At 60.0% G+C, this 69345-nt stretch overlaps 1 protein-coding gene across 1 annotated transcript; it reads left to right on the top strand.

The window, feature by feature from the left end:
- Window positions 1-4932: 4932 nt before the first annotated feature.
- Window positions 4933-43570, top strand: FOXO6 (forkhead box O6). Its single transcript, XM_030964749.1, has 2 exons — window positions 4933-6053; window positions 38923-43570. Exons 1-2 carry the CDS (start codon window positions 5631-5633, stop codon window positions 40339-40341), a joined length of 1842 nt encoding a protein of 613 aa, XP_030820609.1. The 5' UTR covers window positions 4933-5630; the 3' UTR covers window positions 40342-43570.
- Window positions 43571-69345: the final 25775 nt, after the last annotated feature.

A 69345-nucleotide genomic window follows, 5' to 3' on the forward strand; every position in this document is an offset into this window, starting at 1 on the left:
CTGCCGCCAAGAATTAGCATTGAAAACTGTTATTAGGCATTGCTATTATTAAAGAACAGATTTCCCCCTAAATGCTGTTCTGGAGCAAAATACAATAGCTGGAGTGAGCACCAGAGGTTGATCAGAAATTTTCTGTCAAAGGTTGGTCAGCAGTTTCCCACCCAAATGGAATCACATGAAAAATGAAGCCATCAGCTACATGAGACTATTCTTAAAGTATCTGTCTGTTTTCAGCAAAACCCCAGCTCTTAGAAATGCAATTATTTGGGTTTTCAACTAAAATAAAAACAACGAACAACCTCTTGAAATTTCCCCAAATAAAAGCATGAAAGTTTAATCCCAGTGTGATGCCCTTGGTTTGACACAATGTGACCTTGAAGAGGGGGACACAAAGAGGGGACAAACCCTGCTGGTGTTGGACACCTGTGCTTCATGCATGGACTGAGGGTTCAGCATCAATCCTCAAGTGTTTGTGGTGAATCCAGCCCTGAGGTGCATCCATCCCACCCCATCCCTCCCTTTAATAATATAATAATACAAAAATAAAATAATAATTTAATGATAATAGAAATAAAGGCAGATTGCATTCCCTGTTACTGTTCTGGGGAGCCAGGCAGGTGCTGGTCTCACCTGGAATCCTGTTCTGTGCACAGGGCTGAAGGACTCCCTGGAGTGGTTTTCCATCAGAAATCAGGGGTTTGTTGGAATCAGATCTTTCCCTGGGAGCTTGTCGATCTCGCTGCCATTTTCCCAGGGAGAAGCCTCACAGAATCACTTTGACTTTCTTGTTTCAGCAGTGTCAAAATGTTTATTCCGCTCATGTCAAAACACGAAGTTCATTTCAGGAAAGTAAAAATATTTCATTTTGACTTTATCATTTCCTTCACTTAACTTCCACTTTATGTTCCATGAAAGTGCTTTTTAATAGGCACTGCCTGAGATCTCCTCGTGCCACCACATCCAGAGGAGGGAGTGTCACACGTGGCATTTCCATGGCCCAAATTATTGTCACCCTGGTTTTTTGAAGTTTTTCTAAACGTTCTGATGTTTACATTTTTGTAACGAACTTTCTCACACACTTTATATAAATAACTTATTGCTTTGCATTCTCTTATGGAAGAGAAGAAATTTGATGGACTGTTGGTTTGTCCAGTGTCATTGGAGAGGTGGCACTGTCACCCTCCAATCCACTGTCGCTTTTGGAAATCTGTAAATGGTGGAGTCAGAAAATAAAAGTTCTCTTTTTTACCTTGGAGAGCTGCGTGCCCACGTCATTTTATTTCATGTCCTATTGTGACAAAATGAGCATTTGGAGGAATTTTCATTTCACAGGACGTGCTGCACGTATGGCTCTGCCTCCCAAAGCAGAGCAGGCACCTCACACACTGCTGGGGCTGTCTGGGTGCTTCCTCCCTTCCCAACAGGCACCCAAAACCTGCTCTGCTGCTTGTTGGGGTCCCTGGAGCTGCTTGGGAGGATGAAGGGGATGGGGGCTTCAGGACAGCCCCCAGGTGCCGGTCTGGGGGGCTGGCAAGGAGAGAGGGATGCATGGGATGTTGTGGGAATGAGATGGAGATCCTGCTGGCCTGGTGGGGTGGGATGGGAGGTAACACCAGCACCAGGGCTACAGCTCCAAGGGGGGATGGCTGATGGAGGTGCTCCTGCCTGCTGCGGGAGGGTGAGTGATAATTATCCAGGTGTTTGGGAAGGGGGGGCTGAGCCAGCCACGTGTTTCTGCCGGGGGCAGAGGATTCACCATCCCCCCCGTGGGCATCCCAGAGCTGGGTGTGCCCTGCACGCAGGAATGGGGCCACCTGCACGCAGGAATGTGCTGCTCTGCATCCGCGGGGATGGGTGAGCAGGTCAGGGATGAGCCTTGGGCAAGCCAGGGGTGGGATGGGATGGGGTGGGATGGGATGGGATGGGATGGGATGGGATGGGATGGGATGGGATGGGATGGGATGGGATGGGATGCGATGGGATGGGATGGGATGGGATGGGATGGGATGGGATGGGATGGGATGGGATGGGATGGGATGGGATGGGAGCAGCTTTGGCTGAGAGGAGCCACAAAGCTGTCCAACCTGTCACCTTCTTTCACCTCGGGGAACCCCTCTGCCCCAGCCCCACACTGCTCCTGGATAAACCACCCTGGCTCTCCTGTCCCCACAGATGCAACACCCCCGGCATCCCCTGGTGTGAGGGGACCCCCCACCCTTTCCCATCACAGGCAGGGTCCCTCTGGATGCTGGGCTGGGGGCTCTGACCCTTCAGTACCACAGGGCTGGAGCGGGGTCTCCCCACCAGGGATGGTGGAGCCCACTCACATCCCCCTGATGTGCTGCAGTGCTGGTGTGGCTGTGAGGAATCCCCTTTCCTCCTTCCCACCTCATTTTGCTCTCTCCTTTTGGAGGTTTTCATCTTCTAATTTTTTATTTTCTCTTTTCCCTTCTTCTCCATGCCTGCCTGGAGGGGCTGGCCCTGCTGCACAGGTGGGGAAACTGAGGCAGCAGGTGAACGAGAGCAGCTTTGGGAGCTGCTAAAGCTCCAGGGTGAGCTGGCAGCGTGGGCAGGGAGCTCACCCTGGGCTGAGGTGGCTGAGGGTGAGGGCAGGGAGAGGCACCTGCCGCAGGAAAAGTGCAGTGGGAGGAACGGAGCAGCACCGGGAGGGAGAGGCACCCACGGGAAGGGCTCTGCAGGCCGGGACCCTCTGCTTGGCTCTGCCCTGGGGAGCTGGGCTGGGAAAACAAGGCTGGGAGAGAGTGAGAAATGTGGGAGGGTTTTGACTAAGAAAGGCAAGACTGAGGGAAAAAACATCCCCCGCTCCAAGTGGGCAAAAGGCTGCGGAGAGAGGAGGGAACGGCGCCCTGGGGCACAGGAAGGAGGTCATGGGTGTGTAAACCACAGCGAGGGAAATTGGGGAGAGATCCCTGGAGAAACGCTCTGGGGAGGAGGGAGGAGCAGGGCACCACTCGGGATCAGGGGATTTTGGGGTCAGGGCTGTCCTGAGGGCTGCTCTGGTGCCAGCCTGGCTGAGCCTCCCCGGAGCAGGGACACCAGGAGCTGTGGGGCTGGGCCGGAGGGGGCTTGGCCAGCAGGTCCCCAGCTGCCGGGCAGGGGTCAGGGGACAGAGCCCCCTCCCCAAGCCCCCCGCCGCTGGGGGATGTGCCTCCAGGGCCAGCTGGAGCCGTCACTGTCACTGTGGGCTGTGAAACAGAGCACTTGTCAAGTCCCGCCTGTATATTGTATTATATTTATTACATTATATTGTATCTATTAGATTATTTTATACTTTATTATGTTATTAGAGCTGTCAGGCCGAGCACTTCCAGGCTGGAACCATCAGCTCCTTTAGTTGCTTGGGTAACCTCAGGCCATCCCTTTGGGCCAGGAATGGGGCTGCAGGAACAGGATGGCGCTGTGATTGTGGCGTGAAAGAGCTGTCACAGGAACAACTGGTGGCACCGAGGGTGACAAAGAGCAGGAGGATGCAGGGAATGCAGTGGCAGCGTTCCCCAGGCATGGCTGCTGGGCAGGGACAAGGCAGAGCAGGCAGCGTGAGGCAGGAGGGTCCCGGAGGTGGCGGGGAAGGGACAAAGGTGGGGACACAGCACAGACAGCTCTGTCCCCGGTGCGTGCAGCGTGTCCCCAGGGGATGGTGGGGGGGATGTTGGGGTGCAGGCAGTGGGCAGGGGTCAGGCGGACATCCCCAGTGGGGGTACGACGAGGGGTCTGCACCGCGTGGGTGCCGGGCTGTGTGCGGCTGGAGGAAACAGCGCTGTGCTGCTGCCCTGCCGGGCCAGGGGGCTCCGGTCCCTCGGTCACCGCATGCCGGTGGGGACAGCACCGGGAAGGCACCGGCTGATGGGCTGCGGGCTGCGGGCAGGACAGGCCCGAGGAGACCGGGATCGGGACTGCGACCGGGATGGGATCGGGGTCGGGATCAGGGTCGGGATTGGGATCGGGGTCGAAATCGGGATGGGATCGGGGTCGGGATCAGGGTCGGGATTGGGATCGGGGTCGAAATCGGGATGGGATCGGGGTCGGGATCAGGGTCGGGATTGGGATCGGGATGGGATCGGGATGGGATCAGGGTCGGGATCGGGATCAGGATCAGGGTCGGGATGCGGATCGGGGTCGGAATCGGGATGGGATCGGGATCGCCCCCAACGTGGGCGGGGGGCGTGGCCCGCGCAAAGGGGGCGTGTCCCCCTCGAGGGGCGGGGCCGCGCGGCGGTGGGCGGGGCCCACTCGGGGTCTCCCCGACTGCGCTGCGGGGGCGTGGCCCGTAGTAAAGGGGCGTGTCCCGCCGCGCGGCCGCGTTGCCCGGGGTGACGCGCGGATGCAGCCGGCACCCGTGACGTCACCGGCGGGGAGGGGCCGATCCCCCCATTCATCCCCCCCGCGCGCGGAGCGTCCCGCCGGCGCCCATCCAATCAGCGGGCGGGGGGGCGTGGCCGCCGAGCCCCTCCAGCCAATGAGGCGGCGGCGGCGGCCCGGGGCAACAATGGGGGGCGCCCGGGGCGCACGTGGGGCCGCGGCGGGGCCGGGCGGGGGCCGCGGCCCGGGCCGGGCGGGGGCAGCGCGGTGCCGGGGCTCTCCGCCGGGGCTCTCCGCTCCGCTCCGTCCCGCCCCGCCGCTGCCCCGCCGGCCGCGCGGGGGGCACTCCCCTCCCCGCCCTTCCCCCGCCCCTCCGGGCCCTCCCCTGTGTCACGGCGGCGCCCGCATTCGGGAACGGGCACGGCGGAGGGAGGGAAGGAGGGAGCGAGCGAGCGAAGGAGAGAACGAGCGAGCGAGCCGCGGCCGCCCCAGCATGTGGCCCGCCCGCGCCGTGGCGGCAGCGCGGCGGCGGCGGCGGCGGCGGGCAGGTGCGCGGCCGCTGAAGCGGAGCGGGGGGCGTAGGGGCGGGAGCCGCCCGCCGCCGCCCTCGCTGGCGCTGTCAGGTGCGTGCCGCCCGCCAGCATGGCTCCGCCGCGCCGCCGGACCTAGCGCCGGGCCGCCCGCGGGAGACTGCGCCCGCCGCGCCGAGGGCTCCCCACTATCTCCGTCCCGCTTCTCCCCGCTTAGCTGCCCCGCCGCCCGGCCCCGGAGCCCGCCGGTCCCCGGCCGAGGATGCCGCCCGCCGCCGCTCGCTCCGCTTCATCTGTTGCTGCCTGACCGCGCCGCCAGCCCGATGGATGCGGCCGCCCCCGCGCCCTGCCCGCCCGCAGCCGCCCCGCTGGCTACTGAGCCGGGAACCACTCCGGAGCTCCGCGGCTGGTAAAAACCAAACCAAAACCAAATCCGAACCAAAAAACACCCCTCAGCTTCGGCCCGGACTGAAGAAGCGGCCGAGGACCATGCAGCGTGTGCCCCGGCTCGGCGCTCCCGGCGCGGCGCCGGGCACAGCCGCCTCCTAGAGCCGCCGGAGCCGGGGCTCCCCCGGACTCGGGGCTCCCCCCGCCAGCACCCGCGCACCCAGCGCCTCCTCCTTCCCTTCTCCCTCCAGCCGGGCAGGGAGCCCACCCTCGCACTCCTCTCCCTCTCGAGATTTTGGGTTTTTTGTTGTGTGTTTGGGCTTTTTTTTTTTTTTTGGGTGGAAACCGCCCGTAACTCCGGGGGAGCTGTGGGGTGGCAGCGGGGAGGCGACCATGGAAGAAAAGCTCCAGGCGCATCAGGTGGAGATCGACCCGGATTTCGAGCCGCAGAGCCGTCCCCGCTCCTGCACTTGGCCTCTCCCCCACCCCGACTTGGAGGAGGAAGATGGGGGCGCGGGGGGAACCCCGGCGCTGGCGGCCGGCGGGGACGGAGCGGAGAACGCGGCGGCCCCGGTGGAGCGCAGAGTGGCCGCCGCTCCCCCGCCGCCCCACGGCGCGGATGTGGGGCAGCTCCGCAAGGCCAAGACCTCCCGGCGCAACGCCTGGGGCAACCTCTCCTACGCCGACCTCATCACCAAAGCCATCGAGAGCTCGCCGGAGAAGCGCCTCACCCTCTCGCAGATCTACGACTGGATGGTGCGATACGTCCCCTACTTTAAGGATAAAGGAGACAGCAACAGCTCCGCCGGCTGGAAGGTACCTGACCCCCTGACCCCAACCCCTGCGCAGCTCTGCCCTCTCTCCCGGAGCTGTACCGGAGCTCGGAGGTTTCTCCCGGGGCAGCCGGAGCTTGGTCCTGGCGGGGAGATTTGGGGGGGATCCCCGCCGTCCTCGCAGTTGGCGAGATAAGGGCTCGGTCAAGTTTTGGGGAGAGCTGGCGCTTCGTGGTGTCGTGTTTTGGAGCCGGGGTGAGCTTGTCCCTGTGTCACCCGCGGGTCTCACCGGGGCTGGGGGTCGGAGCGGTGCCGCTGTTCCCCCGGCAGGTCAGGGAGGGGGACAACGGCAGGCAGTGGGGTCGCGGGCGGCTCTCCCGGCTGAGCCGGCCCCAAGTACGGGGGTACAGCGGGTGATAACCGCAAATACGGGGGTACAGTGGGTGACAGCCCGAGTACGGGGATACAGCAGGTGATACCCCCGAGTGCGGGGGTACAGCGGGTGATAGCCCCAGATACGGGGGTACAGCGGGTGATAGCCCCAAGTACTACAGCGGGTGATAGCCCCGAGTACGGGGTACAGTGGGTGATAAACCCAAGTAGGGGGGTACAGTGGGTGATAACCGGTGTACCCTGGTTGATAACCCCACGGCTGCAGCTCTCCGGGTCCCGGCGTGCCGATGGCGTGGCCGGCAGGGCAGCCGGAGGGCGGGCTGTCCCCAGCCAGCTGTCCCCAACCAGCTGTCCCCAGCCTGGCTTTCACCCGGGGCGTCCCCGCTGGCTCAGCCCCCGCCTTCTCCGCGGCCGCGTCCCCCTCCCCGGGGGCAGGCGGGCAGCACAGGGTCCCCGCGGCATTCCAGGCTGGCATTCCAGGCTGGCATTCCCCGGCTCTGCGCTCGCCTGGCACTGTGGGCTCGTTAGGATTCCCTGGCGCAGGCAGCACTCCCCGCTCTGTCGCTGCCAGTGGGGATCCATGGCACCCGGAGAGGGTGCTGGGTCTGGGGTCACCCCTGCCCCTCTGCTGGGCTCTGCACTGGAAGGGAAAAGAGATCGGCTGTGTCCAGATGGTGTCAGTAAAAAGGAGCCAGTTCCTCTAAGTCCTCCCCTAAGCCCTGTCACCTCCAGGGTGATTAGTGTGTTACCGGGCTCCGGGGGCTCCCACACCAGCCTGTGGCCCTGGCACGCGTGTCTTGGCTCTGCTGGGGCCAGCCAGGTCCAGCCTGCCTCGGGGGGTCGTTCCTGGGTGCAAACTGGGCTCTTTTGGGGCAGGAAGGCTAGACTATGTGGCTGCTGTTGTGTGGAGGCTGGCACCCACTCCTGGTGGTGGGCTGGGGGCAGCTGGTGTCCCCCCGGTGCTGGAAGGGCGTCAGGGCTGTGGAGGTGGCAGGAGGTGGTTCCTGTGTGGGGCCTCTCCAACCTCCACCTGGGGTGAGACCTGGGGGAAAAGGGTCTGCCAGTGCTTGCACACCGTGGGGACAGCAGGCGATGTGCACTGGTGGGGTCTGGAGACGTGTCAGGGGGCTGGGAGGGCTGGGATGAGGAGTGAAGGGATTCCCAGGCTGTCACACGTGTCACTGGGGGTTTCACGTCGTGTGCTGTGCAAGGGGGGAGGACAGGCTCCGAGTCCAGCTGCTGTTGGGCACCAGGGTCATTTTCAGGGGCTGCTTGCTCAGCTGGGCACCCCATCGTGGGGTGCTCTCCCTTTCCTGGCCCATCTCGGGCTTGGAGCTCCTCTGCCGTGGCCCTGCCTGGGCAGTGGGCAGGTGCCCCTGCTGCCTGGCTGCTTCCCTCCTGGCAGCCTGCCTTGCCCCCTGCTTTGCACTGGCATTGGAACCCCCAGCTGGGCTGAGGACTGTCCCCTGAAGTGCCCTGCCCACCCAGGAGCCTCTCCTGGTGCTGCAAGTGCCCAGTGCCCAGCTGGGGCTGGCGCTGCGGGGGCTGGCAGCAGCCAGAGTGAGAAGCAGAGACCCCCTTTGCGCGGTGGGTTCATCAGACACCGGCATGTCAGGGGTTAAACGCCTTCCCCACAGCCCGGGGTCCCTCCTGGCTGTCCCCTGCCCTGTCCCCTCCCCTGGGTGCCCCCACTGGGCAGTTTTCCCTGTGGCCCCAGGCTTGGGAGAGGCATGGCAGGGCTTCAGCTTTTCACTGCCAGTCAGAGGGAGGTCTCTGCTTCTTGGCTGGTTCCTTCAGAGCCTCTTGGTGCTGGACAGAGCAGGATGGTGGGGTCTGGGGGCCCAGTGTGCCCACGGGCATCGGCTGTGCTGCTGCTCTGGCAGGGCTCTGCAGGACCATGGAGTGCTTTGGGTCGGAAGGGACCTTAGAGACCATCCCACCCCAGCAGGGACACCTTCCACTAGACCAGGCTGCCCAGAGCTGTGTTCAACCTGGCCTTGAACACTTCAAATCCCACTCTGGACTTCTCCAAACCCTCTCTGCCTTGTGCCAGCACTGGGGGGACCTTCAGAGGGAGACCCCTCCCTGCATGCAGCTGGCAGTGGGGATGCTGGAGGTGCAGCTGGCTGTGGTGTCTGCTGTGTCCATCAGGAATGTGTGCCCCAGGCTGGTGGCTGTCTCTAGAAAGGGAAGGCTGTTGGCAGGAATTGCATTTTTGGGGTCAGGCCTCTCCTTCCCCACCAGGCTGCGCATTGCATTGCGTGGTTTCATAAAATCATAGAATCTTGGAATGGTTTTGGGTTGGAAGGGACCCTAAAGCTCATCTCCTTCCACCCCCTGTCACGGCCAGGGACACCTTCCACCATCCCAGGGTGCTCCAAGCGATGGAGCAGGGATGGGGCAGCCACATCACTCGTGGTGAGGCAAACAGAGGGACAGAACCCAAACATGCCCAGCCTCGGGACCAGCACCAGGACCTGTCTGGGTCTGCTGGAGGGCACAGTGAGGATGCTCTGGCTGCTGATCCTGGGGAATGGCATCCCCCAGGGCTGAGCTGCCTTGCTGGGCTTGTGCACCAGGAGCTGCTGCTGCTGCTGCTTCCCCATGCAGGGCAGCGGGCGCCCGCTGACTGACAGTTCTGCTTAATTAGGGAGTTGTTATTTTATCAATTCCAAAGCGCTTGAAGTTTTCTGCTCCAGCTCACGCTTTCCTCTTGTTAATGGGAAACCAACACCCTCCGTCAGAAAGGCAGCGGCGCTGATGCATTTTAAAGGGTTCTGCTTGCTCCGCTTTGACATCCAAAATATAACAATCAAGCCATCAGCTGGTGGATGCCTGTTTGATGCGGCTCTGACAGTGCTGAAAACCTTAATTTCCCAGCCTTCCTTCCCTCCTCCTCCTCCTCCTCGTTTATATTGCGGGGTCGGTGGCGTGGCGGCCGTGCCTGGCATGGGGGCCGGGGCTGCCATGCAGGGACACCCCCCTGCCAAGTGCCACCGTCCTCCTGCAGGGCAGGACAGGATTTAATTAGGCAGAAAAAGGTGTGGAAATGGTGTGTGAGTGGTGGTGGTGTGGGCAGGGTTCTCATTGCTGCTCGAGGGTTTGGGGGGCCAGGCTGCGTCCCCTCCCTGCTGCTGTGACCCCCTGAGCTATGGGCAAGGGGAAGGTCCTGCTGGGCACGCCGAGGATCCTCCCAGGCAGCAGCTCCTGGCTCTGTGGCTCTTTCAGCGGTGCCACCCCCTGCCCTTCCCCTCTTGGACGGGGACGGTGCCTCTGGAGCCTTGCCCAGTGTGGCTGGAGAGGCTCCAGCGCAGCGCCTGGGAGCGATGGGGATGGCTCTGCCCTCACCAGGGCTGTGGGTGCTGCCCCCGGGGGTGGCACAGCAGTGAGGGGGCAGTCGCAGGGAGGGTGGGGTGACCTGGTTGTGTTGTGACCTGGCTCTGGGGGTGCACCAGGCTGGCTCCTGTTTGTGCTGGGTTAGCAGTGTGGGCAGTGCCCGGCTCGGGGTGGGCACAGCCCGGGGCTGCGTGCGGGCTGGCAGCTCAGGGCTCCCCTTGGGCACTTTGGCTGGGCTCAGCTCGGCCATGGATCCCATCGTGGCCTTATAAGGAGATTTTTCCAGCAGCACAGAGAGCCCGATGCTCCCTTTGGGCTGCCCTGGGCTGGGAGAGCCCAGTCAGGAGCTGCCGGCTCCTTCACCTCGGGGAACCCCTCTGCCCCAGCTCCACACTGCTCCTGGATGAGCCAGCTGGGCTGCCCTGGGCTGGGAGCAGAGAGGCTGGGACAGCCCCAGGAGCACGCAGGGCTGGGGGAGCTGCTGGCTCCTTCACCTCGGGGAACCCCTCTGCTCCAGCCCCACACTGCTCCTGGATAAACCACCCTGGCTCTCCTGTCCCCACAGATGCAACACCCTCGGCATCCCCTGGTGTGAGGGGACCCCCCACCCTTTCCCATCACAGGCAGGGTCCCTCTGGATGCTGGGCTGGGGTCTCTGACCCTTCAGTACCACAGGGCTGGAGCGGGGTCTCCCCACCAGGGATGGTGGAGCCCACTCACATCCCCCTGATGTGCTGCAGTGCTGGTGTGGCTGTGAGGAATCCCCTTTCCTCCTTCCCACCTCATTTTGCTCTCTCCTTTCAGAGGTTTTCATCTTCCAATTTTTTTTTTTTTTTTTCTTTTCCCTCTCTCCCTTCTTCTGGAATCGCTTCTCATGCAGCGCTAACTGCTGAAGTAACACAAACCTGCTAAATGGTCCGGCTTTATGATGGCATAAAAATGATACTACAGAAGCGAGTGGGGCTTTATTAAACCCCAGGGAAAGGCTCCAAATGAACAGCTTGCTCTGCTCTTAGCTTCCCCCCCGCACTTCCCCCTTTATTTTTAATAACCACTGGAATATAAACTACAGTTAAGATCCTGTGGACTAGAAGAGCGCTTGCAGCCTGGCATTCTCACCATCCTTCCCCCTGGATCCCTGTGTGCATCCCTCCCTCTGTTTCCTGCTGCTGGGGTGGGAGGAGGACCAGCATCCTGGGCTAGAAAATGGATTTTGTAATTAGAAAGACTCGTAAATATTTTTTAGGGAGGCTGTGGGTCGGGCCAGGTGTGTTTTGGGGGTGAGCTGGGGCTCCTTGGCCAGGCTTCTCATCCCTGTGAGACCCTCACTGGAATGCTGCTGGCAGTGGGAGGCTTTTAAGGAGTGGGGTTGGGCACCTGTCACCTCCGGTCCTTGCAGGGAATTGTCGGGAAAGGGATAAATGTCCCCTCCCCGTGCACCAACAGGGTCTGGGCACGGTTGGACCCCCATCCCCAGGCTCCATCCCTGGGGTTCACCCCAGGCCTCACAGCCGCCGTGTCCTTGTCCATGGGGATGCTCTGGGGCTGGGTTGGGGTCTCCCCTCCCTGTGGGGAGGCAGCTGCCCCCTGCCCCTGCACCCACCACGGTGGGCTCCCTGCTCCCGGCTCAGGTTACGTTTAATTATCCTGACCCTGCCGGCTCCCAGGGAAGGTGCCTGATTAGTGCCGAGGTGAAAGGCACTTTGGGTTACGGAAGGACACGCGGAGGCTCGCCTGTCTGCCGCTGAGGCTCATTTTGGACAGCATCTGTTCATTATTATGTGCTGCCTTGGCCGGGTGCCAGCCAGGGGAACTGAAAGCCCCGGCACAAAGCTCGCTTTCACCCGCTGCGGGAGCAGGAGGAGGAGGAGGAGGAGGAGGAGGCACCCGGCGCTGGGCGGGGAGCCCCGGGACCCCCAAGGCAGGCGGGCTCCTTCCCTCCCAGCAGGGATGCTCCAGCACCCCGGGGCATCCCAGGCTGCTGCCTGCTGCGAGGGGTCATAGAATCATCATCAGACTGGTTTGGGCTTGAGGATCATCTTGTTCCAACCCCTTACCATGAGCGGGGACGACTTCCACTAGGAGATGTCCACCCCTGGGCCTGCTGCTGGTGCTGGTGTCCACTTTGTCATGCCTCCCCTCCCCAGGGCCCCTGTGCCACTCCGTGCATCCCTCCGTGCCCAGCAGGGCTGGAGTGGGGTGGCCCTTGGGCTTTTCCACTTTGTCCGCACCGAGCCATCGCTGCAGCAGTGCTGCAGCTCCTGCTCCCTGGGCTCTGGAGGGCCGAGGAGGTTCCCCAGGATGCCGGCACTGGGACGGCTCCACCCGCATCCCCTGGTGCTGCCTGACACCTCCTGTGGGGCTGCGCAGGTCCCAGGGCTGCAGGCAGCGACGCTGCCGGGCACCTGCAGCCTCCCTGGGCACGTGTCCCCTCGTGTGTCCCCTCGCGTGTTCCTGTGTCCCCTCGCGTGTTCCTGTGTGTGTTCCCTCGTGTCTTCTTATATGTGTTCTCTTGTGTGTTCCTCATGTGTTCCTTGTGTATTCTCTCATGTTCCTTCGTGTGTTCCTTCATGTGTTCCTCGTGTGTTCCCTCATGTTCCTCTTGTGTTCCCATGTGTGTTTCCTGTCTTCTCTTGTGTGTTCCCTCATGTGTTCCTCTTGTGTTCCCATGTGTGTTTCCTGTGTTCCCTCGTGTGTTCCCTCGTGTGTTCCCTCGTGTGTTCCCTCGTGTTCCTCATGTTCCCATGTGTGTTCCCTGTCTTCCCTTGCATGTTCCCTCCCATGTTCCCTCATGTGTTCCTATGTGTGTTCCCTGTGTCCCCTCGTGTATTCCCTCTTCCCTCACGTGTTCCCTCTCGTGTTCACTGTGTCCCCTCGTGTGTCCCCTCGTGTGTCCCCTCGTGTGTTCCCTGGTGTGTTTCCTCACATGTCCCCTCGTGTGTCCCCTCGTGTGTCCCCTCGTGTGTCCCCTCGTGTGTTCCCTGGTGTGTTTCCTCACATGTCCCCTCGTGTGTCCCCTCGCGTGTCCCCGTGCTGTGCCCAGGCTGTGCCAGGCTCCCCACACTCGCTCAGCCCACTCCCTGCAGCAGGATGTCTCAGGTGTGCCAGGGCAGCACGGGAGGGACCCTCCAACCCCTGGTGACCGCTGCACCTCCCTCCTGGCACGGTGGGCTGGTGGCAGTGTCCCCTGTCCTTGGGGACCTTGGGGACAGCGTGCCCTTGGGAACACACCCTGACTGTGCTTTGGGGTGCAGGCACTGGGGGTGTTGAAGGCTGTGTGTGGGTGCATGGGGTGACCCAAGCTGGGGCACTGAGCAGCCACTTTTAATTTACTTGGGATGGGGCGAAAAAAAAGCCCCACGGATTCAAAACCACACCAAACACCCCCCCAAAAAACAAGAGAGGCAGTGTCAGGGAGGAGAAGAAAGGCAAGGAAGGGCTGTTGGCAGGCGGCTGGCGCGGTGCCAGCGCGGGGACGCTCCGGAGCAGACATGCCAGGCTGTAATTGCAGACAGGCTCATTTCGAGAGACGAGACGGTTATTTTTAACTCACGTTAAGGTAATGCACTGATCTCCTGCCTGTGGGTTCAAAAGTTCACCCCCCCTCTGCCCAAAACCCCCTTTGCTCACCTGCCCTGTGAGGGTAGCTCTGGTCAGGCTGTGAGTGACCCCTGGGATGCCCATCCTGGTGCCCACAGCCCCTCACCCGGGCAGCTGGCACTGCCCACAGCCTCGCCCTGCTCAGGGAGTCTGGCTCATCTCCTGTGGGACCGGGAGGAGGCTGCAGCCAGGCCAGCCCTGGGGTGTGGAGGAGACGGGCATTCCTGGGGCTGTGCCCTCTCCGTGCCCAGCCCTGGCGCTGCTGGGGCCCCCAGGGAACGTGCAGGGGGTGGGTGCTGTGTGCCAGGGTGCCAGGTCCTGCTGGGGGCCCAGCTCTCAGTGGTGGCACTGCCCGCTGTTCCAGGTCCCCAAGCCCTTTCCAGTCCTGCCATACGCGCTGGTGACTGTGCCGCCCCAGGCACTGCTGGCATCTCCTCCAGCAGCCAGACTGGCAGGAGTGGCAGGGCAATGGGGGGTGGTAGGACGTGGGTTCTCCCCTCCTCAGCCTCACTGGGTGCCCCACAGGAGGGCTGAGCCTGCAGGGCACCCCCTGGCTGGAGCAGCCCATGAGCCCGATGCTCTCACTGCCATTCATTGGTGTGCCCACCTCAGCCCTGTTTTCTTCCTTAAAACACATTGCCCAGTGCCAGGACGGTATTTAGGGGCCTTAAAACACATTGCCCAGTGCCAGGAGGGCACCTGGGGCAGCTTTCCCACCCTAGGATAGGGTGCCATGCAGTGCCAGGCTGGGGAGCCTGCAGATGAGCCTGGCACTTGCTCCCCAACCCTCTGCCCAAAATAGAAGGCAAAACAGAGCAGAAACGCCCCAAAATGTGTCAGGTTTGGACTTGTCCTGGCTGTGATTAATCCTTTCCCCCGCTGGGGATGTGGCTCCGGGGCGCTCCCGGCGTGTCCGGCCCCTGTCCCCAGACGCCCTCTCGCCCTGCCTGGTGGCGTCAGCGCTCTGCCACACTTGTCCCCGGGAACTCCCTGCGTGCCTGGCATGGCTTTTGTCCCCGGCTGTCACATGGCTGGGGCTGCCAGCTGCAGGTGCTGCCGGCTCCGCATTGCCCTCCCTGCGTATGGCACAGGAACACTGAGATTTGGGGTTTGGGGGATCCAGGGGCAGCTTTGGGGATCCAGGGGCAGCTTTGGGGATCCAGGGGCTGATTTGGGGGATACGGGGGCAGATTTAGGGGGGATACAGGGGCAGCTTTGAGGGATGCAGGGACAGCTTGGGGGAATCCAGGGGCAGATTTGGGGAATGCAGGGGCAACTTTGGGGGATCCAGGGGCAGATTTGGGGATCCAGGGGCAGATTTGGGGGGAATCCAGGGGCAGCTTTGGGGGAATCCAGGGGCAGCTTTGGGGGGAATCCAGGGGTAGATTTGGGGGAATCCAGGGGCAGATTTGGGGAATCCAGGAGCAGCTTTGGGCGAATCCAGGGGCAGTTTTAGGGGAATCCAGGGCAGCTTTGGGGGATCCAGGGGCAGTTTTGGGGGAATCCAGGGGCAGCTTTGGGGGTTCCCAGGGTAGCTGAGGCTCTCTGAATGCTCTGTGGCATTTTGCCACCTGCCCCCGCTCACTGCTGGCCCTGCAGAGCCGATAAATCAGGGCTGGAGCCTGGCTGTGCGGGGCGTGGGTGGTGCTGCCGTGATCCCTGATGGGCTCCCTGGGGATGGCACAGCCTGGCCCGGGCATTCCTGGACTGTGAGCCTGGCAAAGCCTTGGGCATCTCCCGGCCTGGGAGGGATGTGGGAGCGCACACAGCCATGGTTTTGGGCAGTGCCAGCAGGTGGGCAGGGCTGCATGGCACAGGGATGGGCACTGGGGCTGTGGGGATACCCCTGGCTCCAGACTGGCACCTGTGGGGAGTGGGCACCACTCCATGGCACCCCTGAGGTTTGGGGCATCCCCAGAGCCCCCTGGGGCTGCTGGATGTGTTTGGCAGTGCAGGGCTGGAAACATCAGTGAGGTGGGAGAGCCGGGGACAGCGGGACTGTGAGCCTGCTTGGGACCCTGCCTAGAACCCTGCCTAGAACCCTGCTTGGGACCCTACCTAGAACTCTACCTAGAACCCTGCCTAGGGCCCTGCCTAGAACCCTGCCTAGAACCCTGCTTAGCACCTTGCTTAGAACCCTGCCTAGAACCCTGCTTGGGACCCTACCTAGAACTCTACCTAGAACCCTGCCTAGAGCCCTACCTAGAACCCTGCCTAGAACCCTGCTTGGGACCCTGCCTAGAACCCTGCCTAGAACCCTGCCTAGGACCATGCTTGGGACCCTGCTTAGGACCCTGCTTAGGAACTCTGCCTAGGATCCAGCCACGCCCTCCTTTGGCAGGGGCTCCTTCCTGCGGTGGTTGCAGGGCCCTGGGAGTGCTCCCATCCCACGGCACGGCTCCTTGGAGCTCTGCTGGCTGCTGGGAGGGGATTCCAGCAGGATGAAGATGGGCAGTGCCCGTCTGTGCCCAGCCCCACCGCCAGGTTTGGGCAGCCATCATCTCCTCCCTGCCCTGCCCCAGGTGCAATGTGTGTGCAGGGTTCACAAGCTCGTGGTGAGACAGACTTATAAATTTTGGCTTTTTTTTTCCAGACTGTCAAACCTATGCCTGTCCCAGGGATGTAAGACAGCATTTTATTGCTGCCTGCTTGATGGTTGTTCCCTTCTCCTCCGTGGCTGTGATTTATCTCTGCACTTTGCGCTGATTGGATTAGAAGTTTAAATGCTAAGGGTGCATAACAATATATTTTTCTTATTAATATTAAAAAATCATTATTGGATTTTTTATAGTTCTGTTTTGAATTGAATCCCCTTGCTTGATTTATTCTCTCTCCCAGAGTAGAATTTAATGCTAATAGGAACAATCATTGCTTTGTTTTGAATCTTTGACTGTTTGGAAAACTTTCCGTGCAAAGGGAAATTACAGCATTATTAAGAGTCCATTAAAAGAGGGTTTGCCCATTCCTGGCTGTTACCTGTGAGCTGGAGGGAAAACAAAAAAGCCAAGAGAAGGAGTCTCTTTTCCAGGGTTTCTGCTCACACCCGTGCTGAGGTGTAAGGCAATGGTGCTGGTTGTTAAACCAGCTCTGCTCTGTCTCAGGGATTCATTTCAGGCCCTGTTGGGCTGGTGAAGGTGTGTGTGGCACTGGAGTTCACAGGTGAAAGGCAGGAGCTGCCTGTGGGACTGGGGGTAGCTCATTTTCCCTCTGGATTTCATGTTTTTAGGGAAAATAGGAGAAGCAGGACGGCAGCTCCCGGCTGTGTGCCAGCGTGTCCCAGCACTGCGGGCACCAGGCAGAGGATGCTGAGCTCCTCCCTGTGCTGCCCTTTCCCTCTGCCCACGTGTGGGGACCACCCAGTGCCCACCCAAACCCTGGGACCCACCGTGTCCTCGTGGTTGTGCCCACTGTGCCTCAGGTTCCTGCAGCAGCGCTGGGCAGAGCCCCACGGGCAGGGACAGGAAGGTGGCATGGGGCAGGGGCTGGGGACACAGTGCCAGGTATGGGGCAGGGGCTGGGGACACAGTGCCAGGCGTGGGACAGGGGCTGGGGACACGGTGCCAGGCATGGGGCAGGGGCTGGGGACACGGTGCCAGGCGTGGGGCAGGGGCTGGGGACACGGTGCCAGGCATGGGGCAGGGGCTGGGGACACAGTGCCAGGCATGGGGCATGGGCTGGGGACACGGTGCCAGGCATGGGACAGGGGCAGGGCACCCAGTGCCAGGCAGGTGGCAGGGACAGGGGCTGGGGACACAGTGCCAGGCATGGGGCAGGGGCTGGGGACACAGTGCCAGGCAGGTGGCAGGGACAGGGGCTGGGGACAGGGCACCACAGCTGTAGAGTGCCTGGGGCGGGCACAGCAGCAGGAACAAGGAGCTGTGCCAGGCTTGGCACGCAGCAGCAGGGCTGGCAGGGCACCCCAGCCTGCCCGGGCATGGCAGGGCAGGCCTGGGCACCCCCGCCCTGCAGCACTGGGGAGCAGGAGGGTGGGGTGTGGGGTGTGGGGGGCACAGCTGGGAGCAGCAGGAATGCCCCTGGGCATGCAGGGGCTGCGGGCTTGGCATGAGCTGCTGTGCCAGGCCACCACCCTGCACCCCAAAAAGTGCACCTGGCACCCCCCGCTCTGCTCCCCAAAATCTGCACCCACTGTCCTGCACCTGCTCCCCATGCCGTGCACCCCTTAACTCTGCACCCCAAACCTGCAGCTCTAATCCTGCACCCCTCAATCTGCACCCCAAACCTGCAGCACTAATCCTGCACCCCTCACTGTGCACCCCAAACCTGCAGCTCTAATCCTGCACCCCTCAATCTGCACCCCAAACCTGCAGCACTAATCCTGCACCCCTCACTGTGCACCCCAAACCTGCAGCACTAATCCTGCACCCCAGAATGTGCACCCCAAACCTGCAGCTCTAATCCTGCACCCCTCAATCTGCAGCAAACCTGTGCCCTAATCCTACACCCTGCACTCTGCACCCCAAACCTGCAGCACTAATCCTGCACCCCTCAATCTGCACCCAAACCTGTGCCCTAATCCTACACCCTGCACTCCATGCCTTGCTCCCCTCACTCTGCACCCCAGAACGTGCATCCTGCACCCCTCACTCTGCTCCCCAAAGCCTGCACCCAGTCCTGCACCTGCTCCCCAATCTTTGCACCTCGTGCTCTGCTCCCCAAACCTTCCCTTGGGCACCCCAGAACTGCTCTCTCCTCCCTTCAGCATGCACTGTGCTCCCCAATCTCTGCTCCTTGCTCCCCAAACCCTGCCTGCTGCCCCCCAGACCCTGCAGCCTGCCCCCCAAACCCTGCAGCCTGCCCCCCAGACCCTGCCTGCTGCCCCCCAGACCCTGCCTGCTGCCCCCCAGACCCTGCAGCCTGCCCCCCACCTGCCTGGACTCCCTCCCACGTGCAGTTCCTGCCGTCCTGCACCCCATTCCCTGAACCCTGTGCTTGCTGCCAACCCCATAACCCTCACCCACGGCCTCTGCCCCACACATCTGCTTCTGGGAGGGCTCCACACCTTGGAGTGGAGATGGGACACTGCCACCTGCCCCTGGTGGGGGTTTCCCAGTCAGCCCAGTGTGCTCTGACACTGGGACACTCTTTTGCTGGGACTCTGTGCCCACAAGTCCTGGTGTGCTTGGCTCTGCCCCCTCTGTGCTCTCTGGGCTCTGGGGTGTCACAGGGGTACCTGGGATGGATCCCACACGGCTCTGGGGGTTCGGTGCTGTTCCTCGCTGCCCTGGGGTGAGGATTCCCGCATTCCCGCCTTCCTGCATTCCCAGATTGCCAGCAGCGCGTTCTCAGGTGTCCTCCCACGTGCCAGCGCTCCCTGGCTGAGCTCTCCCTCTGCCCATTCCAGGGATCCCGGCAGGATCCGCTCACCCCACCCCGTGCGGGTTTTTTGGCTGAGCCTCTCCTGTTTTCTCTCCATCCTGGAGCCTGAGTGCAGCAGCCAAGGAGCAGGAGGCTCCTGCCAGTGCTGAGACGTGGGGACATGGGGTTACCACCAGGATGGGCTCTGGGCAGGCACCTCTGTGCCCATCCCGAGGTCAGGGACACCTCTCTGTGCCCATGTGGCACCCAGGGGACGACCCCAGGGCTGGGGATTGGGCAGTGAGCTGGGGAGGTGCGGGGTGCAGGGCTGGGGGAAGGCTGGGGAGCAGGGCTGGGACATTTGGGGTGTGGACTGTGCAGTGTGGGGTGCAGGGCTGGTAAGGGGCTGCTTGCAGGGACCCAGCTGGGCTCCCCAGAGCTCCCAGTTTAACCAGCAAGGTCCCAGTAAGGTCCCTGTACAGTGTGGGGAGCAGGGCTGGGACATTTGGGGTGTGGACTGTGCAGTGTGAGGTGCAGGGTTGGCAGATTTGGGGTGTGGACTGTGCAATGTGGGGTGCAGGGCTGGGAAGGGGCTGCTTGCAGGGACCCAGTCTGGCTCCCCAGAGCTCCCAGTTTAACCAGCAAGGTCCCAGTAAGGTCCCCAGCTGCAGGGCTCTGGGGCAGGACCCCCCAGCCAAAGTGCTGAGGTGGCTCCTCAGCAGGGACAGATGCCTGGGGTCCCCTCCTGCCTCACTGAGGACAAAACCCCGGGGGGACAGGGCCAGCAGTGCTCGCTGGGACCCCCCTCTCTGTCCCCAGCCCTCCCCACAGCCCAAATCCTGCTCCTGCCTGGGGACAGTGAACCAGGGGCTGCAGCAATTCTCCTGGTGCCCTGAATAATTCATGGCAGCAGACTCCAGCAGGGCCCCTCCCCTTCCTGCTGCCCCCCCAGCCCCACCTTGGGGGTGCTGGGGGCACAGGCTGGGGTGGCACAGAATGGGGTTTGTTACCTGCTGCCTCTGCTCCTCCCAGTATTGCTTCGGGGGTGCTCTGGGTGGGACAGAGGGGGGTTTTTTGTCACCTGCAATCTGCTGCCCCCAGCTCCTCCCAGTATGATTTTGGGGACGCTGTGGGTGGGAACACAGGCTGGGGTGGACAGAGGGGATTTTGTCACCTGCAATCTGCTGCCCCCAGCTCCTCCCAGCACAGCTTTGGGGGTGCTGTGGGTGGCACAGAATGGGGTTTGTCACCTGCAATCTGCTGCCAGGGCTGGGGTGGCACAGGCAGGGATGGAGGGCAGGTCCCCCATCAGCACTGCCCTGCTGCTCCCCCTCCTTGTGCCTCAGTGTCCCCCTTGTCACTCGCTGTGCCAGGGGTGGAGGACTGAGCTGCTTCTGCTGCCTGGCTCAGGACACCCCGTTTTTTCGGGGGTCTCTGCAGGGCTGGATTTGCTCTGGGGTGGGGAGCAGCGAGGGGTTAAACGCGCTAAATCCAGTGTGAAACTTTTGGCTGGGGAGCTGCAGGCACAAAGTGCATTTGTAGCCGCAAGTGGCTGCCTTGAAGACGATCCAGATTTGTCTGGGAGCCGTCTGCTGCTAAAACCCTTTGATCCACTTACTCCTCCCCGGGGAGCTCCCTGCAGCTCTGGTGCTAATGCCCCCGTGGCGACAGGGGCTGGGCTGCCAGACGGATGCAGGGGAGACCCCCCTGCGCTGCCAGGGAGGAGAGCAGCCGCTAAAAAATGAGGGGGGAGCAAAAATGGAGGGGTTGGGGGATGCAGGAGCGATGCCAGCAGGCTTAATCCACGGCGTGAAGGGAGTGGGAGAGGGTTGGGGTGTTCTCAGGATGTGGGGAGGGATGGAGGGATGGGGGCTTGGAGAGTGAAGGGATTCAGGGATGGAGGGATGGAGGAGGTTTGGCTGTTCCTGGGCTATAGGGAGGGATGGGGGATAGAGGGATGGAGGGATGGCGGCTTGGAGAGTGAAGGGATGGAGGGACAGAGGGATGGAGAGATGGGGGCTTGGAGAGTGAAGGGATTCAGGGATTCAGAGATTCAGGGATAGAGGGATGGAGGAGGTTTGGCTGTTCCTGGGCTATAGGGAGGGATGGGGGCATGGGGAGTGAAGGGATGGAGGAATGGAGGAGGTTGGGGTGTTCCTGGGCTGTGGGGAGGGATAGAGGGATGGCGGCTTGGAGAGTGAAGGGATTCAGAGATTCAGGGATGGAGGAGGTTTGGCTGTTTTCAAGTTGTGGGCAGGGATGGAGGATAGAGGGATGGGGGCTTGGAGAGTGAAGGGATTCAAGGATAGAGGGATGGAGGAGGTTTGGCTGTTCCTGGGCTATAGGGAGGGATGGGGCCATGGAGAGTGAAGGGATTCAGAGATTCGGGGATGGAGGGATGGAAGAGGTTTAGCTGTTCTCAGGATGTGGGGAGGGATGGAGAATAGAGGGATAGGGGTGTGGAGAGTGAAGGGATTCAGGGATGGAGAAGGTTTAACTGTTCCTGGGCTGTGGGGAGGGATGGAGGATGGAGGGATGAGGGCATGGAGAGTGAAGGGATTCAGAGATTCAGGGATGGAGGGGGTTTGGCTGTTCTCAGACTGTGGGCAGGGATGGAGGGAGCATTGCCAGCTGATTCCCAAGATGCCAGGGCTCGGGGCGATGGTGCTGGTGCGGTGGGCAGGGTTTGCATGGTTGGTGTCTCCCCAGGAATGCTGATCTGGGGGGTCCCAGCCCCAGGGCTCAGTGGGCAGATCCCACTCAGCAGCCAGACCTGCTGGGCTGTGGGACTCAGGGGGTGAAGTGGCTGAAAGGGGAAGCAGGAGAAGGGCAGGCAGGAGGAAAATCCAGTGGGTTAAATGGGATCCTGGCAGTCTGGGATCATAGGGACTCTTTTGCTTTTACCATAGGAAATGTTTAAAGATCAGGAAGGTGAAATCAGTTTCTGTACTGGGCCTCAAATCCCAGAATTCCAAACTGGTTTGGGTTGGAAGGGACCTTAAAGCTCATCCTGTCCCACCCCTGCCATGGCCAGGGACACCTTCCACTGTCCCAGGGTGCTCCAAGTCCAGTCCAGCCGGGCTTGGGCACTGCCAGGGATCCAGGGGCAGCCCCAGCTGCTCTGGGCACCCTGTGCCAGGGCCTGCCCACCCTCACAGGGAGGAATTTCTTCCCAATATCCCATCTCACCCTGCCCTCTGGCAGTTTAGTGGGAAATTCCCATTTTCCAGTGGGTGTCAGGGGTGCAAGTTGTGCTCAGCTCTCCCACCCTCCCCAGACCCCGCTGTGGATGGGTGTCACCCTGTGCCTGTGTCACCCTGCAGGTCCTGGCAGGGCAGCAGCAGTGATGGGGCTGGCAGTGGGGTGGGGACACCCCCTGCACCCCCATAGCACCCCTGGGTGAGTTATGGATGAGCAGATGAGGCTGGGGGCAGCATGGGGGGGACAGTGACCCTGGGGGCAGGATGAGGGGCACAATGTCACCCTGGGGGCAGCATGGGGGGGACAGTGACTGTGTGGGCAGCATGAGGGGGACAGTGACCCTGGGGCAGCATGGGGGGGACAGTGTCACCCTGTGGGCAGGATAAGGGCGTCAGTGATCTCTTCCCTCCTTGGGTTGGCATTGGGATCTGTGCTCAGGAGGGGTTCGGGGGGCGCTGCCAGCATCCATGACCGGGCTCGTGGGGAGGGGAAAATCCCATCGAGGCGCCGGTGGAGCCGCACGAGAGGCCAGGGGATGGTCAGGGCCGGGGACAGCCGGGGCTGGGTTCGGTCACGGCGGGGTGCAGAGGGCTCCGGGAGGCTGCAGGGCTGGGGTGGAGGTGCGACGGGAGGCAGGCGGGGAGCGAACAAAAGCTGCATTGAGTGACAGAGCCCGGCCGCCAGCGGAGCAGGAGCCCGGCCAGGAAAAACAGCCCTGGAGCGGGGAGCAGCACATCGTGTCCCTGGCCGCGGCCGCCGCGCTCGCTCGGGACATTCTGTAGCGGAGGAAGCTGGCGCGGGCACGGCGGGCTCGGGCTGACCCCGGGGACAGCGCGGGGACTCCGGCAGCGCCGCCCGGCCCGGCGGTACCGCGGGACCGAGCCCGGTACCGAACCCTCGGAGCCTGCTGGCTCAGGTACCGCGGGACCGAGCCCGGTACCGAACCCTCGGAGCCTGCTGGCTCAGGGTACCGCGGGACCGAGCCCGGTACCGAACCCGGTACACTCAGAACCTGCTGGCTCTGGGCACCGAGGCCGGTACCGAGCCCGGTACGCTCAGAGCCTGCTGGCTCTGGGTACTGCGGTACCGAGCCCGGTACCGAGCCCGGTACACTCAGAACCTGCTGGCTCCGGGCATCGCGGTACCGAGCCCGGTACCGGCTCTCGGACCCTGCTAGCTCTGGGCACTCGGTACCGGCACTGGGACTCTGCGGGCTCTGGGTACCACGGTACCGAACGCGGTACCGGCACTCGGCACTCGGAGCACCGGAGTACCGAGCCCGGTACCGGCACTGGGACCCTGTCGGCTCGGCAATACCACGGTACCGAGCCCGGTACCGGCACTGGGTCCTTGCTGGCTCTGGGTACCGCGGTACTGAGCCCGGTACCGGCACTGGGCACTCGGAGCACCGCGGTACCGAGCCGGTACCGGCACTGGGTCCCCGCCGGCCCGGGCCCGGCGCTGGGGGCGGCGCGGGGCGGGGATGCAGCCGGGAGCGGGCGCCGTGCCCAGGAATCCGAGGATGGTTTGCAGGCGGCGCTGCCCGGGCAGCAGCGGCTCATTGAGGCTAATTCAATTACAGCTCCGTGTCACGGAGCCGGGCCCGGCGGCCGGGGGCCCCGCGGGCAGGGGCGGCCTCGGAAGGGCTGCCAGGTCCCCAGGACAGCGGGATGGGGGTGTGCTGTCACCCCCAGCTCTGCGGGGAGACCCTCCGGCAGGATTTCCCGCTGGAAAATGGGAATTTCCCACTCAACTGCCAGAGGGCAGGGTGAGATGGGATATTGGGAAGAAATTCCTCCCTGTGTGGGTGGGCAGGCCCTGGCCCAGGGTGCTCAGAGCAGCTGGGGCTGCCCCTGGAGCCCTGGCAGTGCCCAAAGCCAGGCTGGGAGCACCTGGCACAGTGGGAGGTGTCCCTGCCATGGCAGGGGTGGGATGGGATGAGCTTTAAGGTCCCTTCCAACCCTCAGACTGGCACCACACAGGCAGGATGTTGTACCCACACTGGCACCATAGGCAGGGCATTGTACCCAGACTGGCACCATGGGCAGGGCATTGTACCCACACTGGCACCACAGGCAGGGTTTTGTACCCAGACTGGCACCCCAAGCAGGTGCCCACAGCCTGGGCGTGCTGAGGTGTGCCCCCGGGTGCTCAGACCCCTCAGGATGGGCTTCCAGAGGGAAAAAGAGGCGTGAGGAGCTGCTTTCCTGCAGGGAGCTGTGGCTTCCCCTTCCTTCCACACCTCCTCCCTTGTGCCTTCTCATCCTGGCATCCACCCCAGCCCTGCTGCACCCCTCACCTCCCAGGAACACCCTCAAATTAACCCCCGGGGGGCTGTGGGTGGGTTCAAGCCCCTGGGTCGAGGTTTGGGGTGCTGTCAGTGCAGTCCAGAGCTGCTTTGTGCTGTTGCTCTGAGCGCTGGCTCCTTCCGTCCATTTTTGGACATTTTGGGACACCCTCCCGCCCAGACACCTTTTTTTGGTAGTTTTATTTCCAAGTGTCTGATCCCTCTGACTGCCACACAAACCCCACTGGCACTGTGGGCCTGGGGAAGGTGCTGGGGCTGATCCCATAGCCCAAGGCATCACTGCCAGTTCATAGGGGACGGGTTATACTGCGGGCTCTTGCCCCAGAGAGACCCATCAGCAATAAAAACCACTCCTGACCGTGCTGCAGGGCCTGGCCCAGGGCATCTCCTGTCCCTCCTGGCTGCAGGAGGGCCGGTGCCCCATGGCCCGAGGGTGGATCCCGATGCTCCCTCGGGCAGCACCGGCTGCCTCTGCCTCGGCAGCGCTGGCTGATGTAATTTTTGCCATTCCAGATCAAACTGCTCCGCCTCGGGTGGCAAACTCCCCCAGGGCAGGCAAGAGGGGCTTGTTGTGTTCCTGTTGCTTTGCAGCAGCCTACGGGGATCCTGCTGCCTCCCCAGGGTGGCTGCCTGCTTCCCCTCCTCCTCCTCCTCCTCCTCCTCCTCCTCCTCAGGCTGCCTGTGCTGGCTGAGCCCTTCCCAGAGCCGTGCTTGGGGGGCAGAGGCTGCCCCACGAATTGCCCCATTGGCTCGTTGGTACCCCTGGTGCTGCTGGTTTGTGCCAGAATTCCCTCATCCCGCTGCCTGCCCATGGGGAGCATCCCTGGATCCTGCCTGGATCCTGCAGTGGCCGTGCCTGTGGCTTTCCTGCCACCCTGCATGATCAAACAGCCTCAGAGCAGGGGGACACCCTGCCCGGGGGATGGAGCATCCCTGGGGGCAGAGTTTGGCACGCTGGGGAAAAATCTCGAGACATCCCTGGTGATTCCAGCCCTGGGAGGGAAGAGCAGAGGCTGTGATGGAGCTGGAGGTGGCACAGGGATGCAGAAATACCTGGGAAGGAGCAGCGAGGCTGTGATGGAGCTGGAGGTGGCACAGGGATGCAGAAATACCTGGGAGGAGGGGTGTGTGGTGGAGGTGATGAGTATGGGATGTGATGGCTGGAGGGGAAGTGCAGACTCTTAGGGGAAAAAGCGTATGGAGCTGGAGGTGGCACAGGGATGCAGAAATACCTGGGAGGGAAGAGCAGAGGCTGTGATGGAGCTAGAGGTGGCACAGGGATGCAGAGTGGAGGTGGCACAGGGATGCAGAGCTCCCTGGGAGGGAACAGCAGAGGCTGTGATGGAGCTGGCGATGCAGAGCTCCCCCTCCGTGCTGTGGGCTCGCTGCCAGCCCCTGGGCTGAGGGGGGAGCTGCAGCTCCTGCTTGGGGCACCTCCTGCATCCCTGCTGGCTGTCCCCAGGGTCCCTGGGCAGGGTTTGATGTGCCAGGCCCCGGGCTGGGAGCAGGGGAACGTGTCCTGGGTGTTGTTTTTTGGGGAGCCAGGAGTGGGGGCAGGCAGAGAGTGCCCAGCCAGAGCTGGGGCATGGTGGCTTCTCTGTCCCTGCTGCAGCAGCACAGGTGGGGTGGCACTGTCCCCAAAGGGAATGTCCCCATCACCTCACCAGTGCCCCAGGGGGCTGGCAATGGCAGAGCCAACCTCAGGGGAATGTCCCCAAGGGGAATGTCCCCTCCTTGTCATTGCTCCAGGGAGCTGGCAATGGGAGAGCAACCTCAGGGCAGCCCAGGTGGGGTGGCAGTGTCCCCAGGAGGAATGTCCCCAAGGAGAATGTCCCCTCTTTGTCACCTCACCAGTGCCCTGAGGGGATGGCAATGGGAGAGCCAACCTCAGGGCAGCTCAGGTGGGGATGGCAATGTCCCCAAGGGGAAAGTCCCTTCCTCGTCCCTGTGCCCCAGAGGGCTGGCAGTGGCAGAGCCAACCTCAGGGGAATGTCCCCAAGGGGAATGTCCCCTCCTCATCACCTCACCAGTGCTCCAGGGGGCTGGCAATGGCAGAGCCAACCTCAGGGCAGCCCAGGTGGCGTGGCACTGTCCCCAGGGGGAATGTCCCCTCCTTGTCGTTGTCCCAGGCAGAGCTGGCAGTGGCAGAGCCAGCCTCAGTGCCCCCAGGGCATGTGGCACAGGGCACCAGCCCCTCTGGGCTGCAGTGCCAGGCCCCCAGCCCAGCACCCCCTCACCTGCAGGATGTCTCCTGCTGTTTCCCTGGCAACGGCGGCGCTGCCATCCCGCACACCTCGGGCAGAGTTTCCCTGCCTCCCCTGCGATGTCATCGCTGCTGTTTCCCGGGTAACCCAGCACCAGGCGGGTACTGGGGGTCCCCAGCTGCCTCCTGCTGTGCCCAGCCTCTCACACAGCCCTGCTGGGGTGGCCTTGGCTGCTGCGCACAGGCTGGCAAGTCCCAGAGCTGCTCTTTCCAAGGCAGGGATGGAAGGATGAGGCACCAGCCTGGCAGGAAGTGTCCCCATTTGTCATGGCTTAACCCCTGTGGCACCAAATACCCCACCCTGCTAGGATGGGGAGAGAGCTGTGAGCAGGTAAAAAAAAACCCCATGGTTGAGATAAGAACAGTTTAATAAATGAAATAATGGAATGAAATGAGAGAGGGGGGGAGAGAGATAAATAAATAAACTCCAATTAAAACAATAAACACAATGTCTCCCTTCCAGCTGCTGCCCTGAAATTGGTGCCTCAATCCCCCCAGTTTAAACATTGGGACCATCTTCCTGCAGGATGGGATGAGCCCTGCCTGTGACAGAGCTCAGCCCCCACTCTGCTCACTGCAGGCGCCTCGTGGGTCTGCTCAGTGTGGGGAGCCATGGGCAGCTCAGGGATGGAGGAGCAGCAAGGCTTGGGCACGCTGTGCCTGCACACAGGGCTGGGCACTGTGCCTGGGCGTGTGGGCACTCGGTGTTCCCAAGGGAAGAGCAGCCAGGGGATGCTGGCAGGGCTCCAGGGCAGCTGGGACTCTGCTGGTCCCCTCAGGGTAACTGGTTTGGGCAGGAGGGCACTGGGGAGGTGGGTGAAGCACCTCAGGACAGGCTCTGCAGCTGATGGTGCCTTCATGCCATGAGCCCTTCCTAGCCCAGTGGGCAGCTCCCCATGCCCTGTGAGCAGCTTTGCCCTGTCCTGCCCCAAGTGGCTGTCCCCTGTTGGGGAAGGTGAAACAGGAAAGCCTTATAAATATGATTGCCTGGCAAAAGATTTTGAGAATATGGAAACTCTAAATGAGATTGAAATGAAAGCAAGCTTTGAGATCCCTCAGTTACTGAACAACTGGAAAACAATGGCATGGCCAGCTGAAGGTGATCCCCTTTGGATCAAACAACACTCTCTGCTTGCAGACAGGCCCAAGGCTCAGAGCAGACCCTGCTGGCTTGGCAGAAGGGGCCCAAAGAGGAGTTTTTAGGGTTTAAATGTAACCCAGTGTGGGAATGTAATGATTCTTATAGGCTGTATGGAAATGCTGTAGGATTTGTATCTTGGACTAGATTGGTTAGTGAGAATTAGAATATTCAGCACAGAAGATTATTTATGGTATTGTAACGGGAACTTTGCTCTCTCATCCCCTTTTACTCTCTCACCCTCTCATCCTCTCTCCCCCTCTCCTCTCTCAGCCTGCTCTGAGCTGTGGCTGGCAGCTCCCAGCAGGGCCCTGCACCCAGGCCCTTTGCAATAAACCACAAGTTCCCAGCCCTGGCTGCAGAGATCTCTGCTCTCTGTCCATCCCGACCATCCTACCCCTGACACTCCTACCCCCCCACTCCCTGTACACATCCTGGGGACCCCAGACACCGCTAAACCCCACAGCCTCAGGGCTCAGACCCCGGGCAGGGCAGGCTGGAGCCTCCCAGGAGGGGCAGTTCCAAGGGCTGCCTCCAGCCGTGGCTGCAGAGCCAGGAAATTCCCGTGTGCTCAGCCCTGCCCGGGGAATGTGTTTGGATGAAACCCGAGCCTGCAGCGGCGCTGGCCAGCGCTTCCCCCTGGATCCTCTGCTGTGCCCCGTGGGCTGGGCTGGGAAATGCTTTGGGCTGGTTTTGGGGAGCCCTGCTGGCAGCCAGCCCCTCTCCTGCACAGGATGCCTTGGGAGCAGCATCCAGGGGATCCAGACACCCCATCCTGCTGAGCCCTTGGGGCAGGGCAGTGTCCTAAAAATCTTCCCTTTTCCCCCACATCAGTGGGGCTGTGCCCTTTTCCCACCCTGTGCCCTTTACCCCCCATCAGTGGGGCAGTGCCCACAAGCACAAATGAGTTTGTTGTTGATATCAGGGCTCTGTGGGGTGACACCAGAGATCCATGGGGTGACACCAGGGCTCTGCCACAGGCACTGTGGGCAGAGCTGTGCCCGGTGGGTGCCCGGAGGCTGCTGGGTCCTGGCAGTGCCTGGGTGGCACTGGGGTGTGTGGGAGGGCTCTGTCCCTGGCACAAGGGCATTCTGGGGGACAGGGGGGCTTCGAGCCCACCTTTGGGCTGCTGCTGAGCATGGGGGAAGGCTCCCCTCCTCCTCCTCCTCCTCCTCCTCCTCCTCCTCCTCCTGCCATCCTCTCCTCCTGGCTGTCTGTGCTGGGAGTGAGCACAGGCTGTGGGACCCACCTGGGCTGTCATTGGCAGGTGCAGAGGAATGGAAAAAAGGGACAGCTGGGCCAGCAGGGGTGGCAGGGGGCACGAGGGGGTCTGAGGGTGGGGGACACAAGGGGGGCTGTGGCTGTAGGTGTCCTGTGCAGGGTGGTGCCCGTTGTGCCATGGGGGTGTGACTGGAGCAGTGTGTGACACCCTTTGGCAGGCTGGGGACATCCTGCCAGGGCTGTGACCCACCCAGGCTGCTGCAGGGCTGGGGGCTGTTCTTTCAGCCCCCTGGGGTGGTTTTTACCTGTCCCCTACCCCACCTTTGCCTTTGGCTCCTGCCCAGCACCCAACAGGGGCTGAGAACCGCCCAAGCTGTGGCTGCCACCCCGGGGCACAGGAGGGATGGGCTCCCCATCCCCTTCACCCCCTGCACCCTACACAGGAGCCCCCCCCAGCTGTGAGCCCCTCACCCCTAAGAGCATCCCCCTGGGGGGTCACAGAATCATGGTTTGGCTTTGAAGGGACCTCAAAGCCCACCCAGTGCCACCCCTGCCGTGGCAGGGACACCTCCCACTGTGCCAGGTGCTCCAGGCTGGCCTTGGGCACTGCCAGGGATGGTTTGAGGATTTTGGAGGCTTTCAGTGTGTGCTGGCATGAGGGGCTCTGCCTTGAGAGCTGCCTGGCACTGAGCAGCAGCTTGGGGACAGCAGGGGCAGCCCAGAGCCTGCCAGGGTGCCATGGGCTCGTTCAGATGGACTCAACCCCACCACTGGCTGGAAACTGCTCCTTATTTCCAGAGCTGTTTTTTAAATAGTGCTTTTGCCACGTTTCTGCACAGCAAGTCCCCGTGGTGAGGATTTTCTCCCTTAGAGGCTTCACTGAACCCTCCCCTGCTCCACCCTCTGGGCCTGAAACCTGCAAACTGTACAAACATTTGTTTGCTTGAGCAGCTGGGATTTTTTTTATTTTTTAATTTTTTTGGAATAAAAGTGTTCCATGAAGGATCTCCCAGCCAAGGGCAGGAGGTGGTGGGGATGTCCCTGCTGTCCTGGCCACCCCTCAGGGCTGAGAGCCCTGAGTTCTCCCAAGCCTTTGCCGTCTGTGCTTGCTGCTGGTGGGGTGAAATCTCTTGCAGGAGGGAATTCCTCCCTGGCAGGGTGGGCAGGCCCTGGCACAGAGCAGCTGTGGCAGTGCCCAAGGTTGGGCATTGGGGTTTGGAGCACCTGGCACAGTGGGAGGTGTCCCTGCCATGGCAGGGGTGGGATGTGGATGGGATTTAAGGTCCCTTCTAAACCAGTTTGGGATTGTCTGGCTGTATTTGAGAAGAAGAAGCCCCTTTCCATGCAGGGCACAGCACAGAGGGACTCGGGGCACCCCTGGGGGGCTGCTCTGCAGGGGTGACTGAGGGTGTGGGGCAGGAATCCCCCGAGCAGAGTGTGGGGAACAGGGGGGACATGGAGGAACACGGGGGATGTGGGAGAACATGGGGGGGATATGGGGGAATAGGTGGAGACCACAGGGGGAAACACGGGGGGACAGGGGGGGACATGGGGGGGATATGGGGAGAACAAGGGGGGACATGGGGGGACATGGGGGGACATGGGGGGACACAGGAGGACATGGGGGGATATGGGGGAATAGGTGGAGACCACAGGGGGGACACAGGGGGGACACGGGGAGACACCAGGGGACATGGGGGGACATGGGGGGGATATGAGGAGAACAGGGGCGGAACACAGGGGGACATGGGGGGGATATGGGGGAATATGGGGGGAACACAGGGAGAGTGGGGTGAACAGGGAGGGTACGTGGGGACAACAAGGGGGGACACAGGGGGAACACGGGAACAGGGGAAGAACATGGGGGCACACAGGGGGAACACGAGGGGGCACGGGGGGACACGGTGGGACATGGGGGCACACGGGGGGGATATGAGTGAATAGGTGGGGAACACGGGGGGACACAGGGGGAGAACAGGGGGACATGGGGGATATGGGGGGACATGGAGAGGATATGGGGGGACATGGAGAGGATATGGGGGAATAGGTGGGGAACACGGGGGAACACAGGGGGAACATGGGGGAACACAGGGAATACAAGGGGACATGGAGGGACACCAGGGGACACCAGGGGACACGTGTGCCCCGGTGTTGGCTCCCTGCCCAGCCCTCCCCAGCTCACTGGGAGCGGCCCAGCTCAGAGGCAGCTCCAGGCTGGAAATCTGGCCAGCCCTGCTGGCACGGGCAGGGCAGGATGAGGATGAGGATGGGGATGAGGATGAGGATGAGGATGGGGATGGGGATGAGGATGAGGATGGGGATGGGGATGAGGATGAGGATGAGGATGAGGATGAGGATGGGGATGAGGATGAGGATGAGGAGGGGCTGGACTCCCCGGCTCTGGGGCTCCTGCTGCTGCCCACCTCTGGGCTGTGGTGCTCAGTGAGCCGGGCAGGACGGTGACACGGGGGTGATGTGACTGTGTCCCTCCAGGTGACCCAGAGGCGATGTTTCACGACACCACACCCTCCCACGGGTGTCTGAGCATCGCTGTGACTCACGGGGTGGTGCTTCTCCCTTCCTCCCACAGGAGGTGAGGAGGAGGAGGAGGAGGAAAAGTGGGCGGTTTTCCTCCAGGGAACAGCCCCAGCGCTCAGCATCCTGCTCGGGGCACCTCCTGCATCCCTGCTGGGTGTCCCCGGGCTCCCGGCAGGGTTTGATGTGCCTCGCCTCGGGCTGGGAGCAGCTCGGAGCTCTCTGAGCACAGACAGCAGTGCCTGGGGGCGCTGGGGCACCGCTGTCCCCAGGCAGCCCCGGCCCCAGCGGGGACATCAAGCGGTGCCCGAGGAAAAGGGAGCGCTGCTGCTTTAATGATTTGGCTGCGGTGAGAGCTTGGTGTGGAGGAAATTGAACCCAGGGGAGAAACTCCTGTAATTCCATGCAAAAATGGCACGGCAGCAGCTCGGGGTGATTTACTGCAGCTATTTTGGTGGGCAGCTCTGGGGTGTCATTAGAGCATTACAGGGGTAACAGAGGGTCCCCCAAGGGTCTGAGCTGGCCTCAGCTGCTGCAGGGGGGTCTGGGCAGGCAGGGGGTGCTCAGGGTGGGGTTTGTCCCCAAAGGAGGGGGCTGATGTCCCTTAGCTGGACGTGGGCACCCTGCAGAGCTGTGTTGAGCTGGGAGCCCAGCCCTGGGCAGCCCAACCCCCTCGCTGAGCAGCCACAGCATCCCCTGGGGCTGGCTGAGAGCTGGGTGGGCAGTGGGAGGGGGCACAGGGGCCCAGGGCAGTGCTGTGCCCGGTGGCACTGCCAGGTGCCCATGCCAGCTGCCCAGGGCAGTGCTCAGCTGCTTCCAGCCCCGAGGGTGAGCGGGGGCCCATGCCAGGGGCACAGAGCTGAGGTGGGCAGCACAGCAGCTCTGCTGGCCCCAGCCCCTGCCCTCTGGAACGTTCCAGGCTGGGATGGAGGTGGGCAGGGGTCCCACCCTGCAGTGGCACCTGCAGTGACCCCACAGCCAGGCAGGGTCCAGCACCCTGGCACTGTGCCCCTGGCAGGTACCTGGTGCCAGGGCAGCACAGCTGGGGGCTGGGTGCGCACAGCTCTGTGGGGCTCCTGAGCAAGTGGGGGACGACCGGGCTCTCCCCAAACCTCCCCCAGCCCCATAGGGGGGTCCCCAGCCCCCAAAATCCCCCAGCCCCATAAGGGGAGTACCCAGCTCCCCAAACATCCCCCAGTCCCACAGGGGGGTCCCCAGCTCTGTAAACATCCCCCAGGCCCATAAGGGGAGTACCCAGCTCCACAAACCTCCCCCAGCCCCATAAGGGGAGTCCCCAGCTCCCCAAACACTCCCCAGTCCCACAGGGGGGTCCCCAGCTCCCCAAACACCCCCCAGCCCCACAGGGGGGTCCCCAGCTCCCCAGGCCTGCCCCAGAGGGGATCCTGTGCCTGCTCGTTATCCTCAGCCCTGCTCGGCTCTAATGAGCCCTCTGGGGAGGGTGTGGGGCACAGGGGGTGCTGGGCATTGGCAGGGCTGTGGTTCTGCACACCGGCTGCACAGGGATCGCTGCCTTCCTCCTCCTCCTCCTCATCATCATCATCATCATCCCCTGGCTCCTCTGATGCCCCTCAGGTCACCCCTTGCTGCCCACAGACCTCGGGGTGGTGGGGCAGGACCGGGATTGGGGTGATGGCACAGGGGTGGCACACACAGGGGTGGCACAGAGGTGGCACACAGGGCCGGGGGTGGCACAGGGGGGCACACACAGGGCCGGGGGTGGCACAGGGGTGGCACACACAGGGGTGGCACAGAGGTGGCACACAGGGCCGGGGGTGCTCAGGGGTGGCACACAAGGGCCGGGGGTGGCACAGGGGGGCACACACAGGGCCGGGGGTGTTCAGGGGTGGCACACACAGGGCCGGGGGTGTTCAGGGGTGGCACACACAGGGCCGGGGGTGTTCAGGGGTGGACACACAGGGCGGGGCACAGCACACAGGGCCGGGGGTGTTCAGGGGTGGCACACACAGGGCCGGGGGTGGCACAGGGGGGCACACACAGGGCCGGGGGTGTTCAGGGGTGGCACACAGGGCCGGGGGTGCTCAGGGGTGGCACACACAGGGCCGGGGGTGGCACAGGGGTGGCACACACAGGGCCGGGGGTGGCACAGGGGCAGCACACAGGGCCGGGGGTGCTCAGGGCGGGTTCAGGCTGCAGCACGCCGTGCCCAGCTGTCCCGGGCTGAGCGCACACCCCGGGGCTGATTAGCGGTCCCTAATGAGCTGTCGGCGGCGCTGGGAGCGCGGGGGGGAGGCGGGGATGCTCCGGCCGTGCCGGCCCGGGCTCCTCGCGTGTCAGCCACCTGCCCCTCGCAGCTCTAATGGGCATTTGCTTCAATTAGCAGCGCGTCAGCCCCGCTCTGCTCAGCCGGAGCGCTGACCCGAACGCGCCGCCGCCGGTCAGACCCCCGCGCCGGGGGGCGGCTGCTCCCCCTGCCCTGCCCTGCTTCCCCTGCCTCCCCCTGCCCTGCCCTGCTCCCCCTGCCTCCCCCTGCCCTGCCCTGCTCCCCCTGCCCTGCCCTGCTCCCCCTGCCTCCCCCTGCCCTGCCCTGCTTCCCCTGCCTCCCCCTGCCCTGCCCTGCTCCCCCTGCCCTGCTTCCCCTGCCTCCCCCTGCCCTGCCCTGCTCCCCCTGCCCTGCCCTGCTCCCCCTGCCCTGCTTCCCCTGCCTCCCCCTGCCCTGCCCTGCTCCCCCTGCCCTGCCCTGCTTCCCCTGCCTCCCCCTGCCCTGCTCTGCCTCCCCCTGCCCTGCCCTGCTTCCCCTGCCTCCCCCTGCCCTGCTCTGCCTCCCCCTGCCCTGCCCTGCTTCCCCTGCCTCCCCCTGCCCTGCTCTGCCTCCCCTGATTCCCCCTGTCCCTTCTCCTCCCTCTGCCTCCCCCTGCCCTGCTCTCCTCTGCCTCCCCCTGCCCTGTCCCTGCCCCTGTCCCTGTCCTGTCCCTGCCCCTGTCCCTATTCCTGTCCCTGTCCTGTCCCTGTCCTGTCCCTGTCCCTGCCTCCCCCTCCCTGGCTCCACGGGCTTCCCCTTGCCGGGTTCACCCACCCAGGGAGAGCTGGTGTGGGCCAGGATGGTGTGGGGCTGGTGTGGGTCAGGGTGCTGTGGATTGGGCTGATATAGGATGTGCTGATGTGGGATCTTCTGATGTGGGGTGGGCTGATGTAGGTCAGGAGGCTGTGGATTGATCTGATATGGGGTGCCCTGATATGGGGTGCCCTGATGTGGGGTGCCCTGATATGGGGTGCCCTGATATGGGGTGCCCTGATGTGGGGTGCCCTGATATGGGGTGCCCGGATGCCCCTGCAGGCACAGGGGCTGCTGGGGTCCCTGCAGCTGCCTGCCTGTGGCACAGCACAGGGTCCCTCCTGTCCCCGTGAGCCATCCCCCCTGCCATGCCCAGCTGTGGGCAGCCCTGCCACGTGTGCCAGCTGCTCCCCACACAGGCCTGGGCACTGCTCGGGGTGGCCGTACCAGGGCTGGGGGCTGAGCTCAGCCAATGGTGACACCAATGCAGGGAGCAGGGCTGGCCGTGCCCAGGGGATGGTGCCAGCAGGTGCCTGAGCCATTTTTGGGGTGAATGTGATGTTTTTGGCGGTGTCACCATTGAGTGTCCCATGCCACCACCCTCCCTGTGCATCACCCCCAGGGATTAAGCTCCGTTGAGGCTCTTGGCAGCCTCTGCCCTCTGCAATATTTCCTCCAGCAGTGGCAATTTTGTTGTGCAAGGAGTGAATAAGGATCAATTAACCCCTGGAGCCGTCCTTGTGCTGCTGGCAGAGCTCTTGTTAGTGTCTCTGTCCCTGTCCCTATCCCTCCCCCTTTCCCCGTCCCTGTCCCCGTCCCTGTCCCTGTCCCCATCCCTGCCCCGGGGGGACAATGCTCATTTTGGGGTCTGAGGTTCATCTTGGCGCCCAATGCTAATTTCGGGGTCCGGGGTTCATCTCGGGGCTCGATGCTCATTTTGGGGTCCGGGGTTCATCTCGGGGCTCGATGCTCATTTCAGGAGTCCGGCCTCGGGGGATGAGGCTCCCCCGCAGCATCGTTGTCATCCTCACCGTCGCTGCCAGCTGCCCATTGACAGTCGAGGCACTCTCCCGCACAATGGGTCCGGCTAATCCCGTTACAATGGCACTAATTGCTAATCAGACCGATTTCACACTGCCGGCTCCCCTGACAATGAGGCTCGCCGGAGGGGGTGCGGGGCTCCGTGGGTGCCCGCAGCCCCCCCTCCGGCCCCGCAGACGGGCACCGCCCTGGCACCGGGGTCTTCCAGCCTGGCAAAGCCTCCGGCAGCTGGCACGGGCTGGCACGGGCTCAGCCTCATCCTGCCCGGGTGCCAGCCAGGCTGGGCAGGGGGTCCGGTGCACCTGCAGCCCCGGTGCCACCTCCAGGCCGTCCTTGTGCTCCCCAGAGCATCCCGGTGCCCTCGGCTGAGCTGCGGGGGCGGGCGGGGGTCCGCGGTGCAGGTGTCACCCCTGTCACAGGCTGGGTGCCACCCCTAGAACGGGCTGGGTGTCACCCCTGGCACGGGCTGGGTGTCACCTCTAGCTGTGAGCCCGGACTGATGCCCTTGGTGCTGTTTGGGGTTTGGGCACTGGGGGCTGTGGGGCCGGGTTAGCAGTGAGGGGCTGAGCCATCGGGACAGGCAGGGGGGACAGAAGGAACAGGCAGGGGTGACAGGGGGACAGGGGGGACGGGCAGGGGGGCACAGCATTGGCACAGGACACGGCCAGCCCTGCAGTGGTGCTGCAAGAAGGGAGTGGTGTCAAAGGAGCCGTGGGGGCTGGCACCATCCTCTCCTGACCCCAGGGCACTCCTTGCAAAGGCGGCTGCTGTCCCCGGTGTGTCAGGGGATGCTGTGGGATGCTGGGTGCCCGGGGCTGCCCGGCTGAGGCAGGTCCTGCTGTTAATCAGCTCCTGCCCACCCCAGCCTCGCTCCATGCGCCCCGAGCCGCGGGCAGCCGAGCGTGTCGGGGTGCTAATGAGGAGAGAGCCGGGCGTGCTGCACCTTGCACTTAATTGCTGCTGGCTTCTGGCTCTTAATGAAGCTCGGCTGCGGGAGAAGCAGCAGCCTCTCCTCGTCTCCTCTGCCTCGGGCGGCCTGACCCTGCCAGCCCTGTGCCCTGCCTCGGGGGTGTGGGTGCCCTGTGCTCCCTCTGCGGTGGGAGGATGCTGAATGTCACCCCCATGCAGCTGTGACATGCCCAAAGCTCATCCCCTGTCCCCGTGCTCTGCATGGCAGCTCCAGCCCTGCTGCAGCATCTCCTGCCTGCTGTGCTGGGCAGGCTGGCAGTGCTGCCAGGGAGGGACTGTGGCTGTGGCAGGGTCCCCACTCCTGCCAGGGCCCAGCAGTGACTGGGCATCACTCCTGCAAGCCCAGGTTGGCATCCCCAGCTCCCCACGGTCTGTGGGTGCAGGGCAGCACCGTGGGGCTGAGCTGGCTGGTGGCCCTGGCCCTGCCAGGCAGTGACAACCACGTGCTGTGCTTCTGTCCCTGCTGCTTGGATGGTGGCTGAGTCCTGGATGGGAGCTTGGATCGTCCTGTCCAATGATGGACAGGATGGGAGTTTGGTCCGTGATGGGATGGGAGCTTGGATCATCCTGTGGCTTAAGGAGAGCTGCTGGAGGGATCAGGGGGATTTTCCCTGCCAGGAATGGTGGCTGGGCCCTGGATGGGAGCTTGGATCATCCTGTGGCTTAAGGAGAGCTGCTGGAAGGGTTCGGGGGACTCTCCCTGCCAGGGCTTGACTTGCTCTGCTGGAAGTTGGTGAGCCCTGGTTGGGCAGCTGTGTCCCAACCACCCCCTGGGTCCCCTCCCCAGCCGTGCAGGAAGGGGTTAATGGCTGGCCCATACCTGCAGTTGCATTTTAAAGATGTGAAATTAAAGCCCGTAATTTATTCTCCCCACACACGAAGGAGCAATTAGTTCTAAACACGGCTTAATCAGTCAGTGCGAGATTGATTTCTGTAGACTTGGATTTGGTGGCTGCTGGCGAGGAGCCAGCCTGGGAGCAATCTCCAAATAAATGAAGTGCAGAGAAGTAAGCCATTACATAATATGATAGATGAGGCTGGAGCTCACTTGCCTCTTCATTAGTATTCCACTGTACACCACAACAGCACCAAACTTTCTCCCCTCTTCCTCCTCCTCCTCCTCGTCCTTCTGCCCCTCCTGCAGCTGGGAGGGGGCTGGGGAGGAGCCTCCCCTCTCCAGCAGCCCCTGGCCAGCCCTGAGCCTATGGGCAGAGCTGGGGAAGGGTCTCTGTGCAGCAGATTCTTCCCTGGGCTCTGCAGCTTGCCTTTGTCCTTTGGGGAAACTGAGGCACAGGGAGCTGGGGTGGCATCCCTTGAGCTGCATGTCAGCAGGGAGAGGCAGGTGTCAGAGAATCCCAGAATGGTTTGGGCTGGGAGGAACCTCAAACCCCATCCCATCCCATCCCATCCCATCCCATCCCACCCCTGCCATGGCAGGGACAGCTCCCACTGTGCCAGGTGCTCCAGCCTGGCCTTGGGCACTGCCAGGGCTCCAGGGGCAGCCACAGCTGCTCTGGCAATTCCAGCCCAGCCCCTGCCCACCCTGCCAGGGAACAATTCCCAATTGCCAAGATCCCATCCAGCCCTGCCCTCTGGCACTGGCAGCCATTCCCTGGCTCCTGTCCCTCCATCCTTGTCCCCAGTCCCTCTGCAGCTCTCCTGGAGCCCCTTCAGGCCCTGCAAGGGCTCTGAGCTCTGCCTGGAGCCTTCTCCTCTCCAGGGGAGCACCCCCAGCTCTCCCAGCCTGGCTCCAGAGGGGCTCCAGCCCTGCAGCAGCTCCATGGGCTCCTCTGGAGCAGCTTTAACAGGTTCCATGTCCTTGCTGTGCTGGGGATGGCAGGGCTGGAGGCAGCTCTGCAGATGAGCCAAGGGGCGGAATCTCCCCCCTTGCCCTGCTGGCCTGACAGGCATTTGGGGACAAGGTCTCACATGGTGCCAACAGGTTGTTTAGGGCTGTGGTGGTGCTGATGTGCCCTGCACAGGGCATGTGTTGGTGCTGAGGGTGGAGGGGAGCATGTCAGGAGTGGTGCCAGGCAGGGGAAGGGGCTTGGAGTCCCCTCCAAAGGGATCCCCTCTGCCTGTGGGGCTGGTGGGGAGTGAGCTGGGATCTCCACAGAGGTGCTGGCTGTGCTGGGAGCATCCTGTGGGATGTGCTGGCTGCGTGGTGCCCTTGGGCTGGGAGGGATGGATGGAGAAGCCCTGGGGCTGTGCGTGGTCCTGGCCCCATCACTGCATTTGCTGCCTCTTCACCTTTTCCCTCTGCTGCCTCATGCCAGGGAAGGAGGTCCCTTGGGAGCTGCCCTGGCTGCTGTGGGTCCCTGGGACCTGCCATGGCAGGAACTGTGCCACAGGCAGAGCTGGGAGGGGCAGCAAGGGGCTGTGACCCGTGGGATGTGGGAGGGACCTGCCAGCCGAGCTCTCCCAGCCCCAAACCCTCAGCTCGGGGGGATGGACCCCATGTGTCCCACAGTGTCCCACAGTGCCCCGTGGGCCTCCCTTTCCTTTGGGGGTGCCCTCCCTGCTGCTGACCCTGCCCCTGTCCTTGCTGTCCCTGCAGAACTCCATCCGGCACAACCTGTCCCTGCACACGCGCTTCATCCGCGTGCAGAACGAGGGCACGGGCAAGAGCTCCTGGTGGATGCTGAACCCCGAGGGCGGCAAGACGGGCAAGACGCCGCGGCGGCGCGCCGTGTCCATGGACAACAACAGCAAGTTCCTGCGCATCAAGGGCAAGGCCAGCAAGAAGAAGCAGCTGCAGGTGACGCAGGAGCGCGGCGAGGACAGCCCGTCCTCCCAGCAGCCCAAGTGGTCGGAGAGCCCCGCGTCCCACGCCAGCGACGAGTACGACGCCTGGGCGGACTTCAGGACGCGGGCCAGCTCCACGGCCAGCACGCTGAGCGGGCGCCTCTCGCCCATCATGGCCAACCACGAGCCGGACGAGCTGGAGGAGGATGATGGCACCCCCTCGTCGCCTCTGATGTACCCCAGCCCTTCTAGCACCATGTCTCCTTCCCTCAGCGCCCGCTGCTCCGTGGAGCTGCCCCGGCTGACCGACCTGACCGGCACCATCAGCCTGAACGAGAGCCTGGGGGAGAGCATGCTGGAGGACCTGCAGGATGGCTACAGCATGAGCCCCTCGCAGCAGCTCCCCCCGGCCGCCCTGAGGCAGAGGAGCTCCAGCTTCACCTTCAACTCCAAGTGCTCCAGCATGGGGGCCGCCTCCAACACCTACTGCGGGACCATCTACAGCCAGCCGGCCATGGGCCTCATGCGCCGCCTGCCCATGCAGACCATCCAGGAGAACAAGCAGGCCACCTTCTCGCCCGCCAGCTCCTACAGGAACGCCTCGCTGCAGGACCTGCTCTCCTCCATCTCCTACGCGCACAAGGAGAGCATGGTCCCGGGGGAGCTGCCCCCCCTGCCGCAGGCCAGCCCCATGGTGCCGGCCCGTGGCCACAGACACAACCCGCTGCTGTGCGGGGGTGGAGAGCAGGCCTTGTCCTCCTACCCGCCCCACCCGGGCTCTCTGATGAAGAGCAACGCCCTGTACCACCCGTCACCAGCCGGCCACCACCCTGCGGTCAGCACCAGTGCCTTAGCCAATCCTGTCAGCCTTATGAGCCTGCCCAGTGAGTCGTGCAGCATGACGGCCGTGCCGCACCACCACGGGCACCTGCATCCCTACGCCAATAGCCAAGGGGCACACATGAGCCTGCTGGATTCGCTGCAGGGCCCCTACCCGGGGGCCATCCACCCCCCCGTGTTGGGCCAAGACAGGTTCCCAGCAGACCTGGACCTGGACATGTTCAACGGGAGCCTGGAGTGCGACGTGGAGTCCATCATCCTCAATGACTTTATGGACAGCGATGAGATGGATTTCAACTTCGACTCGGCGCTCCCGCCGCAGAACGGGCTCAACGTGCCCGCGCTGCCCGGGGGGCCACAGCCCACGAACCAGAGCTGGGTGCCCGGGTGACCCCTGCCCCTGCTCGGGCTCGCCACCGGGAAGCCACCAGGGGAACATTGAGACTAACTGTTTTTTTTTCCTTTCTCTTCTGCCTTTGTTTGTCAAGATAGGCGAGAGCCATCGGTCTGAGCTTAAGGTCGAACACGAAACACAAACCGGAGCGTCGAATGTTGAGATGGGGGAGGACGCCCAGCCCCAGGTGTGCCTGGTCCTGCCAGCATCCTCTGGAGGACACAGGGCAGGTGGGTGGGAGAGGCAGCCGGAGCCAGGCAGATCCAGGGGGGTAGCAGGAAGGGAAAGCCTTTCCAGATGGTCCCAGTGCCCCGTGGTGCCAGTTGGGTTTGCCCTTGGGCTGAGGGACAGAGTGGTGATGGCTGGTGGTGTGGGACCCCTGGGGAAGAACTCTTCTCTGAGCCACCTTGGGAAAGGAGTCCTCTGGGCAGAAGTGTCAGGAGTGGGGACCCTGCCCCAGGGCAAGGGGGAGCTCATGGCTCTTCAGTCCTGGTGGAGATGGGAGATCTGCTGAGCCCACACCCCCAGGCCAGCTCTGCTGGGTGTCCTGGTGGCTCCAGGCAGGGTTCCTTGCCCAGCAGTGAGCAGGGGGCGGTGATGGTGTGCAGCCAGCAGCCCTGGAGCAGCATCTGGCAGCGCCTGGGGGGGCAGGAGAAGCTGCAGCCCCTGCCCAGAGCAGGCTGGGCCCACTCCAGGGGGGTCCTGCTGGCAGTGAGGGACCCCTGGGCTGGAGGCTCAGGGGCAGCTCGCAGGGGAGGGGAGGGGGAAGTATTTATTTGATTTCATGCACTCTTTTGCCATTGAGTTTTTGCATTGGAAGGAAGAAAGGGTCAAGCTTAGGGAGAGGAGGGAGAGAGGCCATGGGCAATGTGTCCCATCACATGGCTCATCTTGGCTTGGCCATGGGGGTGTTGGATGTTGGGGTGGAAGCTGGGGGGCTGTGATGTGGGCCACCCTCCAGGAGGGGCTCTGTGTGTGTGAGGAGGGAGGGATGTGGTGGCCCAGGCCTCTGGATGCAGCGTGGGGTCCATCCTGCTCCAAGCTTGGGTGACCCACATTGCTCAGGGAGGTGCCACAGGGGCCCCAGCCAGGGCTGTGGGGCCCCTGGGGGGTCAGTGCCACTGTGGCTGTCCCAGTGTCTCACTGCCCAACCCTGGGTGCCAGGAGCTGTCAGCAAGAGGGGTGCACCCACCTGCCAGGGGCTGGGGCTCCATGGGGGTGGGGACCACGAGTCACACGTGGTCCTGCTGTGTGTCAGGACCCCAGACTGACCCCACTCTGTGGGGCAGGAGAGGGCCAGGGATGTCCCAGCCATTCCACAGAGCTGCCAGGAGCAGCAGGGTTTGGAGGGGTTCAGGCTGGTGGCCAGCAGGAGCACCTGGTCTGGAGAGGATGGAGGGGCTGGGAGGAGGAGCTGGGAGCTGCTGCTGTGCCCTGGGGGGTCTCTGCTCAGCCTTTCTTCCTCCTGGGCACCACAGGCTCTGTGTGACCCCCAGCCCCTGGCTTGCAGCGGGGTCAGTGCACAGAACCAGCACATTTTCCCAGCTCCAGCTCCTCTGCCACGGAGCTGGGTCCCAGCCACAGGTCAGGGCAGGGGGACCCATGGGTGGCACCTCCTGCTCCTCACCTGACCCACGTGGCTGTGACAGAGGAGCCCTGTGTGCCACTGCTCACCTTCACCCAGGGCACACGGCAGGCACGGTCTCTAAAGACATCCTTACCAGTTAATTAATTATGTTTACATTATTTGATCATGTACAGAATTTAATATATTCTATTATATATAATCTTTCTTGAATGCTTTTTTTAAAAAAGGATTATTCTTTGGTCAGCATCATTACCGCATTCCTTTTATACACCGCCTCTCCTTTCAGGCATCTTTCAAATCCTTGGAAACCGATTGCAAATGGCTCTTTAACCCCTGAACCCCCAGTTCAGCACATGGTGTGAGGGACCCAGAGGCAGGAGCAAACTGGGGCCTCTGCCCCCCAGGAATGGGAGAAAGGGAAGGGTTCCTGGCTCCTCCAGGCATCTGCCCTCCAGGCACAGATCCAGCAGCACACCAGCATGTCGGGCAGTTGGAGATGGGATTCTCCCACGCTGGGGTCCCCGAGCCCCCTTCGGTGTCACAGACACTGGCTGGCCATCAGTGTGGTGGGGGAGAGGAGGGGAATGTCCCCAGCACAGGAGGGAAGTGTCCCCTTAGTGCAATACAACATCCCCGTGTCCCCAACAGCTGCAGGGAAGTATCCCTGTGTCCCCAGCATAGAAGGGAAGTGTCCACTTGTCCCCAGCACAGGAGGGAAGTGTCCCCAACAGCAGGAGGGGGGTGTCCCCGTGTCCCCAGCAGCAGGAGAGAAGTGTCCCTAGCACAGGAGGGAGGTGTCCCCATGTCCCTAGCACAGGAGGGGAGCGTCTCCTTGTCCCCAGAAGTGGAGGGAAGTGTCCCTGTGTCCCCAGCAGCAGGAGGGAAGTGTCCCCAGCAGCAGGAGGGAAGTGTCCTGTGTCCCCAGCAATAGGAGGGAGGTGTCCCCGCGTCCCCCTGCCCGCCGTGCCGCCCCGTGCCCCTGCCCCGCTGCGTGGGCACGGCCCCTGGCCCAGCTGTGTCGTGGTTCGTGACCGTGGGGTTGTCGTGTGTGCGGTGCAGTCGTGTTGGTAACGTCAGTCAGTCGTGTGTTCAGTCGTCCTGCGGGGCGAGGGGCGGCCACGGGGGGACAGGGGGGCTGCAGGGCTGGGTGCCACTGCTGGCCCTGCCACAAAGCAGCAGGGCAGGTGGGCTGTGTGTCCAGGTGGGTGGTGCTGAGGGATTGGGGGTGTTGGGGGTGGCTGGCATGGCCATGCCCCCCCCCGTGACTGTCACTGTGGGGAAGGGGACACCCACCGGGGCTTTGTGTCACTGCCTGGGGCTCTGGGTTCCCTCTCTGGAACCAGCGAGGCCACCTCACTGAGCTCCATCCTCCCTCTCCATCAGCCATTCCCCCTCTGGGACCAGGGGCTCCCTCTCTGCTCCCGCCCTGCCCTGCCTGGAGCCAGTGTGGGGGGACACCCAGGACCCCCCAGTTTGCTTCCCCTGGTGCTTTTGGGTCCGTTTCCCTCGTATTTATAACTGTACAGACTGGGGGGGAGGGTCTCATCTCTCACACACATTTATTGTAGGCAATGGTAACTTTCTTGGTTGTGCTATTAGAGTTTGTGTATGTGGCAATGTAAAGAACTGTGTATAGTGCATTGTACAGCATATTTTCATGAATAAAATTGTTTTAAATATTACAAGGTGGGGCTGCTGCTGCTGTCAGTGCTTGTGTGTGTGGCTGAGAGGGGGAATTGTGCCCCAAGGAAGCTGAGAAAGGGGGGATGGTGCCCCCAGGGAAGCTGGGGAATGTGGGAGAGTGACCAAGGAGGAGATGGGATTTTGGTGAAACTGAGCTTGCACCCACAGCATGGGGGTGGTTGGGCTGTGGAGGTCATAGAACCACAGAATCATCATAGAAAAGGAGACTCAGGGCTGCCCTCATCACTCCCTGCAGCCCCTGAAAGGTGCCTGTGCTCAGCTGGGGCTGGGCTCTGTCTCCAGGCACTGACACAACCAGAGCACACAGCCTCGAGCTGCACCAAGGGAAATACAGGTTGGATAGCAGGAAAAGGATTTTTACAGAAAGGGTGATAAAGTTCTGGAATGTTCTGCCCGGGGAGGTGGTGGAGTCCCCATCCCTGGGTGTGTTTAACAAAGCCTGGATGTGGCACTGGGTGCCAGGGTTGAGTTGAGCTGTTGGGGCTGGGTTGGACTCGATGAGCTTGAAGGTCTCATCCAATCCAGTGATTCTGGGGATTCTGGGCAGCCATTCCGGAACTTTATCACTCTTTCCTTTTCCTGCTATCCAACCTGTATTTCCCTTGGGGCAGCTCGAGGCTGTGTGCTCTGGGTCTGTCAGTGCTGCTGGAGACAGAGCCCAGCCCCAGCTGAGCACAGGCACCTTACAGGAGCTGCAGAGAGTGATGAGGGCAGCCCTGAGTCTCCTTTTCTGCAGGCTGAGCACCCCCAGCTCCCTCAGGGGTTTCCTCATAGGGTTTGTGTTCCCAGCCCCTCTCCTGCCTCATTGCCTCCTCTGCATGCCCTCAAGCATCTCAACCTCCTTCCCAAACTGAGGGGCCAGAGCTGTACACAGTGCTCCAGGATGATTTTCTGGCTCTCCTGGTTCTCCTGGTTGTCCTGGCTCTCCTCCCTGCACTGCAGCCCCCCCGTGCTGGGCACCCCCAGGCACAGCCCCATTTCTGCCTCCATGGCTGTCCCTGTGCAGAGGCTCAGCAGAGCCGAGTGCTGACAGCCTATGCCTGCTCTGCACGCTCTGACCTTCTCCCAGAGCCATCTCTGAATGCCACCACGTCACCAGCTGCCCACAGCCCCCATGGGAGCCCAGCTGGCAGCCTGCTGTGAGGGTGGGATCTGATTTGTGCCAGAGCTTGGGCAGGAGAGGTCAGAGGCTGGGCTGAGCTGTTGGGGAAGGTGAACAGGAAAGCCTTATAAATATGATTGCCTGGAAAAAGATTCTGAGAATATGGAAACTCTAAGCAAGATTGAAATGAAAGCAAGCTTTGAGATCCCTCAGTTACTGAACAACTGGAAAACAATGGCATGGCCAGCTGAAGGTGATCCCCTTTGGATCAAACAACACCCTCTGCTTGCAGACAGGCCCAAGGCTCAGAGCAGACCCTGCTGGCTTGGCAGAAGGGGCCCAAAGAGGAGTTTTTAGGGTTTAAAATGTAACCCAGTGTGGGAATGTAATGATTCTTATAGGCTGTATGGAAATGCTATAGGATTTGTATCTCTCCTGCTCCGTGCCAGCTCCACTCTGCCTGCACAGCAGGAACACCCCTGAGGGACAGGGGACACATCTGGAGCCACAGAGATTTGTCTTCATTGGCAGCTGGGGCTGTGCCACTGACCCTTCACATCCCATCCCACAGGGACACAGCTGGCTCATCCCACGGGCTGTGGGCTCGTCCTGAGAGCATCACACAGAATCACCGAATCACAGAATTCACCGAATCACAGAATTCCCAGAATTCCCAGGATCACTGGGTTGGAAGAGACCTTCAAGATCATCGAGTCCAACCCAGCCCCAACACCTCAACTCAACCCTGGCACCCAGTGCCACATCCAGGCTTTGTTAAACACCCCCAGGGATGGGGACTCCACCACCTCCCCGGACAGAACATTCCAGAACTTCATCACCCATTTCCCTGATATCCACCCTGTATTTCCATTGGTGCAGCTTGAGGCTGTGCCCTCTGGTTCTGCCAGTTGCTGCCTGACACATTTCTCTGTCCTGGGAGATAACACTTGAGAGGTTTAACTGCAGAATGTGCAGCTTTCTGCCCCTTTGGAGACAGCAGTGCCTGTGTGGCCACCAATGCTCTCTGTGCTGCAGCAGCTCCCTCTGCACATCCCCTTGGTTCCATTTGCTCTGGGATGAGCCTGAGGGATGCAGCCTACAGGCACTGAGTTATCCCCCAGCTGCAGCCAGGCCCTGAGGGGATGATGCCTGGGGAAGGCTGCCCTAGAACAGAGACCAGACAGAGTAAAGAATAAAGCAGGGATTTATTGAAAGGATCTCCTCCATGGATCCACCTTGGGCAGCGCAAGAGCCCAGCCAGGGCTGCACCCAAGATGAACCAAAATGGTCCCAAAATGAACCCAAGATGAACCAAAAGGGTCACAAAATACACGACCAGGCACAGGGTCTCTCACTTTTGTAAGTTCTGCTCCATTTGCATCTTGGAGTTCATTGTCCAATTCCAGCCCATGCAGTCCCATCCTGCTTCTTTTTCTCTCTCCAGCCCACGGTGTTTGTGCTCTTGGGCTGAGATTTGGATCATTTGTCCTTGGTGCCCAGCTGGAGCAGGAATTGTTTTGTCTCCCTGCTCTGTGCACAGAGCTCACCATCCCATAATGTGAACCCAGACCCACACACTAAAGTGCACAGAATCTGAAAAATACAAAATCCAAATCCTGAGGCATCAGTGCCAGCAAAGACCTCTGGGGTCTGGGGGAGCTGGTTTGACCCAAGGGATGGATGTGACCCCACTGAGGTTCCTAAATCCTGAGAGGGGAAGGACATGGGGAAGATTTGGGGCTCTGCTTTTCATGGAATGTTATGTTGGAGTTCAGAGCTTCCCCGGGGGGGGCGGGGCAAAGGGGAGGGTTGGGCTGTGCTGTTCATGAGTGGCCTTTCAGGGAGCAGAGCTGGGGCTGTGCTTTCATGGAATGTTGTACTGGAGTTTGGAGCTTCACTGCGGGACCAGGACACAGGGAAGGGTTGGAGCTGTGCTCACCATCCCAAAATCTGAACCCAAACCCACACACTAAAGCAGCACAGAATCTGAATAATATAAAAGCTAAACCTGAGGCATCAGGGGCAGGAGCTGGAGAAGGAATTGTTTTGTCAGCTAGAGCAGGAACTGTTTTGTCTCCCTGCTCTGTGCAGAGCTCACCATCCCCTAATATGAAGCCCAGACCCACACACTAAAGCAGAATCTGAAAAATAGAAAAACCAAAACCTGAGGCATCAGGGCCAGGAGCCAAGGCAGGGTGCAGCATCCCCCTCCCAGCAACCCCACGGGCAGATGTCCCCACAGCTGCCCCTGGAGCATGAGGAGGGGACAGGGACAGAAGGATGCAGACAAATCAGGAGGAAAGCCTTCAGGAGCATGTGTCTGTCATAAGATAGTCCCTCGCAGAAATCTTGGAAACCTTAGAAAGAGTTTTTGCTCAATGTTATTAATTAAGGCAAAAGAATCCCCATATGGAAAGAGAAACAGTCAAGTTATATTTTTGCTAAATACTTGGCACCATATGGTAACATACAGAGAATTGGCCACATAGGCAGCCTGCAATATATGTTACCATATGTTCATATGTACTTTATAATTTCTTTGTTTTTGAAAAAGGGCATTGTCTTATGGGGCAAAAATGAGCAGCCCACCCCAGGGAGGAGCAGAAACAGCACAAGCTGCTCGTGCTGAATGAAGCCCAAGGAAGGAACCCAGCCACCTGGCCTGGGGCTGCCAGGAGGAGCCAAACCAGGGCAGGCAGAGCTGCTTGAGGATGCTCCTCATCCTCCCTGGCACCCCTGGGCAGGGGCTGAAGGGCTGGCACAGCGAGAGCAGGCTGGGCAGGAGGGGCTGTGCCCAGGAAACCTTCACTGGCCTGTAGGAAAAGGGAGAAAATGAGTGCTGGGGGAGTGTGGAGACCTTGGGGAAGTGCAGAGATCCTCCCTCCCCAGCCTGTGAGCACCTGGGAGCGCCAGGGCTGTGCCAGGGTGTGCCACGGCTGTGCCCAGCCCAGTGTTCTGCACACACAAGGTTTCCTGTCCCCAGCAAAAAGAGAGGGAAGGGTGTGCTGGGGAATGTGGAGACCTTGAGGAAGTGCAGAGATCCTCCCTCCCTAGCCTGTGAGCACCTGGGTGTGCCAGGGGTGAGCCAGGGCTGTGCCAGGGTGTGCCACGGCTGTGCCCAGCCCGGTGTCCCCAGAGGGAGGTGGCTCTGTGTGTGTGTGTGTGTGTGTGTGTTCTGCCCAGGTGTGGCTGACCCCGCCCCGCACACCCCGCGGGTGATCTCAGATCTCTCGGCTGCTCCTCCCATCCCCTGAGGGTTTGGTGAGCTGCCAGCTCTGGAGGAGCTGACAGGGAGTGCAGCTCCAGCTGGAGCCCCTGGCACCAGGTGCTGGAGACTGAGCGTGCCGCAGCTGCAGGGTGGGCACAGGGGGCTCTGGGGCTGTGCCCATCCCTGCTGAGCTCTCACTGAGCTCGTCCCCCACAATAATTGGGCAGAGGGTCTCTCGGGGATCATTCCCTGCTCGGGGATTGCAGGATGTCCCAGAGAACAGATCCTGAGAGAGCAGAGTGCCAGCTGTCCCCAGGGGAGGAGGGCCAGGTGCTGCCTCCCTCCAAGGCACCGGGAGCACCTGGGCAAAGAAGTCCCTGCGTTTGGCCCTGCTCAGGACAGCCCTAATCACTGAATAGGGGAATGGTCTGGGTTCATAGGGACCTTAAAGATCATTTGTTCCACCCCAGCCATGGAAGGGACAGCTCCCACTGTGCCAGGTGCTGCAGCCTGGCCTTGGGCACTGCCAGGGCTCCAGGGGCAGCCACAGCTGCTCTGGGCACCCTGGCACAGCCCAAACCTCTCTAACCAGGCCTTGCCAGGCTACAAACCCCCTGTGGCAAATGGCACTGGGGGCACCTGGAACCAGCCAGGAAATCATTCTTTCCTTTCCTTTCTCCATTTGCTGCAATGGGCTTTGGTGCTGGTTTCCATCCTTGATTCAGGAATGGGAATGCCAGAGTGCTTTGGGTGGGAAGGGATCTTCAATGGCAGCTCATTGCAGCCCAGGGCCAGCTCCCACTGTGCCAGGTGCTGCCAGCCCCAATGCCCAGCCTGGCCTTGGGCACTGCCAGGGCTCCAGGGGCAGCCACAGCTGAATCTCCCACCTAACCCTGCCCTCTGGCAGTGGGATGTGCTGGCACTCCAGCTCCTTGTCTAAAGTCCCTTCTAGGTGCCTTTTTCCCTGCTCATATCCCCTCCATCTGCCCTTCATCCTCCTCCAAGGACAGCCTGGAGCTTTGTCCTTCCCTCCCTTGCCCAGCCCCAGCCCCAGCAGCGGCTCCTGGCGAATCCAGGATTTAATCCCAGCCCCAGGGCAGGGACTCGGTGCCTGTGGCTGCTGATTAAATGCTGATTCTGTGGGATTCTCTGGGATTCTGGGGGATTCTGGGGGATTCAGCTTTTCTGGGATGCTGCAGGAAGCTCTGCCAGGCTGGGACTGTGCTGAGTCCTGCAGGTGATGCCCTCTGAGTCCTCCTCCCCAAAGCCATCAGCACCAAGCTGGACCCTCAAAAATCCTTCCCTGGCAGGACCTGTGGGGCCAGAGCCAGGTGAGCAAGGCACAGGTCTGTGCCAGCAGACACCTTGGCTCCTGTCACTGCCCTTGGTGCCCTTGGTGCCAGGCTGGGCTCTGCTGCAGACACACCTGGCAGGTGCTCAGAGCTGCTGGGAACACAGAGGCTCCTCCCTGCTGAGGAGCTCCTCTCCTGGAAGCTCTTGGCTCTCCTGGATGTTCTTGGCTCTCCTGGACGTTTTTAGCTCTCCAGGATGCTCCTGGCTCTCCTGCCCCGTGCACAAAGGACTCAATGCCAATCACAGCCCTTGGTCCTGCAAGGTGAAGGCTGCAGGTCCTGGAAGGTGAAGGCTGCAGGGGAATTGTGTGTCCCAGCAGGAACATGGGCTGCTCAGAGCTGAGGTGGTGACACCACTGTCCCCATCCCACCCAGCATGTCCCCACTCCCCCTGTGTGGGTTTCTCCAGCCATGGGCAGGAGCAGGGCTGGAGTCCCTCTGTCCAGGAGCCCCTCATGGTCTGTGTGGGCTCTGGCAGCACAGAGAGCCTGACCCTGAGCGAGGCAGCTCCAAACCCACAGCCCTGCCCTGATGTGGGTCCCTCTGGGTGGTCCCAGCCCCACCAGGGCGGTGGGAAGAGGAATGGGTGGGTGCCCACCTGCCTGAAAAGGAGAGACCCTTTGGAGGGGGAAACAGCCAAGTGCAGGCACAGCCAGGGCTGAGCAGAGCCCCCGGGCCCCCAGGAACTCCTCAGCACAGAGCACAGGCAGGGTCGCCCACCCTGGCAGGGCAGTGGGACTTCCAGGACATCCCATCCTGGCAGGACCTCCAGGACCTCCCACCCTGGTGGGGCAGCAGGACCTGCAGGACCTTCTACCCTGGGAGAACCTCCAGGACCTCCTATCCTGGCCGGACCTCCAGGACCTCCTACCCTGCCAGAGCAGCACAACCTCCAGGACCTTTCACCCTGGTGGGGCAGGAGGACCTGCCCAGGACCTTCCACCCTGGCAGGACCTCCAGGATCTCCCTCCCTGGCAGGGAAGCAGGACCTGCAGGACCTCCAGGACCTTTCTCCCTGCCCAGGCAGCTGCAAGTGAGCTTTTTGTGAGAGGGCTGGGTGGCTGTGGCCGCCCACCCAGCCCATCCCAGCTCCCTCCCAGTCCATCCCAGCTCCCCACCACCCACCCAGCCCATCCCAGTGCCCACCCAGCCCATCCCAGTGCCCTCCCAGCTCTCCCCAGCCCCTTCCGAGCCCATCCCAGTGCCCTCCCATCCCTCCCCAGCTCCCTCCCAGCCCACCCAGCCCATCCCAGTGCCCTCCCAGCCTTCCCCACCACCCACCCAGCCCACCCCAGAGCCCACCCATCCCTCCCAGCCCACCCAGCCCTCTGCAGCCAGCCGGACTCCACACGAGCAAAGGCAGGCTTTGCTTCCAGCCCCACTTCTGAGCTCCCCCTCGGCTTTGGAGCAGCTTCATTAAAAGGAAACACAAACCAGAAGCAGAAGGAAGCACTTTTAAGTTGCTGGCAGCTTTGCCTGTCTGTGAGTTATGAGGTCTTGCTTTATTCATGGGGCAGGAAAAAAATGCTTATCTCCTTGAGTCCATTATGTTTCATTTGGAGCCCGGGTGCAGTCGGTGCTTTGGCAGAAATATCCCAGTGCCCTGCTCACCCTCCCCAAACTTTATCTCCCTATTTCATTACTGGGAGTTGCACTCGCCCCAGTTTATCAGTGGTGATGGAGTGGATTGCTGACTTCTCTGCTGTCCTAGCAAAAATGAGGATGGAGACATTCTGCTCCAGGTTCCTGCTATTTTCAGAGACCTTGGCTGCATGATTTATTCATAAAAAAGCCATTATTTATGCCAAAGAAAGAAGACAGAATGGGTTAGCTTTTTAAGTGCTTATAATGCATTATATGGTACCTTAGCCTGCCAGACATCATTTATAATTGTAGAATCCCTTAACCTCCTTTTTCTGTTTTCCCTACCCTTCACATCAGTGCAGAGGGTGATAGCAAACTCGGTAATTAGCAGAAGTTGACAGATGTGGCAAGGAGAGGTAAGGTGAAATATCATCGAAGGAGACGTTTCTCCAGCACCTCCAGAGAAGGAAGACCCTCCCTCCTTCTCCCAGCCTTGATCTGCCAGCACAGGCAGAGCTGGCAGTGGGATTAGCTCATGGGGCTCACTCTGGGCTCCAGCCAAGCTGCTGACCTGGCCTTGGTCTTTTCTGGTGGCCTGCAGATCTCCCAGCTGGCTGCTCTCCTGGGGAGCCCATCCCTGCTGTCCTGATGAACCCATCCCTGGCATCACTGCAGAGGAGAAAACCCTGCTCTCCTGTGCCCATCCCTGCTCTCCTGGGGACCCCATCCCTGCTCTCACTGCAGAGGAGCCCATCCCTGCTCTCCTGATGAACCCATCCCTTCTCTCCTGAGGAGCCCATCCCTGCTCTCACTGAGAGGATCCCATCCCTGCTCTCCAGATGAACTCATCCCTGCTGTCCTGATGAGCCCATCCCTGCTCTCACTGAGATGAACCCATCCCTGCTCTCCTGTGCCCATCCCAGCTCCCCTGAGGAGCCCATCCCTGCTCTCCTGTGCCCATCCCTGCTCTCCTGATGAACCCATCCCTGCTCTCCTGTGCCCATCCCTGCTCTCCTGATGAACCCATCCCTGCTCTCCTGTGCCCATCCCTGCTCTCACTGCAGAGGAACCTATCCCTGCTCTCCAGATGAACCCATCCCTGCTCTCCTGAGGATCCCATCCCTGCTCCCCTGAGGAGCCCATCCCAGCTCTCCAGATGAACCCATCCCTGCTTTCCTGATGAACCCATCCCTGCTCTCCTGTGCCCATCCCTGCTCTCACTGCAGAGGAACCTATCCCTGCTCTCCAGATGAACCCATCCCTGCTCTCCTGAGGATCCCATCCCTGCTGTCCTGTGCCCATCCCTGCTCCCCTGAGGAGCCCATCCCAGCTCTCCAGATGAACCCATCCCTGCTCTCCAGATGAACCCATCCCTGCTCTCCTGAGGATCCCATCCCTGCTGTCCTGTGCCCATCCCTGCTCCCCTGAGGAGCCCATCCCAGCTCTCCAGATGAACCCATCCCTGCTCTCCTGATGAACCCATCCCTGCTCTCCTGTGCCCATCCCTGCTCTCACTGCAGAGGGGCCTTGGGTTCCTGCTGCGGCCACAGGAGCTCCTGCCCTGGCCATCGGGGCAGGGACCTGCTGTTCCACAGCCCTTGGGAGGTCCCTGCTCCCCTCATTCAGACCCCAAGCCCGCCTTCCTAAGCTTCATAATGAGAACAAATCCCAGCATGGCGTCAGCCAAAAATCCAATGCCCCAAGCCTGCAGACGTGGAGTTGAAGAGCAGAGGGGCTGTGGGCAGAGGCTGGCGCAGCTGAGGGCTGCAGCAGCAGCAGCTGCACCAGCACAAGGCCACCTTTTGTCACCAAGCAAGGCTGTGTTTGTCACTCTCGGGGCTGCGCTGTGCTGCTCCAGGTGAGAGCAGGTCCCATCTGAGCTCAGCTGGGCAGTCCAGGGCAGACAAAGTGCTCCATTCCTGCCCCCAGCCCCAGCACGAGGTGGGAAATGCCTCCAGAGATCAGCTCCTGCCTCCAGAGACCAGCCCCTCCTGCAAACAGGGCTCTGAGGGGACCTCAGGCACCTCACAGAGTCATCAAGGGTGGAAAAACCCTCCAAGATCATCGAGTCCAAGCATTAAGCTCTTTCCAGGGCCTGCTGCTGTCACTCTGTGCCCTCTCATCACTGCTAAGGGCCTCATCAAGGCTGAAAGCAGTGGGAAAGGGATTTCTATCCCAGAGGAGAGCTGAACATTCCCAGTATGACCCATTCTGCAGTGGGAAAGGGATTTCTATCCCAGAGGAGAGCTCAGCATTCCCAGTATGACCCATTCTGCAGTGGGTGTGGTGATTTAAAATGCAATATGATTTTAAAAGCAAATTTAAATCCCAGCTGTCAAATCTGAGTGTTTGGGACAGGCTGGAATACCTGCCCTGTGCCTGTGTCCAGATTGAATGGATGCAAGGAGGGAAGGGGCTGGTTTTCCATGGGGTGGGGGTGTAATGAGATGGCCACAGGGTCACAGCCCCCCACCAGCTCACCCCAAATTGGGGGGGGGGGGGGGTTTGCTGTGCTTGTTCCCACCTGGAATGAGACGCCCACACTGCGGACGGTGAGACAAACCACAAGAAAAACAATTAGTGATGGAGGTGAGAGGCAGCCTTCCCCTCCAGGCTGGATTCAAGTAGGAGAAAATCCCCATTAAAAGGCAGTGCCATTTCCAAGCTTCTCGAGTTCAAAAGCAAGAGACAGAAATCTCAGCTCTGATTCTGCTTTTTAAGCCTAAGATAAATAAAAATGTAAGAGACGGGAAATAATGTAATGTAATCATCAAGGAGAAGAGGAACCAAAGGCTCGGCTCTCACACGCACACGCAAATATAAACACACACGCAGCACACATTTTAAAACCAATTAAAATCCCTTTGCAGAGAAAGCTCTTTCACCCACTCTCTGGGATACAGGCTATCTGCTTCCTTGGCGCGCTGGATATGAATAATTAAAAGCTAAACATATGTTAAAAAATGCAAACAGTACATGATCCTGGAAACTTCCTCTCCTTATTATTATTTCCACAAGAAAAGCTGTTAAATGGTTATAAAACTCGTGAAATGCGCCAACCTTGGCATCTCATGTGATTCCCGGCTCGGGCTAGGAAGGAGTTAAAACCATTTGGCAGAGACTAACCCATTAGGCCTAATAATTATGAAATTATAGAGGTACTCAGGTGACTGTTAATTTCACACATACTGTTCAGCTCGGTGGCTAATGAGAGCCTGAAGAACTCAAGTGCCTCATCTTTCTTGTTGAATGGTGACCTGCAATTAATGAGCTTCTGCAAGAAAAGGCAGCATTTTGCACTTGGGGCTAATAAGATGGCTTTTGTGCAGCAGCATTGTGATACCAGGAGCTTTCGAATGAAGATTAAGAACTTTTCTCCTTATTTATTTATGAGCTCTACGCAGTCCAAGAGACCACACATGCAGAGAAGCGGCCCTGGTGTGAGTCTTGGAAGAAACTTAAGAGCACAGTTGCTCCGAGGCAATGGCAAAAATCCTCCTTCTCCTGCACTGGGTAGTAACGAGAGGGAATTGCAGCCCCCCAGCTCTGCAAGTGTTCAAGGGCAGGCTGCATGAAAGCAGCCTGGGATGGTGGAAGGTGTCCCTGCCTGTGGAAGGGGGTGGGATGAGCTTTAACTTCCAGCCCAAACCTATCTGGATCCAGGATTCTCTGGGATGAGCTTTAATTGCCCAACCCAAACCTTTCTGGGATCCAGGATTCTCTGGGATGAACTTTAACCCTCCAGCCCAAACCTTTCTGGGATTCCAGGATTCTCTGAGCTGAGCTTTAATCCTCCAGCCCAAACCATTCTGTGATTCCAGGATTCTCTGAGCTGAGCTTTAATCCTCCAGCCCAAACCATTCTGTGATTCCAGGATTCTCTGAGCTGAGCTTTATGTCCCCAACACAAAACTTTCTGGGATCCAGGATTCTCTGAGCTGAGCTTTATCCTTCCAACCCAAACCATTCTGGGATTCCAGGATTCTCTGAGCTGAGCTTTATCCTTCCAACCCAAACCATTCTGGAATTCCACAATTCTCCGAGATGAGCTTTAATTGTCCAACCCAAACCATTCTGAGATTCCAGGATTCTCTGAGCTGAGCTTTAACCCTCCAGCCCAAAACTTTCGGAGGAAAGGTCCTCAGAAAGGACCTACCCCCTTACCTAAGACCCTACTGGAAATGTGCCTGAACACTAAGGGTCACTATGATAAAGTGAACATGGAGGTATACCAGCCCTCTCATTTCCTAGTACTCATTTCCTTCTGGGATCCAGGATTCTCTGGGATGAGCTTTAACCCTCCAACCCAAACCATTCTGGGATTACAGGATTGTCTCACCTGAGCTTTAACTCTCCATCCCAAACCATTCTGTGATCCAGGATTCTCTCGCCTGAGCTTTAATTGTCCAACCCAAACCATTCTGTGATCCAGAATTCTCTGAGCTGACTGCAGGGTGATCACCTGTGGTGGGGAGGATGGGGCAGAGGGGTCTGGAAGAAGAAACAGCCCAAGCCCCCTTTTCCATCATGGGTTCCCACAAAGACCCCAAAATCAGCCCCTTACGTGACCGAGCACAGCTCCTGCCTTCGTGACAATTTCCTGAAATCAATCCCAGAGGTTTCCAGAGGTGCCAGAGCATTTTCTGGCTGTTTGCAGAGCTGCATAAGTGCTGTGAAAAGTGCCTCAGGAAGGCCCAAGGCTGCAGCTGCTGGGCAGCAGAGCCAGAGCCCAGGCAGACCTGCCCAACCCAAACAGAATCACAGAATCACAGAGTCCCTGAGGCTGGAACAGCCTCTGAGACCATGGAGTCCAACCTGTGACCATTCCCCACCTTGTCACCAGCACTGAGTGCCACATCCAAAATTGTTCCTTCTCCAGGGATGGTGATTGAGGCCCCTTCCAATGCCTGATCACCCTTTTAGTCAATAAATTCTGCCTAATATCCAACCCTGGCCCAGCCTGAGGCCGTTCCCTCTCCTGACAGGAGCTGTGCAGAGCCACAGGGTCCCCCCTGAGCCTCCTTTGCTCCAGGCTGAGCCCCTTCCTAGCTCAATCTGGCTGCAGCTCTCCAAGCACAGACATTTGTCAGAATCCAGGCCATCCCTGCCCTCGCTGTGCACAGTTATTCTTGGTGGCAGCGTTATCATAATCATTATTATTAACACCAATTTCATCTTGGAATGCCTGCTTGCAGTGACATTTGCTTCATGCTCACACACAGAGCACTAACCCCGCTGGAGATGAAGCCAACCAGGCCCTGAGGGTGTTCCCAGCCTCACCTGTGCCAGAGCAGCTCAGAAATGCCTCCTCCCACGGCCCTGGCTGTTTCCCCTCCTCCAGGTGCCCCTGTGGCTCTCGCTCCAAGCTCAGGCATTCACAGAGAGAGGAGAAGCTGGACCAGGACACTCCTGTGTGTGGAGCAGGGATCCAGGAGGCAGGCACTGATTCCATGCTCCTTTTCCATGGCTGGGGAGCCCATCCTGAGCAGGTCTGGCTCTGGTTTGTGCTCCTGCAGTTCCCCATCACTAAAACCTCCCCAATCTCCCGGAGACTCCAGCGGATCTGCCACGAGTTTCCCAGACAGAAATTTGGTGGAGGAGATTTCTGGGCACCCCAGCAAGGTCTGTCCCCTCCTGCCAGGTGGGTCCTGGTTCTCCTTGGGTTCGTTCTTGTGCTGCTTTTCCAGAGGGAGCCGAAGATGGTGGGTCCCAAGTGTCTCATAGAATTCACAGAATTCCCAGGATCACTGGGTTGGAAGAAGCCTTCAAGACCATCGAGTCCAACCCAGCCCCAGCACCTCAACTGAACCCTGGCACCCAGTGCCACATCCAGGCTTTGTTAAACACCCCCAGGGATGGGGACTCCACCACCTCCCTGGACAGAACATTCCAGAACTTTATCACCCTTTCTGTAAAAATCCTTTTCCTGCTATCCAACCTGTGTTTCCCTTGGGGCAGCTTGAGGCTGTGTGCTCTGGTTCTGTCAGTGCCTGGAGACAGAGCCCAGCCCCAGCTGAGCACAGGCACCTTTCAGGAGCTGCAGGGAGTGATGGGGGCAGCCCTGAGTCTCCTTTTCTGCAGGCTGAGCGCCCCCAGCTCCCTCAGGGGTTCCTCACAGGGTTTGTGTTCCCAGCCCCTCTGCACCCTTGTTGTCCCCTCTGGATGCTCTCAAGTGTCCCAAAGTCCTTCCCAAACTGGGCACAGCACTCAGGGTTCGCCATCCCCTGTACAGGGCAGAATGACCTCCCTGCTCCCGCTGGCCACACCATTCTTGATCCAGGCAGTCTCTCAGTCCTTGACAATGCACAAAACAAGTTTGTGTTGGAAGGGACCTAAAAGATCACTGACAGAAGCTGCTGACCCTGCTCCAGCACATCCAGACTCCTTTGAAACCACTGAGTGCAGCTGTGCTTTCCTTGGCCCCAGTTTCTCTCCAAGGCTGCAAACAGAGCACTCTGGTCCTGGCACGTCCTGGCAGGTGCCTCCTCACTGTAATCCTCTGCCATTATTTCTACAGTTTATCCTGCAAGGCCTTGAGACAAGAGCAAACCTCTGCCCATGGCACAGGAGAGCCCACTGTTGAAAATTGCAATGCAAGATGCTTTCAATTACCATCTGTATGGCAGATTATCTTTTGTCAAGTGGGCAGTTTGCCTTATCTCTCTCTTTGAGTGACCACACCCACTCCTCCCTCCAGGGAGACACCTGCTGATAACAGCCATTGAATGTCCCTGCATGGCTGATAAGAACTACAGCATCCCATTGGGAGATGGGAGCCCAGAGGGAGGAGCCAAGCATTCCTACCCGGATAGAATCTGGAGATTCTGGAACACCAGCACGGCTCCTGCACTGGATTGCCCAGAGGAACAGCAGCTGCCTCTTGCCCCTGGATCTCCAGAGGCAGAGACTGCACCTTTCTCCAGGATCCCTGCTCCAGCAGAACCACCCCTGGCACTGCAGGAGGGCTGAGCCACAATTCCAATGGGACTGCTGCCAGCACCCTGACCCACAGGGTGTCAGCTTGGGTTCTGACTCTGCCAGTGTTGGTTTAGTTCACTGCAGTGTTTATTTCATCCTTTTATTTTTTTTTCTTCCCTATTAAAGAACTGTTATTTCCTGCTCCCATATTTTTGCCTGAGAGCCCCTTAATTTAAAATTTATCGCAATTCAGAGGGGTGGGGAGGGTTTACATTCTCCATTTCAGGGGAGGCTCCTGCCTTCCTTAGCAGACACCTGGCTTTCCAAACCAAGGCACCCATGGAGCCCCACCTGGCCAGGGATGATCACCCAGAAGCGCCTGCAGGCAAAGCCAGGCCTTGTCTCTGCAGGAAGCAGGTGCAGGTTATGGAATCATGGAGCAGTGACCTCAAGGATCATGTAATTCCAGCCCCTGGCATGGGCAGGGCTGTCCCTCACTAGCTCAGGAGCTTCCCTGTCCCTGCAGATGTTTTTCCCCCCTGAGCCCTGGCCTGTGTCCATCACTATTGTACTGAGCATGGCTGAATAAAGGACACAGAGACTCCAAGGCCTTCAGAAGTCAAATGCAATTTTATTAAAAACCACACACTTTTTACAGACAGCAATGATACAGGTGGGCCTAAGAGATCTCTCCTCTCCATCCATCCCCACCATCCTACCCCCATCTCTCCCTCACTCTTGGGGTCCCCCAGCCTGGCTGCATGCATCCCCTCCCTTGGGGACCTGCAGGGTGACTGCTGCCAGCTGCCAGAGACAGACAAGTGTCACACAGAGGGAGCTGTGCGTGCTGGGAGCCGGGGGAGGCTGTGGCAGCTGTCAGGAGCTGGCACTGCCGTTCCTCGGGTGCCCTTTGGTTGTTTTGCCTTCTCCTCTCCCAGTCAGTCATGCGCAGGCACCCTGGGCCGGATGCAGCAGGGAGGGGGGCACGGGATGGATGTGACAGGGGGGTGACAGCTGCCACCCTGCCAGGCTGGGCTGAGCAGGGGGTCAAGGGACAGCTGGGTCTGAGCCCTCTGCCAAGGAGCTGGGGCACCGGGGGCTCCTCCTGGAACCATAAACTGGTTAAAACCATAAACCTGTTAAAACCCTAAACTGGTTAAAACCCTAAACTGGTTAAAATCATAAACTGGTTAAAACCATAAACTGGTTAAAACCATAAACCAGTTAAAACCCTAAACTGCTAAAACCATAAACTAGTTAAAACCCTAAACTGGTTAAAACCCTAAACTGGTTTAAACCATAAACTGGTTAAAACCATAAACCATGGCTGCCCTCTGCCTCAGTTTCCCCATCCACACGATGTGAGCTGTTCCCAAGGAATGGAGAGAGAAGTGGGACCTTTCCCTGTGAAGCCCCTGCAGCAGGCAGAGCTGAAGGATGCATTTTTTTGCATTTTTGTGTTATTTTTGTGCATTTTTGTGTGGCCAAGGAACACTGAAGAAGCAGAGGTGAGACAGGGAGGTCCCTCAGCTGCACAGAGCCCTGCAGGGCAGCAGAGTCACTGCTCCAGGGCAAGGGCAGAGCCCTGGGGCAGGGCCATGTGGGGTGGTGTTGTTATAGGACATGCAAAAAAACAACACGGACACGCAACTCTCTAAGGTAAAAAAAAGAGTTTTTAATTTCTGACTTTTTTTTATAGTTCATTTATAGATTTCTAAAAGTGACAGTGGATTGGAGGATGACAGTGCTCCCTTTCTAATGATGCTGGACAAACCAACAGTTCATCAAACCTCTCTTCTTCTAGAAAAGAATGCAAACCAATAAATTATTTACATAAAATACGTTTAAAAAAAAAAAAGTTCATTACAAGAATGCAAACATCAGAAGGCTTTAAAAAACCTTGACAAAACAGGGTGGAGGGAGCCCCGAGGTGAGCCCCTGTCAGTGAGGGCAGGACAAAGCAGAGACTGCAGTGCTTGGGCTGCCTGGTCCTCAGAGGGAAGCTGAGAAGTGTTGTGATTGCAGTGTGTAAGCGCCTTCATGGGGATGAAATCCTGTTGGGATCTCTCGCTGCTCAGAGTGACCCTGAGAAGAGTTGGAAAGTCTCTTTTCCCAGCCCGGTGCTTGAAGAAGGAGTCAGAGCTCTTCAGTTCTCAGTCTCAAGGTTGTTTATTGTTCCTTATCTATAAAATTCTTTCTCCTGCCCTGCCGAGGTCTGTCCAGCAGGACAGTTCCAGGCACTCTGCCTGCCCCCAGGGCAGTGTGATGTCTTTATACTAAAAACTACGTGTACAATGTTTACAATAACTTCCCAATACCTATCACCTATGTTAGACAGTGAGCTCCTACTCTAAACCAATCTGTGAGTGCCACCATCACAGCAGGAGATGGAGGCCAAGAAGAAGAAGGAGAAAGGCTGGACACACCCAGTTCCCTCTATCTTGCCTCCTGAACCCCCATACCAAAAACCCCAAAATCTACTTTTCCACCCCGTGATAACTTCACTATTATTCTACTTAAACTGTTGTGGCTTGCTGATCTTCATACAAGGTTGGTAATTTGCTCCACGGGTCACAATCAAACCCACAGGTGTTTTGGGCTCTGTGCCAGGGTCTCTGAGCCCCCTGGCAGGGGTCCTGACCATCCTGGACAGCCAGAGGGATGTTCTGGGTTCCCACAAAATCCCAGGTACTAAAGGGCCCTTTAATGTGGCTGTGCAGGGCAGAGCAAGGAGCAGCAGCTGGGGCACATCCACGGGAGATGGGTTGGGAAATGAGGCCCGGGGCTCATGGAGGCAGAGAGGGGAGTGAGCGCCCAGGAGGGCTCAGAGCAGGGCTGCACCCCTGGCAGAGCCAGCCCCACTCACGGGGTGCACATGGGCTGCATGGGGGACACACCCAGCACAGGTGCACTGGGGGCCCATGACACCGATGGGGAAACTGAGGCACGGAGGGGCAGATGTTGACAATCCACCTGCATGGGCTGGGAGGGCCGGGTGTTTGCACACAGGGATCAGGTGTCTGTGCTCAGGTGTGTCCCCTGGCAGCCCCCTGCTGACACCCAGTGCCACCTGGGGCACCCCAGGATAGCCCACCTGGCCACCATCTGTCACGCCAGAAGGGCACAGGTTTCCTGCAGCTCCTGTGTCACATCGGCCAGCCCTGTGTGTTGGGGAAGATGAAACAGGAGAGCCTTATAAATATGATTGCCCGGCAAAAAATTTTGAGAATATGGAAACTCTAAGCGAGATTGCAATGAAAGCAAGCTTTGAGATCCCTCAGTTACTGAACAACTGGAAAACAATGGCATGGCCAGCTGAAGGTGATCCCCTTTGGATCAAACAACACCCTCTGCTTGCAGACAGGCCCAAGGCTCAGAGCAGACCCTGCTGGCTTGGCAGAAGGGGCCCAAAGAGGAGTTTTTAGGGTTTAAAATGTAACCCAGTGTGGGAATGTAATGATTCTTATAGTAAATATAGTGTGTGTATATATATATATATAAGTAACTCTAGTTCTTATAGTATGTAACAGTTATATACATATCTTACAGTATGTAAATGTTATCTACTAATCTTATAGTATGTAAATGCTGTAGGATTTGTATCTTGTACTAGATGGGTTAGTGAGAATTAGAATATTCAGCACAGAAGAAGATTTATGGTATTGTAATGGGAACTTTGCACTTTTCCCTCTTGCTTTTATTCTTCACTCTCTCTCATCCTCTTTACCACGCTCTTGCCTTCTCTCTCTTTACCACTTTCTTTATCTGTTTTTCCCTTTTGCTTTTATTCTCTGCTCTCTCTGTCTCTCTCTTTGGGCCCTTTGGGGCTGCTCTGAGCTGTGGCTGGCAGCTCCCAGCAGGGCCCTGCACCCAGGCCCTTTGCAATAAACCACAAGTTCCCAGCCCTGGCTGCAGAGATCTCTGCTCTCTGTCCATCCCCACTGTCCTACCCCCCAACACTCCTACACCTGTGGACATGGCTCAGGTCCCCCTGAGCTTCTTGGATTGCACTGAGGGCCTGGGCTCCAGCCCTCCCCTGCAGACTTTTGGCACAGCAATTACTGTGCACAGACTCTCAGATGAGAGAGGCCCTGTTTCATGTAGCTCTCCCCAGGCACTTCATTACACCAGCCCGACATGAGGAGTGCTCTGATCCCAGGCCCCTGGCGGGCTCCCTCGTGCCTCTGGAGAGCTGGTGCTGCACGTGTGGCCGCTTCCCCTGGCGGCACAGATGTTCAGGCAGGACATCTGATACAGCAGGATTAGCTCAGCTGGGTAATGAGCTGCCTAAAGACTCAGGTAGCCCTGGCTCCTGGCAGGTGCTCTGAGCCCTGCAGGGTCCCCGTGGGTCAGACGCTGCTGTGAATGGGGTTGGTGGGGTGGAAATCAGCATAAAATCATCACAGAGATGTGGTTTGGGTCAGAAGGAATCGTACAGATCATCTCATTCCACCTCTGCCGTGGCAGGGACACCTTCCACTGTCCCAGGCTGCTCCAAGCCCTGTCCAGCCTGGCCTGGGACACTGCCAGGGATGGGACATCTGGCTGTTTCTGTCCCCTCTGGGGCTGGAGCAGTGCTGGAGGCAAAGGCAGGATGCTGCTGAGGCTCTGTTGGCTTTAGGGCACAGACCCTGCTGCCAGCCCCACTGTCACAGCCCCGAGGCTGCCAGAGCTCCAGAGGGGTTTGGACAAGGCTGTGAGGCACAGGGGGGGATTGCTGGGGTGTCTGCAGGGCCAGGATGACCCTGTGGGTCCCCCCCAGCCCAGGACACTCTGTGGTTCTGATTGATTCACCTCACTGGAGATCCCAGCTGGCACAGAAGGCTCCTGTGAGTGGTGGGACTGAGCTCTGGGACTGACCAGGATGATCCTGTGGGTCCCTCCCCAGCCCAGGACATTCTGTGATTCCCTGATTGACTCACCTCACTGGAGATCCCAGCTGGCACAGAAAGCTCCTGTGAGTGGTGGGACTGAGCTCTGGAAAGCCTCTGACTTTCTCCTCTGGGAAGATCTGTGGGCACAGAGCCAGACTGGAGCTGGGGCAGCAGCAGGAGCTGCACAAAGGGCTCTGCAGTGGGAAATGTGGGCTGGGGGCCACCCGAGTCCCACCTGTGAGCTGCAGGGAGGGGCTGAGGCAGCAGCAGAGCCCTCTGAACGAGCTGGCACCAGCAGGTGTGCCATTTACCCATTGTCTGCAGGCACCAAAACACGTGCCTGGTGTCTGTGCCCTGCCAGGCTTCCCACGGTGCTGTGGTGTGGAGGGCAGCTGGGAGATGCCCTCAGCCCTGGCACACCAGCCTGGGGAAGGGCTGCTGTGCCTGCCAGAGGAGCAAACTCCGCGCCAAGTGTGATGGAGAGGGAAGGTCCTGCTCCTGTGGTGCTGTTTTGTAGCAGCAGACAGTGGATGAAACTGTAAAACCCCAGGTAGCGCTTCAACGTGCCCAGCTCAGGAAGGGCAGGCTCACAGCAAGCAGGAGCCTTTCCAAAACGGTGTCAGGGCTCTGTGTGTCCCCCTGGCTCTGTCCCTGGCTGCAGAGCTGGGGAAGCACCTGCCAGCCTGCCTGGGAGCTCTGGGGACGCCGTTTGCTGGCAGCTCTCCACCTGCACAACCTCTGCTGCTGACAAGACCCACGGAGGGCTGGGAGGGAGCCAGCACCTGGCTGCAGCCCATCCCTCCCCTCCCTGGCTCCAGCAGCACAAAGGGCTGCAAATCACCACTAGAAAAGTGGCTGGAGTGTGTGTGTGAGTGCCCTGGGGACACCCTGCCACCTTGTCACTGTGGCACTGTCACAGGCTGCTGCCCCATGGAGCATCTGGTGCCAAGCTGTGCCTGTCCCACAGAGGTGCCACAGAGGGGCCTGCTCCTCTCATCAGCCTCCTCTGGGAAGCCCTGGCTCCCTCCCCAGGACAAGAGCCCTGTGACAGGCTGGAAGATGACACTCCAGCCCCACTGGAGGCCTCTGAAGCTGCAGGCGGGGGGAAGGTGTGGCAGCCAGGCCTGAGCTGCAGTGGGGAAGGTAACAGCTCGTTGAAAAACCCCAGCATTTTTTAGATGTGGGGGCTGGGGGCAGAGAGGTGTTTGGAGCAGCATCACAGCAAATCCTGCTGTGATCCTGCATGCCCAGCCCTCTGCAGGCAGCTCTGCCCCCACTCTCTCTTCTCTCAGGTGGTTGTTTTGATTCTCTGCCTGGGAGAGGTGCCTGGGCCAGGTAGTGCAGGCTCTTTCCAATCCATGGTGCTGCCACCCCCCAGAACCACGCTGTGGTTCCATTCAGGACACAAACCCCAGAGTGTCCCCAGGCTCAGGAGCCCAGGTAGGGCTGTTAGCCCAGTTTGGGCTGTTAACCCAGTTAGGACAGGGCTGTTAGCCCAGTTAGTGCTGTTAGCCCAATTGGAGCTTTTAGCCCAGTTTGGGCTGCTAGCCCAGTTAGTTAGGACTGTTATCCCAGTTCAGGCTGTTAGCCCAGTTAGGACAGGACTGTTAGCCCAGTTCAGACCGTTAGCCCAGTTCAGGCCATTAGCCCAGTTTTAGGGCTGTTAGCCCAGTTTGGACAGGGCCGTTAGCCCAGTTCAGACCGTTAGCCCAGTTTTAGGGCTGTTAGCCCAGTTGGGACAGGGCTGTTAGCCCAGTTCAGACCGTTAGCCCAGTTTTAGGGCTGTTAGCCTGGTTAGGACAGGGCTGTTAGCCCATTCAGGACTGCCAGCCCAGTTGGGTGACTCCAGCAGCCACAGCTCAGTCTCTGCTGTTTGATACCCCCAGAGCAGCCCAGGACGGGACATTTGCCCTGCCCTGAGCCGGGAGTGTGGCACGGAGGTGACAGCCACAGCGGGGCTGGGACACGCAGAGCGCCGTCCTTGGAGCGAGCAGGGATGGGGAATTGCCCTGGTTGACATTTAAAGGCCCTTTTCAACCCAAACTCCTCAGTGAGTCCCCGAGTCCGAGTCCGGGCCGGGGGGAGCAGGGCCATGGGAGGTCCGGCTCTCCTAATGACAACCATCTCTTGTGGCTTCTCCCCGAGGGCAGGACCTGCTGCGGAGGGGCTGATGAGCTGCAGATGGGGCAGCCTGTGCCAATCCAGCCGGCAAAGGGAACAGCACAACCCTGCTCCTTCTCTGCCTCCCTCCTGGGGGGCTCGGGGGTCTCTGCCCCTCGCCACGGCAGCATCGCCCTCCCCAGGGATGCTCGGAGCACCGGGGGAGGCTGGAATTCGCAGGGAAAGCTCGCTGGCCCTCCTCCAGCCTCATAAGCATGACAATTGCTCTCTCGCCCGCTCTGTTTCAGATCCTACCCTTAACATTTAACCACTCCCCATTAATTTCCAAATTGCCACACACATCGCGGAGCCGCTGCTCTCAATGCCGGGGCCGGGCTATTCCCAGGGAGGCCGGGGCCGGGGGGCAGCCCTGGCTGCGGACCCCCGGTCCCGGGAGGGAGTCTGGGAACAGGAGGAGAAGGGAGCTGGGGAGCCGCCACTTGGCTTTGTCTGGTGGCAGACACATGGAGCACATTAGCAGCCTTTCAGTGGAAGTTTGATCGATGGGGAAGGCTTTCTAACTGACTATCAAAGCACGCATGGTATGTGAGAAGCAGACACCAATTAGTGATGTCTTTTTAAAGGCTGCCTTGTTAAGAGGGGAATAAGGGGAAAGAATGAAATTGGCCAGAAAACATGGAGCTATTTAACCTTAATTAGAAGAAAGGTGTGGGCTTTGTGAAAAGGCCATTTCTGAAAGGGTTTTTTCTCCCTGGGTATAAAGAGATCCTGCCTACTTGTTAGAGACTTGTTAGAGTTTATAAGGCTGGGCAGGAGGCTAACTTGTAGAAATGCCTTTTATGCCACTTGAATGTGTGGCTTGCTTATTATAGTCTGCCATCCTGCCAGGGTGGCTGGTGGAGAGGAGAGGAGAGAGCAGCACTGCCAACTGGCTATAAATTTCATGAACATCATAAATGTAAGTGCTTTCTGGAGAGCTGTACAGATTGCACATAAAAGTCCCCCTTCTGTCCCTGTAAACTAAAAAGAGGGCTTTTTTGGCAAATTAAAAATTGTAGAGTGTCTTCCATGCTGAGCTAGGAAGCAGCCAGGCTACAAATCCACAGAGCAGGGAGGTCTCCCGCACACGCTGGCACTGCTGCTCCGTGTCCTGGGGAGCGGGACAAGGAGCACCCAGCGGCAGGACCGGGGGATGCTGTGCTGCCAGAGCGCCTCGGAGCATGCAGGAGGTGCCACCTCCGTGCCCGTGTGTCCTGGTTTAGGGCAAATTTGGGAGAAAATCTCCAAAAGTGGCCCCTCCAGAAAGCAAACCCACACAGCCCCTCTCCCCAACCCATTCAGGAAGGATTCCTCAGAGAGAAGTGGAAAAAACCTGTTCATTTAACAGGCACAGCACCCCCAGCACACAAAATGAACAATACCAGGTGACACCACTCTGTCACTGCTCTGAAAAAGATGACAAATTCAGAAAGTCTCTCCTGGGGGTGGTCACTCTGTTCTCAATCCCTCCTGTGCTGGGGCAGCTGCTGCAGCCACAAGGTGCAAACTCTCGGTGTTCCCAGGCCCCAGTCCAGAGCAGGTTTGAGTTGGTCCAAAAAAGGGAAAGGAGAAACAGCGGAGGGAAAATTTGGACTACTTAGCTAAACTAACTAATGAGCAGGAGCAAAAAGCAGGAGCAAAGCAGGAGCAAGAGCAAAGGGAAAAGCAAAAGCAGCACCATGTACTGCCCTGTCTGTGTGTCCCACCAGCCATGGGGGAGCGGCTGAGAGCAAAACCAAAACAAAACATTCGCTCTTCAGAGCCAGTCTTGAAGGCACAGAACATGATATCCAGCATGAACAGAACACACAAATGGGGATACAGCATCGTAACCTCACCCTAGGACACCGTGCCAGCTGCTTGAGGCTGCGGGGACAAGAGGGGGCTTTTCTGGCAGCCGTGGCACCGAGTGCTGCTCTGGGCAGTCCCTTGGGGACTTGGGGCACCTTTGGGACCCGCTGTGCTGGCTGCTGGCAGGACAGGGGACAGCAGCCTGGGGCTGACACCTGCTCGTGCCCTGCTGTGAGGATGTGATAAATAAACCCAGAAAGGCGCATTTTCTCCTCCAGCTCAACAAGCCCGAGCTTTATCCCCGCTTTCAGGGTATGTATAACTCTGCATCACACTCTCTGCCCCATCGGACAGTCCATGAAATGTAGGATAGCCCGCATCATACGCTATGCCTCTCCATCAAAAACCCAAACGTTATCTCCTAAATGGATGGTATTCGGCCAGTACACCCACCAGAAACATTCTTGTTTCAGGTAATATATAGCCCAAGTGTTGCTACCCATGGCCAAGCCGACACAGCCCTGGGGTCCCTCCCTCGAGGGGCAGTGCAGGGATGGCGCCTGCTGTCTGCACAGCCCAGCGAGCTCAGCTCCTCGCTGCACGGATCAGGGCTGCTTTCTCTGCCTTGCTGTTTAATAAGGATCATAAATATCCTCTAATGACTGCATGGAGCTGGCGTTTAGAGCAGTCATGGCACAGACACACATGCTCAGGAGCTGCTCTCAGCAAACACCTGAGGCCTGGGGCAAGGTAGAGGGAGAAAGGGCTCCAGCCCGGGCTGACACACACAGCCAGGCAGGGCACAGCCCCTCTTTGGTCTGGGTCACTGCTGTCTCTGCACCCCTGCCAGCTGTGAGGGCTGCGCTGCTTGCTCAGGGTCAAAACTGATTTTGGGGGCATGGCCGAGTGGGATTGCCCCAAAACCACACACACACAAAGTGATGGGGGCCTGGCACCGCCCTCTGCCAGGGAGGGATGTTTTAGTCCCCTGGGGCAGCTTCAGCCTTTACCTCCTGTGGGCTGCTCCTGTTCAGCATTAGCTCCTGCCTGGAGCCTCGTGGGGGTGGGGGAATTTTTATTTGGAGGAGACCACAGCAGGCACGGGTCCTGGATGTTTTGGAGTTTCAATTCTAGAACATCCTGAACTCAAGGGACCCCAAGGATCATCCAGTCCAACCCCGGCCCTGCCCAGACCCCCCCAACAGCCCCACCCTGGCCATCCCTGCAGCGCTGCCCAAATTTCTCCCCCATCCTTCATCTCCCCAATCCCTCACTCTCACACAATCATGGAATGTGCTGAGCTGGAAGGGACCCACAGGGATGATCAATGCCAAAGCCAAACCCTGCCCAGAGCCCCCAGCAAGCCCAGCCTGGGCATCCCTGGAGCTCTGGCAGCCTCGGGGCCGTGCCCATTCCCTGGGCAGCCTGGGCAGTGCCAGCACCCTCTGGGGGAAGAACCTTGCCCTGAGCTCCAGCCTGAGCTGCCCTGGCCCAGCTCCAGCCGTGCCCTGGCTGCTGTCCCTGGCCCAGAGCAGAGATGGGAGCTGCCCCTCGGGAGGAGCTGCAGATCCCTGAGCTCTGCCCTCAGTGTGCCCTGCTCCAGCTGCACACACCAAGAGCCCTCACCTGCTCCTCCTGTGGCGCCTCCTGACCCTTCAGCATCCTCGTGTTCTGTTATATGTTTGGATCCTTCTTTTGCTGTGGTGTCCAAAACTGCCCCCAGCCCTCGAGGTGAGGCCGCAGCAGCACAGAGCAGAGAGGGACAGTCCCCTCCTGTGACCAGAGCCATGCTGGGCTCCATGAGGGCATTGCTGTGAAGCTTGTTGTGCCATCCCACCTCCTCGAGGGTCTCCTGGGCCAAGCTGAGTGAGGGTTCCAAGCCCCCGGGGCTCCTTTCCCTTTCTGCAGAGCGCACGTGCCTGAGCTCCCAGCAGCAGCAGCAGCAGCAGGGCCTTGTGGCTTCGGCTAAATGAGAACCAGGGCTCAGCAAGGCTGCTCTCCAATGTGACAGCACGTCCGTGTGTGCAGCAAGCACCCTCAGCTCAAACCCTAGGAAAAGCACGTTTCTGTGGGCCTGAGAGCTGATTCCCTCGCAGCCACCCAGCGTCCCAGCTGGGACACATCACCCAGGCTCCCTCAGCCACCGTGCTGGGGTTTTGGGCAGCCCTGCTCTGTGCCTGGTGCTTCCCCAGCAGAGATGGAACTCCCACCTCGTGTCAGGCTCCAGGATGAGCAGGAGAGGTGGTTTGGAAAGCCAGGTGTCTGCTGAGGAAGGCAGGAGCCTCCCCTGAAATGGAGAATGTAAACCCCCTTCCCGAATTGCTATAAATTTTAAATTAAGGGGCTCTCAGGCAAAAAATATGGGAGCAGGAAATAACAGTTCTTTAATAGGGAAGAAAATAAAAGGATAAAATAAACAATGCAGTACACTAGAACAACACTGCCAGAGTCAGAACCCAAGCTGACACCCTGTGGGTCAGGGTGCTGGCAGCAGTCCCATTGGAATTGTGGCTCAGCCCTCCTGCAGTGCCAGGGGTGGTTCTGCTGGAGCAGGGATCCTGGAGAAAGGTGCAGTCTCTGCCTCTGGAGATCCAGGGGAAGGGGCAGCTGCTGTTCCTCTGGGCAATCCAGTGCAGGAGCCGTGCTGGTGTTCCAGAATCTCCAGATTCTATCCGGGTAGGAATGCTTGGCTCCTCCCTCTGGGCTCACATCTCCCAATGG

This window comes from Camarhynchus parvulus, chromosome 23 (genome assembly GCF_901933205.1).
Source record: "Camarhynchus parvulus chromosome 23, STF_HiC, whole genome shotgun sequence".
NCBI classification, from domain to species: domain Eukaryota; kingdom Metazoa; phylum Chordata; class Aves; order Passeriformes; family Thraupidae; genus Camarhynchus; species Camarhynchus parvulus.

Coding starts and splice junctions, on each gene's coding strand:
- FOXO6 (XM_030964749.1), top strand. CDS start 5,631: ATGGAAGAAAAGCTCCAGGCGCATCAGGTGGAGATCGACCCGGATTTC. Junction 6,054..38,922: donor ACAGCTCCGCCGGCTGGAAG/GTACCTGACCCC, acceptor CTGTCCCTGCAG/AACTCCATCCGGCACAACCT.